Genomic DNA, 71,062 nt, shown 5'->3' on the forward strand with positions numbered 1-71,062 from the left:
ACGAAAATTGAGTTAGAAATGACTGTATTCTTAATCAAATTTTAAAACTATGTTTAAAAAACACCGGAAAGGCGTTGACGTGTCAACCGACGCTTTACAAGAGAAGTAGCAAAACGTCGGCTGTCCCTCTGAGGCTTCGGGGAAGTCCCTCGTCGAGTTCATTGTGCGAAAACTAGTTAGGCGTCAGGTGTCCAGACATTGTGGGTTTAGTCGGTCATAGTATTTCCGCTCGCGCAGCGGGCCAAGCAAGCAGCCCGCGCGTGGCCTAACAGATATCGCGCTTGCCTCCCACGCGAAAAGCCAGGGTTGCGACGCATCTTTTGTTATTCCTGCAATTTAGTTTTCTGGTAAATTCGAGAACCTTGTTGGGGGGGCTTGTTCGAGGTCCGAATGTTCTACGCCTGGAATATTCTACGCCGACTATTCCAGAAGCTCACTCGTGTACATAACGGGCTTCGCGCAGCGAGGCCGGTGTCAGTTTCGCCCCAGCGTTCGACTATGCTCTTTCGCCGACCTCGACGCCCGCGACGCTCTGTCGCTATCTTTTGTTTCCTTTTTATTTTTGGGCACAAGTTCGCCCCCATTAAACGTTTCACTTTTCCCATTTATTTTTTTTCCCCGCCTGTTTATTCGTGACCTTTTGGTGGAGGTGCTGGGTAATCGCATGCCCCTGCAGCCTACCCCTCCGAGGACCCGCATTACAAGTCTGACAGCAAGCCCCCGACGACCCGATGAAGGCACTACCAAGACCCGATTAAGTCGCCGCATTCAAGGCCTACACCCGGAATTTGGACTTTTGCCTCCCAGGACCGAGCAGTCGAACAGGACGACGATGAACAACCAGTCTCCGCAGACATCGACCGCTCTATCCGTCGTCTTCATGCCTGTCGCCCCACGCAATCCGACGCCGTTCCATGGTGAGGCCCATGAGAATGTGGAGGATTGGCTACAGCATTACGAACGAGTGGCCCGCCATAACCAATGGACACCAGAGCAGTGGCTTCAGAATGTCTACTTCGCTCTGGAAGGCACGGCGCGCACCTGGTTTGAGAACCACGAAGCGTCGATTTTGTCGTGGGAAGAGTTCCAGGCCGAGCTGCGACGCACCTTGGCCAACCAGCAGCGACGACAGCATGCCGAGGAACTTCTCCAAGCAAGACACCAAGGGCCAAACGAGAGCGTCCCAAGCTTCGTCGAAAACGTTCTCCGCTTCATGAACCGCGCCCACCCAAACGCTCCCGAAGAGAAAAAGGTGCGGGTCTTGCTGCGAGGCGTGAAAGAAAACATCTTCGGGGCCTCGTGCGGAGCCCGCCTACCACAGTCCAAGGTTTCATCACCCTAGGCCACCAACATCGAACATGCCCTTCACACACGGGCATCACACTACCAGAGACTTCCCGGCTTCGCTGCCCTCTCACCGCCCAGCTGCAGCATCCCGGACATCCGCGAAATCATCCGGGACGTCGTCCGGGAGGAAATCAAGAAGTTCCTGCCTGCTGCCCATTAGCCTGCTTCGCTATCAATAGCCGAAGTTGTCTGCGAGGAAGTTCAGCGGGCATTCCAACCTGAGGCTCCTGCCAGCGCAGCAGTACCCGAGGAGCCTTCTCTGACCTACGCCGCGGTAGCTCGGAGACCGGCTCCAGCTGCCCGGGAGTATTCGACGCCATCTCGACGTGACCTACCAGAGCCGCAGACTTTCCGACGTCGGGAAGGGCAACCCCAGCTCGTCCGCACTAACAACCGGCGCCTAGAAAGACAGATGTCTGGCGCACGGCCGATCGACGACCGCTGTGTTATCACTGCGGCGAGGCCCATCACGTCTACCGGAGGTGCCCGTACCGACAAATGGGCCTGCGAGGCTTCGCGCCGAGCGACCCGCGACCTCGTCTTGGGCAGCGACCAAGAGACATCGAGGAGTACCTCCGACGACCCCTGTCCCCGGTGCCGACTCCACCCCTAGGTTCCCGTTCGCCTTCGCCTCGACGTGCGCTTTCACCCTTCCGACGCTCTCGTCGGGACAGCCTGTTCTCACTATCTCGTCGGGAAGACTAAGTGCGGCAACGCCTGGAGGTGGCGTTGCAGAAGACGACCAAAGTAAAGAGCCTCCAAGAACGCCGGAGCGCTCCCACTCTCCCGACGCCACGCATCGCAGCGAAGCCCCTGCAACAGTGTCCAACAACCTAAATGTTGTTATCGACGGCTACGACGCATCGGCACTCGTGGACACCGGAGCAGACTACTCAGTCTTGAGTGGGAGGCTCTCTCGCCACCTGCGAAAAGTTACGACGCCCAGGGGAGGACTACAAATTCGAACCGCCGGAGGACACCTTATCACGCCTGTCGGAAGTTGCACTGCTCGCGTCGAAATTCACGGCGAAACGTGCCCTGTGAAATTCGTCGTTCTACAAGACTGAGATGTCATTCTCGGCATGGACGTTCTGTGCGAATACGACGCAGTCATCCACCTGGGTGAGAACAGATTGACGCTGCGGAAGCCTGTTCCGCCTTCAGAAAATCCCCAAACAGCGTCACCCGCCGTCCGAGTCGCCGCCGACCACGTGAACCTGCCTCCACGATCAAGTATTGTCGTACCCGTAGTGGCCGATACAGGTTAATGGTTTTGTAATTAATAGCTGCATACTGCTGCCGCAAAGGTGAACGCAGGCGGGGTGGTAAGTTAACGCTCTTCGAGTGTACATGCGCCGTGCAAATCCGAAATTTAAGTTCCCGCGCGTTGTCGAGCAGCCAATCCGGCGTGAGCGTCGTTGCTAGGGGGTCAATCGTCTGCGCCATAGAAATTAGAGATGAGCCGAATCTGCCGAACTTCAGATTCCGCAAAGTCCGGCACATGTCAAAATTTTGAAGGAAAGTTTGGCAAAGATTCAGCAAAAATTCGGCAAATGTCTGAGCACGCGCGCGAACGCGACGGGGCCATGGATTGCAAATGGATGCCGAGCAGTCGTGCTGTTACCATCGTACAGTTTAGCACAAACAGCGGTTACGGCGAGGTGCGGAGTAGGCAACACAGTAACTGTGCGTTTGTGAGCCTTTGCGAGTGCGGTTCTCTTCAGTATTCTCTACCTGAAGAACAGAAAATCGACCAGTAATTTACGCAGTCCACTGCGCAAGTGACAAATGACGCGGTACATTCTGGATAACGTGATTTAATTTGACCTTTCCATTGGTGCAACAAGGTAATTGAAACATTGACTGACAACTGAAAATTACGCTCAGTGTGCCCAGCCCACTGCTGTCAAACGGGCAGAGTCACGAGAGCTGGTCAGGATGTATAGGAAAGATATCTTCTTTCCTTTTTGTGCCCTTTCTGTTGTGTGTATATTATGTACATAGAAATGTCTGTTTTCCTTGTTCACATGTGGTGGCGGGCTGGCAGGCACTCTGCGGAAGGTAGCAGTTTGGACGAGTTGGTTGCTCATATTAATATACACACTACAGCGCACTACTGCAAAAGTACACTCACTCCTTACACACGAAAAAGAAAGGAAAAATTCAAACGAACCGCGCTGACTGATAACTCGTTTATATATAATTTGTCTTCTTCTACGTCTGGAACTACCGAATTTCCCGAATCACACGCACCAATCTCCTATAGGTTATGTTCCAAATCTTACCCGAGTAACCTGTCTCCTATGTCAGCGGGTAATACCACGTGACATCGCGAGTAAACGATCCGCGACTCGATTTTGAAACGGCCGGGATAATCACCTGGATACTACGCGGATTGGCTTCGTCTCGGGCTACGGCAAAAAGAAAACATAGCAGCGATGGCAGAAAATAGCAGACGATCTCTTTTAATCATGGAGAAGCCACACAGAGACGATAATGTTAACCGCGTCGAAGTTTTTCTTTGACAGTGACGAGGCGGTTCGTTCTGAGATGGCTCAACCAGCTTCTTTTTGCTCACCTTCCTTTTGGGCTGTATATTGAGATAAAAATTGCTAATTCCTTTCAGTTAGACATCAACATTTTTGTTTTGATTAATCTGGGCGATCGCTGTAAGTCTAGTCCTGGTGCCATAAACAGCCTCAACTCATCGTAATTAGCACCGATTACGTTTTGCGGATATTGCTTCCACAAGGTAGAGCGGTAGAACGCATAGGGCTTTCTCAACAGTGATATGTAAGTTGCGTTCGCTTTGACGCGAATATGATTATCAAATCACAGAGAGCAGTTCGAAACCGCTATAGACAATTTATTAGGGAGGGAAATGTGAGGGGGGGGGGGGGGGTTGTTGACTGATCGTATACATAAAATCTTCGTGCCTTCACTGCTTTACATGCGTTATCCTCTCATTACACACATCTCTGGGGAGAGAAAAAAAAAACAAAAACTTCACATTATCTACTGCGTTCGAACATTTTTATCTTTTAACGTAAGAATACAGAGTTCCCACCGAGGGCGAGGCTGCGGAGAAGCTCCTGTTAACGGTCGCACTCTGATAATAACAAGTATACCTTCCTGAGGGGAGGTTCACAATCCGGATGTAATGCAGTCAATTCCTGCGTTGAAAACAGCACATAAATGGCTGCACCTCATTCTGTGTTATTTCGAACGTTTGCCGCCAAAGCCAACAAAGCAAACGAGCTTTGACGGCTGTCAGCGCAGAAAGCAGACGACGAACAGATTACGTGACGTATTTACTCGATTTGGTCCGGCTTTGCCCCCCGATCGAGGAAGGTAGCGTGAGTAATTATTCCGGAGTAAACAACCCTCTTCTGGAACGAGAGTTCTGACGTCATCGAGCTAATGCGAGTAAGTTTTGGAACGCCGAGGTACGAAACCTTTACTCCGGAGTCGGATCGAGGAAATTTCGGAACACAGCCCGAGACGCCTAAAAATGTTTCTTCTTTTTCTGTCAGGATGAAAGATGCTGTATTGATACAGTTTTCATAACTCCTGACGATGTGTCCAGCGTCAATAATTTCTTTCAGTAATTGATTACTGTGCCTACCTAAAATTGCACTAGATGGCTGGCGAACCTCGCATTCACAATCACGGCAGTGTATGCCCAGGGCACAGAGTTAGCTGTGATACTGTTGTTTTTGTGTTCATGGGGCCTATCATTAAAGAATCGTCCAGTCTGCCCTATGTACGTTTTAACGCACGAAGGGGGATATGAATACACCACTTCCTCTGCGCACTCGACGAACCTTTTCTGATATTTCTTGGTACAGCTTACTGTTCGCTGGGAATATGGTGATATAGAGTAATATAAGGTGAGTTTACTTGTTTGCACAGGTCGGCAAGCGTATTAGGAGCAGAAAAGACGACGTCGATGTTGAACTTATTAGCGATTTTTTTTATGCCATGAGAGAACCTGTGTATCTAGGGAAGAATGACCGGTCTCGTGGTTCTATCTCTGGCTCTTGGTGTGACAGATGTTCCTTTATTTTTGGTTTTCAGGATGCTCTCTGCAATCGATGTCAATAAAGAGATGGGGTATCCGGCAGATGTTAATCTTGAAATTTGCGTATCAAAACTTACTGGAATGGAGTTCTTGCAAGATTTTTGGAGAGAATTGTTTAGACATATTTTTACGATTCCTCTTTTTACGAGTTTAGAATGCGCAGAATTGAAAAGAAGAATCGGTTTTTTACCCCTTGGCTCTTATGTCACTGAAATGGAGTGCTCGCAATAGCACTCCATTTCAGTAAATTATGTCTAAACAACTCTCTTCAAAAATCTTGCGAGCACTCTATTTCAGTGACATATGAGCCAAGGGGTAGAAAACCGATTCTTCCTTTCAATTTAGCACATTCTGAGCTGGTAAAAAGAGGAATCGTAAAAATATGTTTAAACAACTCTCTTCAAAACTCTTGCGAGCACTCCATTTCAGTGACATATGAGCCAAGGGGTAAAAAAACCGATTCTTCCTTTCAATTCTGCGCATTCTAAACTCGTAAAAAGAGGAATCGTATTATTATGTCTAAACAACTCTCTTCAAAAATCTTGCGAGCACTCCATTTCAGTAAGCTTTGATGCGCAAATTTCAAGATTAAAATCTGCCGGATTTCCCATCTCTTTATTAACATCGATTGCAGAGAGCATCCTGAAAACCAAAAATAAAAGAACATCTGTCACACCAAGAACCAGAGATAGAACCACGAGACAAGTCGTTCTTCCCTACATACACAGGTTTTTTCATGCAGCAAAAAAAAAACAAATCGCTAATACATTACACATCAACGGCGTCTTCTCTGCTCCTAACCAGCTTGCAAACCTGTGCAAACAAGTTAACTCATTATATTCCCAGCGAACAGTAACTTGTACCAAGAAACATCAGCTTCGTCGAGTGCGCGGAGGAAGTGGTGTATTCATTTCCTTTTTCGTGTGGGAAAATGTACATAGGGCAGACTGGACAATGCCTTCCATGATAGGCTCCGCAAACGCAAAAACAATAGCACCAGAGCTAACTCTGGCCACCTGGGCATACACTGCCGCAATTGTGGGTGCGAGGTTCACCTGCCATCTTGCACAATTTTAGGTAGGCACAGTAATCAATTAACGAGAGAAATTATAGAAGCCGAACACATCGTCAGGAATTATGAAAACTGTATCAATATACCATCTTTGAACCTGACAGAAAAAGAGAAATATTTTCTAGGAGTCTAGGAAATTGATGCGCGTGATTCGGGAAATTCGGTAGTTCCAGACATAGCAGACAAATATAGGGTGACTGAAGTCACCAGGCTCGATCTAAAATGGACCGTAAAAATCGACGCCTGCACGTAGCAATCTAAACTTTTCGTCAAAGGTGTATTTCACAGGTCGGTTTTTTCTTGTAAAATTACAAAGCGTAGTTCTCTTTCTGTAAAAAATAAGGCCAAGAAACTTGTCAGGGTCTACGGCGGGCGGCGACGCAGACGACCAAGTTGAGGTGCGGGGTGTGTTTGACGCTCTTATTGATAGATGGCGCTACCTCCATGTTTCAGTCAGAGCTCTGGTTTCGGTTTGCTTTCAAAGAAATATCGAAAGTGCCCGCGTCGACAGTGGTTTATTGACACGAACATAATCTTTTTTTGTAATCTACCTTTGGCTTGAAAATAAATACAGACAGAGATAGCAAACCTTCAAGTAACAAAAATAAAAGAAAACGCGGTTGCAAAACGACAACGCTGACGGCGCTCTTGCTGCCGGCGGATTTCGTCTGCGTGTCGTCTGCTTTCTTTCGCTGGTCGGTTGCATCCTCGGACGCTGCTTCCGAGACCGTTTCTGTCGTGGTTGGTGAGAAAACAGCCACAATGCGTCACCTGACCGTCCAAGGGAGGGCACAGGTAGTCCTTTGGTTTACAGAGACCAGGAGTATGAGGCAAGTGAGACCGAAGTTTCGAGCCACTTTTCGTAGGCGTGCACCCACCCGTTGGACTGTCATGCGCTGGGTACACCGATTCAACACGGAGAACACTGTGCAGACCAGGCTGCGAGTACTCGAAGAGAGGTAGCCACAGCAGAACAAACGTCACGCCATGCTTGTGGCATTTGCATTAAACCCACGCCATTCCGTGCGGTAAGTCGCCAGACAACTTGGTGTCAGTAAAAATTTTGTCTGGAGGGTGATCCGCCAACAAATGTATCCGTTCAAGCCACAGGTCTTGTTCGAGCTGCAGCCAGATGACTATGATCGGCGAAAGCAGTTCTGCGTGGAGGAACTTGGGCGCATCTCCACAAACAGGAATCACCTTCCGTTTCTGCTTTTCACGGACGAAGCTATTTTTCATCTGGATGGGCCCGTGAACAAGCAGAGCACCCCTGCTGGTCCGAGACAAACCCCCACTGGATCATTGAAGAGGCTGTCCAGTCACCAAAGGTCGTAGTATGGCGTGGAATTTGGAGGGAAGGCGTTGTCGGTCCATTCTTTCTTGAGGCCACGGTCACCGGCGCGCCTACCTTCGCATGCTCGAACGGGACGTGCCGGAGCTGGAAGCTTCGCACATGCAAAGGCAGGTGTGCATCTTCCAGCAAGACGGAGCACCCCCGCATTATGCCACCACAGTGAGAGACTGGCTTGACAGAACCTTTCCCGGCAACTGGATGGGTCAAGGATCACCGACAATGCCCTGGCCCCCACGGTCCCCTGACCTGACAATTTGTGACTTTTTTGTTTTTGGGTTTCGTGAAAGCCCACGTCTACGTAGTTCGCGTGCGCACGATGACGGAACTAAAAGAGCGCATTCTATCCGCCTTCGAGGCGATCACGGACAACATGCGGGAGGCAGCCTTCAGGGATTATGAGCGAAGACTGCATAAGTGCCTCCAAGTTCGAGGTGGACATGTGGACTGAAGACGACGAGAACTGAAGAGCACATATCTATCCATTTTGCACATATGACCAGCGGCTTTGACAACCGCGAAAACCGCGGGCTTCTGCTAACAGGCTCTTTTCAGAGCCATTAGTTGCTGTTTATCTGGAGTTTGCTTTGGAAGCCTCCCGTGTCTCAAAAGTGCGGTCTAAATATCGTCCAAAGTGACGCATTGTGGCTGTTTTCCAACCAAACGCGACAAAAAAAGGTCTCGGAAGCGGCGTCCGAGGATGCAACCGACCAGCGAAAGAAAGCAGACGACACGCAGACGAAATCCGCCGGCAGCAAGATTGACGTCAGCGTTGTCGTTAGGCAACCGCGTTTTCTTTTATTTTTGCTACTTGAAGGTTCGCTATCTCTGTCTGTATTTAATTTCAAGCCAAAGGTAGATTACAAAAAAACTTATGTTCGTGTGAATAAACCACGGTCGACGCGGGCACTTTCGATATTTCTTTAAAAGCAAACTGAAACCAGAGCTCTGACTGAAACTAGAGTGCCTTCATACACACGCGCGCTTTATCTCCCCCATGGCCTTCCAAATTCTCACCAACAACCCTCTATCCGACATTGTGACCCTGCTGTGGACACCAGCCCACACAGGCGTAGGCGCTAATGAGATGGTGCACGATCGTGCTCGCGAACTTATCGACCGAGCCGCCATTTCAACTGCGCCTACACGCGATGCCCCTGCAGGCAAGCCTACCTCCCTCCTGCAATACAGGGATATTACCCTACACTACCGCCTCTTCCGCCGCCAATACCCACCTCCGCACCCCCACCTCTCACAAGAGGCAGCACACATGCTGCGCCTCTTACAAACACACACTTTCCCCCACCGAACACAACTAATACACACTCACACACACCTCTTTACCACCCCCGCCTGTCCTGCCTGCGGGGCACTCGACACTCATTACCATTCCCTTTGCGAATGCCCCGCAGACCCATACCCCCCTCTTCCCTCCCCTCACCTCTGGGAGCAGATGTTGCGCGACCCGGAGGAGTCAGCCCAAGTCCTGCCAAACATCCCCGGCCCTGGCGATCGCGGCGGCCCTCTGGGCCGCCACGACCCCCAATACGTGATCCCGGAAGAATAATAAAGTTTCCTCCTCCTCCTTGCTTGAGTGGTGACATCTCAGTCATTTTCACGCCCAATCGTTTTTTTATGCATTTTGAAGTGCGCCCAATACGGTGTTACTCAGCTCGAGCGTGCAGCTTTGGCTAATGCATAGACGCCATTTTATCGCCCAAGTCACGCACCGAGTGCGCGAGAGTGTCACTCGCTGGCACATTCAGTGCAACAATGGATGTCTTCACCCTGAGACAGACAGACATGTAGGCACCCTAACTGAAACAAGGAGGTAGCGCCATCTATCAATAAGAGCGTCAAACACACCCCGCACTTCGACTTGGTCGTCTGCGTCGCCGCCCGCCGTTGACCCAGGCAAGTTTCTTGGCCTCATTTTTTACAGAAAGAGAACTGCGCTTTATAATTTTACAAGAAAAAACCGACCTGTAAAATACACCTTTGACGAAAAGTTTAGATTGCTACGTGCAAGCGTCGATTTTTACGGTCCATTTTAGATCGAGCCTGGTGGCTTGAGCCACCCTATATATAAAAACGAGTTGTTAGCGCGGTTCGTTTGAATTTTTCCTTTCTTTTTCGTGTGTGAGGAACGAGTGTACTTTTGCAGTAGTGCGGTGTAGGGTGTGTTAATCTGAGTAAGGGTTTTCACCTACCTGGCCTAGCCCCGCACACCACCACATGGGCCCCTTTCAGTACGTGCAAATAAAATTATTGTTATTATTACTAATATTATTATTATTATAACAATCCTGTTTACGGTTCACATGTAGTTTGTGTCAAAACAAAATAATATAGCTTTTTAGTTCGCGTTATTTCGCGATTTTTATGTATCTGCATAAAACCAAACACAGAATTATACACGCTCGACGTTGCACATTCGACATTCCTAACTGTTCCCATCTTTCTAAACGTCCGTGTGTGTCCTAACATCCGAAACCGGCATTTTGAAGGTTACAAACTGCACGTTGCGAATATGGGACGCACACTTTCATGCAAAGCTGACGTCAAGTGAATCAAATCGAAAAACATGCATATTTACAATATTGTTACGCCCTTTCTTTGTCGTCATTCCAAGCGCTTGCGTGCCTAGTTTCCTTTCCTTCCGCTCTCTCGGGGTGGCGGTCTCGTCGTGCGTGTCTAGTTTCCTCCGCCTCCTCGGGGCGGCGATAGTCGTCCGCGCGTATGTATATATAAAACCAGAAAGACAAGTTGCCGTTCTTCATTTTCAATTTCACTTCCCTTGTCGTAATGAGGAGGTCGCTTAATAGTCCGGACTCCCGAAGAGCAACGCGCAAACGAAGAGCAACGGCGAGTGCAGCAACGAGATTGGTGGTGGCGGCGGCGGGAGGCATGTCTGTGTGCGTACCTTTCGTCCCAATGACCACCGATGAAGAGAAGAAATGTATTCGTACCTTTGTTCAACTTTTTGTGCCACATCTGTGTCGTGTGTTTAACAGTTTCGCTGGTCATCCACCTTCATGGAGTAGAACGGCTCCCAATTTGTTCGATTAGCTTTCTTATGGAATTCGAGCTCACTTGTCTTCGATAGTAACTGAAGTTTCTGAAAAATGTTGGGATAAAAGGTCTCCGCTTATAAAACTTCAAGATATTTTCGGAATGGGTTTCAGCTTTCATGGGTGTTTCTGAGGCTGGCGGAGAAGTATTCCTACGCCTGCATAAAGTATATGTTATTGCTTGTGTGACTGCGACTTTGTTTAACGAAAGTATACATTACGCTTGCTGGCTTGCATGGTCAAAGTGGTCGTGCAGTGAAACTCCTCCAAAGGCGCGCATACAGGCTTTTGTGTGCTCTGCCGCTTTAGAGCCAAACAGGTGAGGGCACAGCAGTTCACTCTTGCGATTCCAACTGCATATTGCGTTGCCTACCGAATGTTGTATTTGTTGTCTGTGTAACTTAGCTAGGTGAAAAACAATATCTCAGATATAAACCTAAGACGCACCTCAAAAAAATCAAAAATGCGTGCAAAGAATTTGGGACAAGTTGCTGTAAGGGAACTAACGCCTACGAAACATGAAGTAGAAATGCAACTGCACCTAAAAAAAAGCCTTTGAAATGAAGTTTTTTGCATGTTACTAAAGAACAAAAAAATATATGAAGCAGAATTTGTACATAGGGAGTGTACACGAGTGAGTCAGACTGCATCAAATATAAGATTGCCAAACGGCGGGTCGAGGAATAAGATTATTTTTCTACTTGTTGGTTCATTTGGAGATTTAAAGTGTATTAGCTTAAATACCCTGCTATACTTAGGATATCAGGCATTTCGAGTTTAATTTATCACATAGAAATATATGTTTTTTTTTTCAAAGAACCATGTAGATTCTCTGCGCGTCTCATGAAAGGTGCCGGGTATCTTAAAATCGTGTCCATTCAAATCTAAAACATAGAGCAGATAAGTGTCATTTACGGCAAAGCGCCGTAATCTTCAGCCAAGAGCATCAGATATCCTAGTTTCGAGAAAAGCTGATTCGCAATGGGTCCATGTCAAATCGAAAACTTATGCCCCAAATAACAACCGCAACAGCTCAAGATTTTGCCTACTGAGATAGTAGTCCGAATGGTTCTACGCGTCGAACATTCTACGCCGACTATTCCAGAAGCTCACTCGGGTACATAAGGCGCTTCGCGTAGCGAGCCAGAGTCAGTTTCGCCCCAGCGTTCGACTCTTTTCTTTCGCCGACCTCGACGCCCGCGACACTCTGCTGTTATATTTTGTTTCCTTTTTATCTTTGGGCACAAGTTCGCCCCCATTGAACGTTTCAGTTTCCCCAGTTACTCTTTGTTTCCTCGCCTGTTTATTCGTGGCAGTATGACGAAACTGTTACACGTTGTGGATGACAGATTCAGCTAGTGTGATACGACTGCTACAATGGGGTACTGAAAGGACCACTGAAAAGGGAAAAAAACGTTTTTTTTTTTTAACTGTGGGGTTGGGACATGCGTGTCGAAAAATGAATTTTACTTCAAAACAAAGTTATTTGAGAGCAATATTGACGGCGCGACATTTATTTTAGTTGCGTCTGAATTATGCGCGAAGTCCACGACGTCACGGAATGGTCATACACTATTTCCACCTCAATGAGATGGCCACACGCTCTCTCTATCTCAACGTGATGGCCACAGCTTCTCACTGACACAACTTCTCTTCTTCACCACCCGAAATAGAGAGAAATAAAACAAGTGGAAAGAAGGTGACTACCGACAAAATTGCGTCTCGAGCTGTCAATATTGTTCTAAACATTTTTTTTTTTTTTTGCGCGTAAAATTTAGTTGTTGATACGTCTGTCTCAACCAGGCTGCTTCAAAAAAACTTTTTTTTTCCTGTTTCAGTGGCCCTTTAAAGGGATACTACAACGAAATTTTGGCGCCTATTTTATGGTCTATATGTGTTCAAAGGAGCAGTATCACATCGAACACACCAATATCTTGTTAAAAAAGTCACGAAAACGAATTTTAGAACGAATTAAACGATTCCCAAACAGCACCTGGTGTTTGTCGCGAACGCCTCGTTTGGAATGTCCGTCTAGGTACATTGCCGGGAAGTGACCTAGGTCGTCTCACGGGTTGTCTCCTGGAAGAACGGAGCAGCGCCGCTCTGCGGAAGTACCGCTCACTACGCCTCTTCTCTAGTTCTGAACGCAATTATCAAGCCTTCGCTGCCTGCTCTGCCTTCACCCCTTCGCCATTTTCCCGACGATGGCGACGGTGGACTCGTTGCATTGAGTTGTGGTGGCCCGATCGCTTGCGTACCTCGGTCTCTAGAACGCTTAGATCATCCTGTCGCGTTCTAATGCCGAGATGGTGCGGCACTGTGCGGTAGAGGACTGCGGCAACCTCCTGATTCGGTGCGGAAAACCTATTCACCAGTTCCCAAAGGACGAACAACTTCGTGCGCTTTGGATCCGGCTCGCACGACCGTCCTCCCCGGCGTGGCTTCCAACTACGAGTGATCGCTTGTGTTCCTATCACTTTCGTGATGAGGACTACGTGCGAAGCCCCAGGGTGATGGAGTCCTTGGGCTTCCCGGTGAGGAACGTACAACTCAAACCAGGAGTTTTGCCCCGTTTATTTTCAAAGAAGCGGAGATCTGGCGAGCGCAGCGAACCCCTTGACAAGCGACGCAGAGTGGTAAGGGAGCATGTTGTCTGTCGAGTATTTCCGAGTTCTGCAATGAAAGCCGAACCGCATGTAAGCGATTTAGCGAGTGACGAGACGAGCGACGGCGTCGAGAGTCTGCGACGAGCGACGGAGTCGAGAGTCTGCGACGAGCGACGGAGATTTCTCACTGTCGCCAGTCGCATCGCTCGGTTCTTAGATTACTGGAAAGAGTAAAGCTATACGCACTACGTCGTGCACCTTGACTGGAAATGGCCCTACGCACTACGCGAAGCTCGTATCAGCGGCGAGTTTCCAAAGAGGTGGCGTAGCATGATAGTAAGGTGTCTGCTTTATACGCAGCGGTCCGCGGTTCGATCCCCAATGAGGGCGACGTTTCCTCAGTTTTTTTTTTTTTTTTTATCACTATTTTTTTTTGTAGGGCATTTACGATGTTTAAGACATTTCTTTACTACAAATAACACTGAAAAAAAAAAAAAAAAAGATAAGGATTGATATTTACGAAATTTTGCAGAACTGAATGGTATGGGACTCGCTTTCCGGAGGTGCAGGAGGGGACAGCGGGGCTTGGGTTGCCGGCTGGACGCCGCGAAGCGGCGTGTACAGGTTAAGTTTTGCAATTAGCAGCCGCACAGTGTCGCCGCGAAGCGGCTTGAACGCAGGCAAGGGGGGTAAGGTTCGGTTAAACACACGCCGTCCGAAAAGGGTGACCCAAATGACATGATGGCATCAGCTCTCTGCGTAGTGTTTATAGCCATTTCCGATCGAGGTGCACGACATAGTGCGTATAGCTTTACTCTTCTAGAAAACGTCGCTCACCGTCCTGGCCACTTGCCCCCGTCGCTTTCATGCGGTTTGCCTCCTCGCGCGACCGACCGAGCAACAGCGAAGCGGGTCGCCGTTGCTTGTCTCGTCACTTGCCAAGTCGCTTTCATGCGGTTTATGCTTGTCTGTTTCATCCAGCATGTGAGCGATTTTCCAGGAGACCTGTTGCTCAGTTTGTCACTCGCCGAGGCAAATCGCACGCAGCGACCTCCAGGCGATGACCAAAGTGTTCAGGGAATTTAGAACCGAACACTGCGACAGGCGACAGCGACCAGCGATAGCCTAGCTCATCGCTCGCCAAATCGCTTTCATGCGGTTCAGCCGTGGCCGATCGTGCTTTCTTTTTCAAGCCGTTTTGCTCATCATCGAAGAGCTTTGGCAAGGTGGGTTAGAGCGCCGGATCGAACGCACGCACTGCAGCAATTCAAGGATCTAGGGTTCGACCCCTACCTTACCAGTCTTAACTTGGATAAACATTGTGCTGGCATGCGGTAGTATATCAGTAGTATGTGACGTCCCTTCAAAACCCCGGGGTAGCGGTAGTACTGCACTGGCTGGATTTCCTACCTACAGTGTAGAGCGTATCTGCAACGACAACCATCCACCTCTCTAAATTTCCATGCACTTTATTTTTCTTAATGGCCAGTAAATCATATGCTATTTTCCCCTGAGCATCAGGCACCTCTGCGTGATTCCACCAACTTCCTGGTCGGAGGTGCAGACACATGTTGGGAGCCTACAAACGAGCTAGAAGAAACAGCCGTTAGAACAGGTAAGGTTATTGACGTAACTTGAATGTCTTTTAACGTAACAATGTGTGGGCTGTGAGTGCTGCACCAGTGGGCCCATACTCCTGGGCCAAAAGCAATAACACCCCCTTAACATTCTTCCGTCTTCTCTCTTGCATCTCTCCAGTGACTCCAAGTGTGTTGGCATGTCGGCTGGTTGCACCTGCGGCCTCCCCCACTGCAATAACGCGGACAGACAGTGCCAGCACCTTTACAGGTATGCAGGCACTCCAATGGGACCTATACTGCGTGGTGTCACCTGCTTCAAGCGGAACTGCCAGACGCATCCACACAGTGCTAATGTTGCTCTAAGGCTTTTTGTGTCTCGATCATGCACTTCTATGCTGATTCATGTCTGTTCATAGGCGCCCCTGGAGCGTTGGGTTGCCCACCTGCGGCCTCGCCGACCGCTCCGACACGAACAGATGGAGCCCGCACCCCGACAGGTATGAAGGCACTCCGATGGGACCTATACTGCGTGGTGTCACCTGCTTCAAGCGGAACTGCCAGACGCATCCACAGAGTGCTAATGTTGCTCTAAGGTTTTTTGTGTCTCGATCATGCACTTCTATGCTGATTCATGTCTGTTCATAGGCACCCCTGGAGCGTTGGGTTGCCCACCTGCGGCCTCGCCGACCGCTCCGACACGAACAGATGGAGCCCGCACCCCAACAGGTATGAAGGCACTCCGATGGGACCTATACTGCGTGGTGTCACCTGCTTCAAGCGGAACTGCCAGACGCATCCACACAGTGCTAATGTTGCTCTAAGGTTTTTTGTGTCTCGATCATGCACTTCTATGCTGATTCATGTCTGTTCATAGGCGCCCCTGGAGCGTTGGGTTGCCCACCTGCGGCCTCGCCGACCGCTCCGACACGAACAGATGGAGCCCGCACCCCAACAGGTATGAAGGCACTCCGATGGGACCTATACTGCGTGGTGTCACCTGCTTCAAGCGGAACTGCCAGACGCATCCACACAGTGCTAATGTTGCTCTAAGGTTTTTTGTGTCTCGATCATGCACTTCTATGCTGATTCATGTCTGTTCATAGGCGCCCCTGGAGCGTTGGGTTGCCCACCTGCGGCCTCGCCGACCGCTCCGACACGAACAGATGGAGCCCGCACCCCAACAGGTATGAAGGCACTCCGATGGGACCTATACTGCGTGGTGTCACCTGCTTCAAGCGGAACTGCCAGACGCATCCACACAGTGCTAATGTTGCTCTAAGGTTTTTTGTGTCTCGATCATGCACTTCTATGCTGATTCATGTCTGTTCATAGGCGCCCCTGGAGCGTTGGGTTGCCCACCTGCGGCCTCGCCGACCGCTCCGACACGAACAGATGGAGCCCGCACCCCAACAGGTATGAAGGCACTCCGATGGGACCTATACTGCGTGGTGTCACCTGCTTCAAGCGGAACTGCCAGACGCATCCACACAGTGCTAATGTTGCTCTAAGGTTTTTTGTGTCTCGATCATGCACTTCTATGCTGATTCATGTCTGTTCATAGGCGCCCCTGGAGCGTTGGGTTGCCCACCTGCGGCCTCGCCGACCGCTCCGACACGAACAGATGGAGCCCGCACCCCGACAGGTATGAAGGTACTCCGATGGGACCTATACTGCGTGGTGTCACCTGCTTCAAGCGGAACTGCCAGACGCATCCACACAGTGCTAATGTTGCTCTAAGGTTTTTTGTGTCTCGATCATGCACTTCTATGCTGATTCATGTCTGTTCATAGGCACCCCTGGAGCGTTGGGTTGCCCACCTGCGGCCTCGCCGACCGCTCCGACACGAACAGATGGAGCCCGCACCCCGACAGGTATGAAGGTACTCCGATGGGACCTATACTGCGTGGTGTCACCTGCTTCAAGCGGAACTGCCAGACGCATCCACACAGTGCTAATGTTGCTCTAAGGTTTTTTGTGTCTCGATCATGCACTTCTATGCTGATTCATGTCTGTTCATAGGCACCCCTGGAGCGTTGGGTTGCCCACCTGCGGCCTCGCCGACCGCTCCGACACGAACAGATGGAGCCCGCACCCCGACAGGTATGAAGGTACTCCGATGGGACCTATACTGCGTGGTGTCACCTGCTTCAAGCGGAACTGCCAGACGCATCCACACAGTGCTAATGTTGCTCTAAGGCTTTTTGTGTCTCGATCATGCACTTCTATGCTGATTCATGTCTGTTCATAGGCGCCCCTGGAGCGTTGGGTTGCCCACCTGCGGCCTCGCCGACCGCTCCGACACGAACAGATGGAGCCCGCACCCCGACAGGTATGAAGGCACTCCGATGGGACCTATACTGCGTGGTGTCACCTGCTTCAAGCGGAACTGCCAGACGCATCCACAGAGTGCTAATGTTGCTCTAAGGTTTTTTGTGTCTCGATCATGCACTTCTATGCTGATTCATGTCTGTTCATAGGCACCCCTGGAGCGTTGGGTTGCCCACCTGCGGCCTCGCCGACCGCTCCGACACGAACAGATGGAGCCCGCACCCCAACAGGTATGAAGGCACTCCGATGGGACCTATACTGCGTGGTGTCACCTGCTTCAAGCGGAACTGCCAGACGCATCCACACAGTGCTAATGTTGCTCTAAGGTTTTTTGTGTCTCGATCATGCACTTCTATGCTGATTCATGTCTGTTCATAGGCGCCCCTGGAGCGTTGGGTTGCCCACCTGCGGCCTCGCCGACCGCTCCGACACGAACAGATGGAGCCCGCACCCCGACAGGTATGAAGGCACTCCGATGGGACCTATACTGCGTGGTGTCACCTGCTTCAAGCGGAACTGCCAGACGCATCCACAGAGTGCTAATGTTGCTCTAAGGTTTTTTGTGTCTCGATCATGCACTTCTATGCTGATTCATGTCTGTTCATAGGCACCCCTGGAGCGTTGGGTTGCCCACCTGCGGCCTCGCCGACCGCTCCGACACGAACAGATGGAGCCCGCACCCCAACAGGTATGAAGGCACTCCGATGGGACCTATACTGCGTGGTGTCACCTGCTTCAAGCGGAACTGCCAGACGCATCCACACAGTGCTAATGTTGCTCTAAGGTTTTTTGTGTCTCGATCATGCACTTCTATGCTGATTCATGTCTGTTCATAGGCGCCCCTGGAGCGTTGGGTTGCCCACCTGCGGCCTCGCCGACCGCTCCGACACGAACAGATGGAGCCCGCACCCCAACAGGTATGAAGGCACTCCGATGGGACCTATACTGCGTGGTGTCACCTGCTTCAAGCGGAACTGCCAGACGCATCCACACAGTGCTAATGTTGCTCTAAGGTTTTTTGTGTCTCGATCATGCACTTCTATGCTGATTCATGTCTGTTCATAGGCGCCCCTGGAGCGTTGGGTTGCCCACCTGCGGCCTCGCCGACCGCTCCGACACGAACAGATGGAGCCCGCACCCCGACAGGTATGAAGGTACTCCGATGGGACCTATACTGCGTGGTGTCACCTGCTTCAAGCGGAACTGCCAGACGCATCCACACAGTGCTAATGTTGCTCTAAGGTTTTTTGTGTCTCGATCATGCACTTCTATGCTGATTCATGTCTGTTCATAGGCACCCCTGGAGCGTTGGGTTGCCCACCTGCGGCCTCGCCGACCGCTCCGACACGAACAGATGGAGCCCGCACCCCGACAGGTATGAAGGTACTCCGATGGGACCTATACTGCGTGGTGTCACCTGCTTCAAGCGGAACTGCCAGACGCATCCACACAGTGCTAATGTTGCTCTAAGGCTTTTTGTGTCTCGATCATGCACTTCTATGCTGATTCATGTCTGTTCATAGGCGCCCCTGGAGCGTTGGGTTGCCCACCTGCGGCCTCGCCGACCGCTCCGACACGAACAGATGGAGCCCGCACCCCGACAGGTATGAAGGCACTCCGATGGGACCTATACTGCGTGGTGTCACCTGCTTCAAGCGGAACTGCCAGACGCATCCACAGAGTGCTAATGTTGCTCTAAGGTTTTTTGTGTCTCGATCATGCACTTCTATGCTGATTCATGTCTGTTCATAGGCACCCCTGGAGCGTTGGGTTGCCCACCTGCGGCCTCGCCGACCGCTCCGACACGAACAGATGGAGCCCGCACCCCAACAGGTATGAAGGCACTCCGATGGGACCTATACTGCGTGGTGTCACCTGCTTCAAGCGGAACTGCCAGACGCATCCACACAGTGCTAATGTTGCTCTAAGGTTTTTTGTGTCTCGATCATGCACTTCTATGCTGATTCATGTCTGTTCATAGGCGCCCCTGGAGCGTTGGGTTGCCCACCTGCGGCCTCGCCGACCGCTCCGACACGAACAGATGGAGCCCGCACCCCGACAGGTATGAAGGTACTCCGATGGGACCTATACTGCGTGGTGTCACCTGCTTCAAGCGGAACTGCCAGACGCATCCACACAGTGCTAATGTTGCTCTAAGGTTTTTTGTGTCTCGATCATGCACTTCTATGCTGATTCATGTCTGTTCATAGGCACCCCTGGAGCGTTGGGTTGCCCACCTGCGGCCTCGCCGACCGCTCCGACACGAACAGATGGAGCCCGCACCCCAACAGGTATGAAGGCACTCCGATGGGACCTATACTGCGTGGTGTCACCTGCTTCAAGCGGAACTGCCAGACGCATCCACACAGTGCTAATGTTGCTCTAAGGTTTTTTGTGTCTCGATCATGCACTTCTATGCTGATTCATGTCTGTTCATAGGCGCCCCTGGAGCGTTGGGTTGCCCACCTGCGGCCTCGCCGACTGCTCCGACACGAACAGATGGAGCCCGCACCCCGACAGGTATGAAGGCACTCCGATGGGACCTATACTGCGTGGTGTCACCTGCTTCAAGCGGAACTGCCAGACGCATCCACACAGTGCTAATGTTGCTCTAAGGTTTTTTGTGTCTCGATCATGCACTTCTATGCTGATTCATGTCTGTTCATAGGCGCCCCTCGAGCGTTGGGTTCCAGGCTGCCTCTACCAGCGGCCTCACCCACTGCTTTGACGCGGACGAATGGAGCCTGCACCCCGACAGGTATGCAGGCACTCCGATAGGACCTATACTGCGTGGTGTCACCTGCTTCAAGCGGAACTGCCAGACGCATCTACACAGTGCTAATGTTGCTCTAAGGTTTTTTGTGTCTCGATCATGCACTTCTATGCTGATTCATGTCTGTTCATAGGCGCCCCTGGAGCGTTGGGTTCCAGGCTGCCTCTACCAGCGGCCTCACCCACTGCTTTGACGCGGACGAATGGAGCCTGCACCCCGACAGGTATGAAGGCACTCCGATGGGACCTATACTGCGTGGTGTCACCTGCTTCAAGCGGAACTGCCAGACGCATCCACACAGTGCTAATGTTGCTCTAAGGTTTTTTGTGTCTCGATCATGCACTTCTATGCTGATTCATGTCTGTTCATAGGCGCCCCTCGAGCGTTGGGTTCCAGGCTGCCTCTACCAGCGGCCTCACCCACTGCTTTGACGCGGACGAATGGAGCCTGCACCCCGACAGGTATGCAGGCACTCCGATGGGACCTATACTGCGTGGTGTCACCTGCTTCAAGCGGAACTGCCAGACGCATCCACACAGTGCTAATGTTGCTCTAAGGTTTTTTGTGTCTCGATCATGCACTTCTATGCTGATTCATGTCTGTTCATAGGCACCCCTGGAGCGTTGGGTTGCCCACCTGCGGCCTCGCCGACCGCTCTGACACGAACAGATGGAGCCCGCACCCCAACAGGTATGAAGGCACTCCGATGGGACCTATACTGCGTGGTGTCACCTGCTTCAAGCGGAACTGCCAGACGCATCCACACAGTGCTAATGTTGCTCTAAGGTTTTTTGTGTCTCGATCAAGCACTTCTATGCTGATTCATGTCTGTTCATAGGCGCCCCTGGAGCGTTGGGTTGCCCACCTGCGGCCTCGCCGACTGCTCCGACACGAACAGATGGAGCCCGCACCCCGACAGGTATGAAGGCACTCCGATGGGACCTATACTGCGTGGTGTCACCTGCTTCAAGCGGAACTGCCAGACGCATCCACACAGTGCTAATGTTGCTCTAAGGTTTTTTGTGTCTCGATCATGCACTTCTATGCTGATTCATGTCTGTTCATAGGCGCCCCTCGAGCGTTGGGTTCCAGGCTGCCTCTACCAGCGGCCTCACCCACTGCTTTGACGCGGACGAATGGAGCCTGCACCCCGACAGGTATGCAGGCACTCCGATGGGACCTATACTGCGTGGTGTCACCTGCTTCAAGCGGAACTGCCAGACGCATCTACACAGTGCTAATGTTGCTCTAAGGTTTTTTGTGTCTCGATCATGCACTTCTATGCTGATTCATGTCTGTTCATAGGCGCCCCTGGAGCGTTGGGTTCCAGGCTGCCTCTACCAGCGGCCTCACCCACTGCTTTGACGCGGACGAATGGAGCCTGCACCCCGACAGGTATGAAGGCACTCCGATGGGACCTATACTGCGTGGTGTCACCTGCTTCAAGCGGAACTGCCAGACGCATCCACACAGTGCTAATGTTGCTCTAAGGTTTTTTGTGTCTCGATCAGGCACTTCTATGCTGATTCATGTCTGTTCATAGGCGCTTCTGGAGCGTTGGGTTCCAGGCTGCCTCTACCAGCGGCCTCACCCACTGCTTTGACGCGGACGAATGGAGCCTGCACCCCGACAGGTATGAAGGCACTCCGATGGGACCTATACTGCGTGGTGTCATCTGCTTCAAGCGGAACTGCCAGACGCATCCACACAGTGCTAATGTTGCTCTAAGGTTTTTTGTGTCTCGATCATGCACTTCTATGCTGATTCATGTCTGTTCATAGGCGCTTCTGGAGCGTTGGGTTCCAGGCTGCCTCTACCAGCGGCCTCACCCACTGCTTTGACGCGGACGAATGGAGCCTGCACCCCGACAGGTATGCAGGCACTCCGATGGGACCTATACTGCGTGGTGTCACCTGCTTCAAGCGGAACTGCCAGATGCATCCACACAGTGCTAATGTTGCTCTAAGGTTTTTTGTGTCTCGATCATGCACTTCTATGCTGATTCATGTTTGTTCATAGGCGCCCCTCGAGCGTTGGGTTCCAGGCTGCCTCTACCAGCGGCCTCACCCACTGCTTTGACGCGGACGAATGGAGCCTGCACCCCGACAGGTATGCAGGCACTCCGATGGGACCTATACTGCGTGGTGTCACCTGCTTCAAGCGGAACTGCCAGATGCATCTACACAGTGCTAATGTTGCTCTAAGGTTTTTTGTGTCTCGATCATGCACTTCTATGCTGATTCATGTCTGTTCATAGGCGCTTCTGGAGCGTTGGGTTCCAGGCTGCCTCTACCAGCGGCCTCACCCACTGCTTTGACGCGGACGAATGGAGCCTGCACCCCGACAGGTATGAAGGCACTCCGATGGGACCTATACTGCGTGGTGTCACCTGCTTCAAGCGGAACTGCCAGACGCATCCACACAGTGCTAATGTTGCTCTAAGGTTTTTTGTGTCTCGATCATGCACTTCTATGCTGATTCATGTCTGTTCATAGGCGCCCCTCGAGCGTTGGGTTCCAGGCTGCCTCTACCAGCGGCCTCACCCACTGCTTTGACGCGGACGAATGGAGCCTGCACCCCGACAGGTATGCAGGCACTCCGATGGGACCTATACTGCGTGGTGTCACCTGCTTCAAGCGGAACTGCCAGACGCATCTACACAGTGCTAATGTTGCTCTAAGGTTTTTTGTGTCTCGATCATGCACTTCTATGCTGATTCATGTCTGTTCATAGGCGCTTCTGGAGCGTTGGGTTCCAGGCTGCCTCTACCAGCGGCCTCACCCACTGCTTTGACGCTGACGAATGGAGCCTGCACCCCGACAGGTATGCAGGTGCTTCAAGAAAAAAAAAAAAATTGGGTTGTGTGTATGTTTATAAAGTCTAGAACTTGGTCTACCTCAACGGGCGACTTGTCTCCCAGCTGTAGATGAGAAATTTACCCAGTGCAGTACAGCCACTAGCCTGGGGTCCTTAACGAACATCACGCACTAGTGATGCACGACCGCACGCTGGTACGATGCTCATTCAGATCAAAACAGGCAGGGGTGGGGATAAAACCTAGCATCTTGGGTTCTGCAGCGCGAGCTTTCGCTCCACGTGCTCTGAGCTGGTGTGCGCTAGCCCACTCGGCCACCGATCCCCCCTCAGGTGCTCCAAGCGGGACCTATACTTCGTAGTGTCACCTGCTTCAAGCAGAACCACCAGACGCATGTACACAGTGCTTGTGTTGCTTCTAAAGTTTTCTTGTCGCTCAATCATGCACCTTTACGCTGATTGATATATGTCCATAGGTACGTTTGGTGCGTTGGTTTCCATTCTGCGTCCACCTGTGGCCTCCCCCACCTCTCTGATATGGACTGACGACGCCCGCACCCAGACAGGTATGCAAGCACACCGAAGGGGGACTATACTCTTTTGCGTCACCTGTATCGAGCAAAACCGTCAAAGGCCTCTTCATATTGGCAAAGTGATTGTCACGTTTGACATCTACACAGCGCTTTTGTTGCTACAAAGGTTCCTTTGTTTCTCAATCATTGACTATTTCTGCTTTTCGTTTACTTTACAGCAGCCTTGAGAGCAATGACTGCTGCTAGACATCCTGTGTTTTCAGCATCGTCACGTTACGAGACACGGTCCGTGATGACGCAGACAACAGGCTTCGGCAGAAACGCAGGTACGGTCATTCATGTAAACTAAATATACTGACACGAGAATCATTTTAATTCTGTTCGAATTCTACTTGAGCGAGTTAAACTGAGAAGGAGGCGGTGTCAGATATATCTCGATGTTTGAGCTGTGCAGATGTTTGGTATTTGTTAAAGAGAGCTTGGTGTAGTTAGCACACAGAGTTTAAGTCAAAAACCCATTCATTATATTTAAATGGAGCACATTTCTAATGCCTTAGATTTTTTGCTAGGTACACAAGCATGTATACCATCGAGGAACAAGAAAGTGCAGACGGAGCTTTCTGGAATTATGCCGCAGACCTCTTCCTCGTCAAACTGTGGTGATCCAGAACAGAGGTATGCAAAGGTCTTGGGCCTACAATGCCTAGAGCATCTGAACGCCATCTGGCAACAACCTCTCCACCTATTTCTGTGTTAGTTTTAGGAGTTCCCTGAGGCCCTGCAACTCCCAGACATCACTTTGTGACCCCCCTTTTGTGCAGTTCTGATTCAGAAGACCTGGGTGTATCAGGGAAGCAGCCACTGGAAAGAGATGACCCTACGTATTGTCCACCAGAGGACAGCTCTGTTAGGTCCGTATGCAGTCGTGTAAGAATTTATGAGATCATCTATCATGCCTAGACAGTTTGTTGAGATGATGTTGGTTTTTGTGTCGCAGGCTTGAGAGGGAAACACCATCTTTGGTAAAGGAGAGGAAATTCATTGTATTCGAGTCTTGCCTTGACCTTCTCCTGGGGAAGTGCCAAGTATGTGCTGCTCCCCTGATCCACGTGGACAAGAGTGTCGTTGGCTGCAGCCTGCAAGTCTACTCAATTTGTCGGAGTGGACACGTGAATGACTGGTGCAGCCAGCCCATCATCAAGCGGAAGCCGGTGGGGAGTATCCTAATGGCTGCGGCAATCCTGTTCAGTGGCAGCTGCGTAAAGAAGACACTCAGAACACTCACCAGCATGGGGATTGTCTGTTTCTCCTATGGCACCTTCTTCAACATCCAGAAGGCCTTTCTCCTGCCCTCAATCGAAAAGGTACTCTGAAGTTAAAAACTGACAGAAACACCCCCCCCCCCCCCCCCATGTTTTCCCTGTGCTCTTTGCTCCTCGTGACCACAATAAAGTGGGCCTAGAAACTGTTTACTACAGAAACGAGTGGTTTCGTTCCTGGTTTGGAAAGGAGTAACCCATGGCTGAAATTCCTTCTTTCTGCTCGTGTGTTGGTCTTGTAGGCCAAATTTGGTCCTCGAACCATTAAAACACATTCATTAAGACATAATAGTAGATTCTGTAAAGAAAATGTGACCTAATTTAAACTCGGTCTCTGTTTCAAGCCCAGTTGCCTATCCTGTATTTTTCGTAACCAGGTCTGGAACAAGCATCAGAACGAGTTGTTCGCAGCTGCTGCAGGCAGGCACCTCACCATCGCCGCTGACGGGAGAGCAGACTCACCTGGCCACTCGGCCAAGTATGGCTCCTACACGATGCTTGATGCCGATGACAACAAGGTCATTCACGTTGAAACCGTCCAGGTATGTACACAAATTCTATAGGTGCTCCAGATTCTATGCTGCCATAAGCATATAATGTTATACTTGCAACTAGGTAAATATCTGCTGAGCATTTTTTCGGCCATGTAGCTTGTAATTTTTTTAATAATTTGTTATCATCATTACAAAGTGTGGAAATGTGAATTACAAAATCGAGAGATGTGAGTTACACTCATTTCCCTTTACTGTGACTTGGACACAGCAATGGAAAGACACGCACCTCAATGTTCAGACATTGAGGTGTACAAACTGGCATATTTTGTTTCGTTTGTGCTGCTTCATGTTGTCCTCGTTTGTTTCTTTTAGTCCAATGAAACTGGGGGCAGCTATCATATGGAGCTGGAAGGCCTCAAGAGGTCCCTCAGCATTTTTGAGGCCCACTCGTTGATTGTGGCCATCCTGGTAACCGACCGGCATCCCCAGCTCAATGCTTGGCTGGGACGAGAACACCCAGATATCTGCCACCTTTTTGATTGCTGGCATGTGGGGAAGGGTAAGATTTAAAAAGGTTCCATCTATCCCAATGAGACTGTCACCAGCTTGGGCAGTGGTCCTGAAGGCAGCCTTTGGGAAAATGTAAACTTCCCCAGCCGTGGGAAGTGTTAAGAGTTGCAAAAGATATAAAATTGAGCTATCTAACTAACTAAAATGGGCTATTTAAATTTCTAATTAGCAATTTTTAGGGCCATGTTGCAATTAGGGTTTTGAAGGCTGCCACCATGGTCATCTAAAGCAATTTACAAAAAGTAAAAAGAAGCAACTGGCTTAGAGATATTCACCGACAGACTTTGCGCTGTAATGGGTATGATTTTCGAAATTTGATATCACTATACGCACCTGTCCTACCATACCCATTACGGCGCAAAGTTTGTTGGTGACTATCTTGAAGCTGGTTGCTTCTTTTTACTTTTTACTTTACTTACTACCATGGTGGTAGCCTTCAAAATTCTTTGTTTTTGTTTTGCCTCTTTGCTTTTCAGATAACCTATTTTCAGTAATTTTTAAAAGCTTTCACTGAAAGACCTGGTATATCTAGACATAAAAATATGAACGGCGTTGTGGCAGCTTCCAGAAAAAGAAGGTCTGCCAGCTTCGGCCACGCTTTGTTGTTGCTGCTGCTAGTAAAAAAGAGATTGAAGTATGCGTGACAGGTTCCAGCTGGCACTGGAGTTTCAAAAGAGCCTGTTGGCTTTCCAAAGGTGCCCTGCATGCATCATGTTTACCTTGTTTACAACATTTCACTTCAGGCATCAAGAAAAAGCTGGCTGCAGCTGCCAAGTCACGGCATTTAGAGGAGCTCGGGTCTTGGACAAGGGCAGTGGTGAACCATCTGTACTGGTGTGCTGGGTCAAGTGTCGACAACCAGGACCTCATCCTGCCAAAATGGAAGTCTCTGGTGGCACACGTAGTGGGTGTGCATACCCACGCTGACCCTCTCTTCCCAGAGTGTGAGCATGAGGAGCTAGAGAAAAAGTGGCTAGCAGAAGGTAAGGACAGATTTTTATTTTTGTGAGGCTTGAAATACGCTTTCTGCATTGCACTATGTCCCACGTTCTTGTTGTAGGGTCCCCTGCGCACCAGAAGCTGGTGGAGATCGTGCTCTCCACTCACCTGCTTCGCGACATTCCTCGACTGTCCACATCGGCGCAGACATTTGCAACAGAGTGCTTTCATAGTACTCTGTTGCAGTTTGCGCCGAAGCAGGTCCACTTCAGCTTCCGAAGCATGAAGGCCAGGTGTGTAAGAAATTTGGTTATTTCCTGTTTAGGTGTTTTTTTGTCATGCATATCTTGTACAGGACCTACCTCGCTGCCCTCCATTACAACGAAAATGCGGGAAGGCCCCAAGCGGTGACCAAGAAAGGAGAGAAGATGTGGGTCATCAAGTATCCAAAAGCAAAGAAAGGACCCACTGTTGCTAAGCGCAAGACTGACTGCACCTATGGTATATGCCCGTGCTCATATTTGTACGTGGCTGGTGCAGATTTTTTAATTGCTTTGAATGTCTCATTACAGAGTATGTGGGGGAGCTCATGGCAGTTGTGCTGCACCTCTGCTCAACGCTGCCATCCTACAAGGCTGCAGCTGCCCTCTGCAACCAGGATGCACCTCCATTTCTTTCTAGTGCGTATCAGCATGGAGATAAACAGGCATTGGTGCAACAGCACTGCTCTAGGTTTACTCGGTAGTCTGATGTAGGCCAAGGTTCCACTTGCTTGATGCAGCTTCTTGCGCTACGCTCCAGCTTTTTCACTTCACCGTGTTTGACCGTTCGGAAAACCTCAGCAAGAATGGGATCCACTGCTGTGTTGTCGGCCAGTTCCTTTTCAGTCATGGGAGGTTTCGTCGGGGCTTCTAACATCAGTACGTTGCCTGAAGGATGTTGCTCATTGTCAGTCTCGGGCAATGGTAGTCTGCCTAAAGCATCAGCGTTTTAATTTCGCTTTCCTGGTCTAGAGATTAGGTTATAATCATAGGCTCCCAGCTTAACACACCAGCATGTCCTACTTGGTGAAAGCACAGTCGGTACTGGGGACTCCTGTCCTATGATGCCCAACAGTGGTTGGTGGTCAGTCGTTATGGTCACGTGATGCGCCGCAACGTAGCGATGAAAACGGTCCATGGCGAATATAATAGCCAGCCTTTTACGATCCAATTGGGAGTAATTCTTTTCACGTGACGCCTTGCGACGTAGTGATGAAAACGGTGTATGGCAAAGATAGTAGCCAGCCCCTCACAATCCAGTTAGAAGAAATCCTTTTCGACCTTAATGAGCATTCTTGATGTAAAGACGATCGGTGTTTTGTTTCTATCTGAATCTAGCTGAGCTAATACTGCCTCGATGCCGTAGAGGGTTGCGTCACATGACACGCTCAAGCTTTTGTTTTTATCGTAGTGTGCGAGAACTGCACGCTGTGCAATAACATACTTTAACTGTCTAAAGGCTCGCCAATTTGTTTCCTGCCATTCACCGGGGACGTCTTTCTCTAGAAATATGTAGAGGTCTTTCGTGATTGTTGCCCTGTTTGCCAAAAACCGATCGAAAAACGCTAGAAGACGAAGAAACGACTGCAGCATTGTTTGGCATGTTGGTTCGGGCATCTCTTTGGTCGCTTTCAGTTTCTCCTCTGTCGGGTGTATCCCGGCAGTATCGATGATGTATCCGAGGTATACAACTTGTTCCACTGCAAAACGTAACTTGCACCTCTTGAGTTGAAGTCCAGCCTGAGCAAGTCGCATCAAAACTGTATCCAGTTGAGTCATGTTCTGCTGCGGTCGTACCGCTGATAGCGTCATCGAGGTATACCCCGATCCGCGGGATTTTAGGTAGTACTGCTTTCATGAATCGATAGAAAATCGCTGGTGTTGGCGGCGATCCCAAATGGCATTCTTTTTACCCTGTAGAGGCCTTTTGCAGTGTTAATGGTTAACACGTCGGCTGTTTCTGTTGTTAACTGTAGTTGTTGATACGCTTGAGCAAGGTCCAGTGTAGAAAATACCAACCTGTTTTGCAGATTGGTTAGGATTTCTGGAATCGTCAGCATAGGGTGCACTGCGGCTTTCGCCTCCTTGTTTACCGTACTTCGGTAGTCTCCACATAGCCAAATGGTCCCGCCTTTCTTTCGGACAACTACCACCGGTATAGCCCACTCTAAGTGCTTTGTCGGTTCGAAAATACCTTGGTTCTCGAGAGTTTTCAATTCAACCTCTACTGCGGTACGCAGTGCGAACGGCACGGGCTGTGATTGGAGGGAATTGGCAGTAGCGTCCCCTTTTAAATCAAAGTTTACAGGCGGACCCTTGTGCCCCGTGATCTTTGCATCAGAAACATCCTCATGTACCTTCAAAATGTTCACAATGTTGTTTCTGGTGCCGAGGAGGTGAATTCCACAGACCCTAATCTTCAGCTCTTTGAACCAGTCTCTTCCTGAAGACTGGAACTGGTTCCACGTGTCACTACCAACGACAAGATGTATTGTTTCAATCAATGCCTGACGCAAACATTCGCCTTTCCAAGTACTTGTAAAATTTCTCCTGACCAGGTATGAAGGATTATTCCCTCCTGGTTCAGTGATTGGGGCTTCGTGGGCTACAGAGGACAATACGTGGCTTCATTGATGATTGAGCAAGCATCTGTCGAATTGATCTCAAATTCCAGCTCTCGGTTTTCAATCTCCAGGATGACCTTAGGCAGCATTCAGCTCATGCAGGCTCCATGACTTGTCCGAAAGATCATCATCAGAATCAAGGGTCTCATTGTCCTGTTCCACGTTGTGTGTCATCCACGCTTGGTGCTGCGCCCTTAACTTCTTGAAACAAGCCTTTTTGACATGCCCCTTCTTGGGGCAGAGGTTACATCGTGTATTTTGGAACTTGCACGAGAACGCCGAATGCTGTTCTTGGCATCGGTAGCACGTCTGGGATTCTGACAGTTTGTTTTGTCTTTCCGTTTCCACAATTTCAGCAGTAATATTGCTTTTTTGACAGCTTAAACCTAAGATTTTTGGGTTTTCAAATCTCGTTGATGTTGTGCAGCACTTTCTGTCCGCACGGCCATGTCGTATGCTTTATGAAACGTTAAGTTGGTCCCTGCAAACAGACTCTGTTGTAGATGCTCGTCTCTTATGCCACGAACAAAACAATCTCAGCCTGACGTCGAGAGGTAGCATGGTTGGGTTGAAAACTGGTTGACTCACCGGAACTGAAGTTCCAGTTGCTCCCAAGTTGACGGAACCAGCTGTCGTTCCAGTTGTAGCCAAACCCATGCCTGCGGTACTGGAAGTTGTTGCAGCCGCCTGTGTCACTAGAATCCCAAAGTTACAATCAGCAGCTAGCTTCTTTAGGGCTGTCGTGTAGCTGGAAATTGACTCCCAGGCTGCTGGTCTCTTCGCTGGAACTTCGTTGTGCCGAAGAGCTCCGACGGCTGCGGGTCAAAGCAGCATCACCATGAGTTCACCGAAATTGACACTTCTGGGTGTTCTCGGTGCAGCCAGTGCTCGCACGACTTTGTACGTCTGTGCTCCACAACGTGTAAGCAGTAGGGCCCTTTTCTTTTAAGGATCTGTTATTCTGTTCGCCTTGCAGTAGAAGCTGTCTGGTCGAATTCTTCCAGCTTGCCTTGGGTGGTCATCCCGCTGTAGTTCTTGGACGTTGACCGACCTCGTCGCTAAAATGTAATGTATCCTGGGTAAAGCCCAAGCACAACACCAAGGAGCGTCCAAACGTTGCTTTTTAATGGTGCCTCGAATCCCAATGCCCGTGCACACGTACCGTGCCCCAGGCCCGTGCTTTTGAAGAGCGCTGGTAAGTGCATTTGCCTGGCAACGCTATCTCTTGGCCACCAGCCGATACATGACAGAAGCCAGTTCTTGGCCGACTTGCATCCGAAGATTTTGTTTAAAGGCTCAAAGTTTCAATCTTTGCATGAGGAAAAAGTTGATCGCCACATGCAGTAGTAGAGTAAAAATGTTTCAGGAGCCAAAAGACAAGAAAGGGGGTTATCGGAGGCTGCTGATATTAGCGAGGACAGGGCAGATGGTATAGGAAGGAGGTTGGGTTAAAAAAAAAATCCCAACTTGCCTCATGAATATGATCAAGAATGGAACGCAGGAAGTGTTGTTGCTTGTAAGGAGGCCCTCTAGAGGTGGCTCTTTACAGTGCTTGGCTGGTAGTTTGAAGACCATGGCATTCTCAAAGGAGGCATCCGAGACCAATTGGACTACTGGAATTTTTACGGAATTTGCAGACTGGTAGTTGTCCTTCTCAGCTCTACTTTGCTCTTCTCTCGGGTGTGCACGCCATATCCTCTGCGATTCTTCTCAGTAGTACCCTTGCTTGTCTCCCAAGCCACCTGGGAACGAGCCCATTCATTGGGAATGAGACCATTGGAGACGGAGTTTGCTCTCCGCTTGGTCATTACGATTTTCATCCTCATCTGCTGCTTGGTCATCTGGTGGTGAGCAGTCATAATCCTGCAGATGGTGAAAGCCGTGGTGTATCCTATGACGATGATACAAAAACTAACTAATTTGCAAAGTGGGTTGGTATTTTTTACACTGGACCTTACTCAAGCATATGAACTACAGTTGCCAGCTGCATTTTTGTGCCTTGCTTGAAGACTTGATCACCACAAGTGTTACAAATCTGGTTTAGACAGTGATTTCCAAGGTGACTACGTATCAGCTGTTTAATAACAAATGTAAATTTTCTTACATTCATTGGCAAAGAACCACCGCCTTTTCCCACCTCTTTGTTTTGTCCTTCCAGCGAGCAACACTTGCAACTTCATTTTGGTCAATCAACCGTTTGAACCCAATGACTGCCTCGGAATTCTCGAGTTTCAGGTGCTACTGTGACACTTTGTTTTATGTTAGTCTGCCTTTTCTGTGGACAAATGCAGCTTTGCTTTGAATGGAAGCTCATATGCAGGATATATGCGCCAATTTTGCTGGAGGCTCAAGTTCTTGCTACAAAGATATACGAGAATTTGGAATTACCATACATGTATTTGTCTACACCTTCGACTTGGTTGCCGGTGTTGCACCATGCACACGGTGCAGTGCGGTTAATGCGAATAAGCTATCGCTAGTTTTTAACTTCTACTTTTGCAAATCAAATGTTTATCACTAAAACCACTTATGCAGTAAATAGGAGCGACTTACCATAATATACCAAGAGACAGCCCACGTAAAACTGAGAGCATATTAGGCGAAAATACAGGGTGGACTAACTTTCAGCGTGCAAAATTGAGTTCAACTAAAGCCATTAGGATAATAAGAAGTTATGCTGAAAATCAGGGTGGGCTATCTTTTGGGGATGGGTCTTCTCTTGAGATATTATGGTAGATGATAAAACTTAGCTTCTCCCTCTTCACTGCCTGAACAGTCTGAAAAAGCACAGGTGAAGTTCCGCTCTGTTGAATGAAAAATGCATTATAATCAGGAAAACTTAACTGTTCACGTTGTCGTACCTACTAGTCATTAACGACCTCGCAAGCCATTCTTAGGTTCATAGGTTGCAACCTATTGCTAAACTTACGAGCCTAGAGCTTGGTGACATTTGCTGTCTTTTATTGATGAAGGTGTCTTTGAAGGGCTGGACAAAACATGCCGTAAACGAGTCCTTCAGGTGGCCAATACTTTTTTTATTTTTTGAACCCCCTGTATGTCCCATCTGTGGACGGGAATTCTTGCCGAATCTGACAGACGACGCAGCTGGGCAGCACCACTCGGTTTCCCCGCCCCAGCCTCTTGTGCACCCACCAGGTGAACTGGTGGTATGCCGTGTAGCGGTACTTCCTGTAATGAGATGAGGTGGCAGAAACCAGCGTTGAACTCTGAGCAAAGAGGGAAAAGCTAATCACTATTTGCTTCTGACCTTTTCTACTATGCGTTTGTATAGTGTCAACAATCTCCAATGACATCTCGCAGTTTACATCATTACTGTCCTGTAGCATGGGGAACTTCTAACAACATTTTGTATGCAGAAGGATTTTAATTATATTTAATACTGCTTGAACAAGTGTATCTTCACTGTTTGTTGGCATTTAGTTTTTCGGGCTTTTCATTGCAGTATCGATATTTATGTTGTGGTCTATAGACAATTGTGCGGTTTCACGGTAACGAGATTGTCATTGTAGGAAAGAGCAATAAACTTTTTTTGGTGGAATTCTGAAAGCATGGGTACTCTCTCTAATTATTCTGAAATGATGTCTGACCCTGTTTATTTACATGCACAGTGTGGCAGTTAACAGATAAATGATGTCTGACCCTGTTTATGTACATGCACAGTGTGGTAGTTAACAGATAAATGATGTCTGATTCTGTTTATTTACATGCACAGTGTTGCAGTTACCAGATAAGCACACTGCTGTTATTCTTTTTTTTTTCTTGAAAGGTGTGCGAGTACCTAATCGTAGTAGCTAAATCGAATTAAGAACCGATCATCGAATAGAAGACCATGTGTATGTAACAAGCTCAAATACAAGTTCCTGTGCAGTACCAGCTGCTGAACATTATTGGTGGTCAGTCATGCTAATTGGGCCATAACAATGTGGCCACTGAAATAAAATTGCCTATCACATTTTTTTTCTTGTAACACATTGTGCTTTCCAACTATGTTTTCATTTTAAACGCTCCAGTGCCCCCTAAAATTGGTATCCGTTAGTGGCACAAAAGCTTGCTTTTAATTTATCTTTACCCTGTCGCACTACACCAGGGTGGACCGGTAAAATTAAAATGTATTTTGCATATTTGGAAGTTCAATACAACAGCCTGCTAGAATGGAGGGAAGGAAAAAGTATTTCGCTTGTGCTGCACCAACCACATCTTTCGCAATACCTAATATGAGAAATCAGATTTGCAAATAGAATTATTTGAGAGCTTCATGTTCGATTCATATTCAAATATTTGCACACCGTATAAATTTCTTGTTCTTAGGAGAATAATGACATTTATCAATATTACTAGTGTGGTGAAATGACCACATATCAAGATTTTGATTTTAGAGACAGGATTTTTCATAATGCCTGAAAAAAGCATGACACCAACGCTGTGTTTGTAGCTGTAAACACGAATATTTGGAGTGGAAGCCAGCGGTAACAACTAGAATGACTGCAATAAGCTGCAGGGGTGTAATCAACAAGGGGGGGGGGGGGTCTACAGCCCCCCCCCCCCCAAATATTTAGCTGACACTATAATATACACATGCATTTTGAACCCCCTCCCCCTCTCCGCACCCCAAGTCGTGGACATCCCGGCCACCTTGGCCCCGACCCCGAAAAAAAATTCCTGGCTACACCACTGATCAGTTGAATATACATACTCCTCTTGGGTCCGGTTCCCCGCATCCAAAGGGCAGAAGTATTGCATTGTGACATACGCCAGGTCCAGCACTGGCCTGTTCAGGCAGTAGAGCTCGAACCAGGGGTGCTTGGTGATACAGGACACCCCCTGGTCCTGGCAGAGCTCTCTTGCACGGTCAACCTCTCGGCAGCACAGGGACTCGTAGTCCGTCAGCATCGCTCTGCAGCCGTTGCAAGAGCACCTGTTGGGACAAATTTTGCTCAACGAATGAATGCCGGAAATACAAGGGCACTACGAAACTTTACTCGATGTTTTCTAAGGTGTTTGCAACATCTACCTCATCCATAAAACTTTGATAATGGCAGTTTTCGGTGCCGAAAACTGCCATTATTATCGCTCGCGCGTTGGAGCCTGTCGGGCTGAGGCGACCGCACGCCGGCAATCGCCACAGCGTATCTATGTTTTGCAACTGCTAATTCGTAAAGGTAGAGTGCGCATGCAAAGCCTTGATCGGCACCAAGAAGATGGAGGCATATCCTGATATCATAGCAACATCCCGCCGTTTCAATACATGCCGCGCCTGCCAATCGCGAAAATATGTACGAAATAAAAATGAAATATTTCTTGATCGCGAATGAAATAGAAAACTTACCAATTCGCGGAGCCCACACGACGGGCTGGTGGTGGCGTGTCCGGCCCGTCCCCGTCGCCTTCAGATGAAGACGACGCAGATGGGTCGTAAATGTACGGCTGTAAGCCGAATCGGCGATCTTTCACCATCGCAGAAGCGATGTCTTCGTCCTCGCTGGTGTCGCTAAGTTTTCTGTTTCCGCGACACGCCATCGCGACACAAAGCACGAACCGACTACCGTGTTTGGCACGGGATTAGTGGGTTCACGGACACTGGGATCACAGGGTGGCCGTGTTTGCCGGGTTGTGACTTGTGAGGCCGTTCAGACCGCAGGCAGGTCAAACGTATAGGTTGTAACATAACTTTACTCGTGAACGCCACCAAGTGACGAAATTCATAATCACGTCAGCCTCGCCGCAGCTTTCCTCCAATCGTTGATTGAGACGTCCTACGTCATGACTGCGCCGGATGTGACGTGGCCTCCGCTGGCTGTTCTCCGACTGCTTGCCAGAGTGGGCCGTTTAGAACGAAAAATACAGCCATCTGCTCAAAATACGGACGTGCGGTTGTCATTTTCGAGTATTGTGGATCATAGTCGACCTATTTCTGTACACGGCGGGTAAAATTCAAATTTCGTTGAAGTATCCCTTTAAAGGACACATGCAAAGGAAAAAAGCCACTTATAAAAAAAAAAATTCAGCCTTTCCGCTTTGGTGAAGAAGGAAGACCAGTGAAGCTGTACTATGGTGGGAATGAAGTAATGGCCGTCCGCAAGCCGGTAAGCCAGAGTGGAAAGGCTGGAAAGGTTGCCGCCATCTATGAGCGACGGCGGCAAGCAGACAACCGGCAAACACAACACTCTGGACAGCCACCGCCATCTATGAGTGACGGCGGCAACCAAAGTGTTGTGTCGATATTTGTTTGCTACCGGACACGATCCTGGGCAACCTAGCCCTTAACAGCTCTGCTGAAAAAAGCCTGGACGGCGAAAGGGTGCCATAAAATGAATTTATAACGAAAAAAATTTAGAGCTAAATTTACGGCGCGAAACGAATTTACAGTTGGCACCCGCGGGAGCCGCCGCCGGTCACGTGGTAGACCTGTGCGCCATCGCGCTGCGCCGCCGACGCCGACGCCAGAGCCGTTCAGCGCAGCCGCTGAAGTCTCCAGAACCCAACCTCCTTGCCAGAACCCCACGCCGCCGCCGCCACACGCTGAGCGTGAGCTGGGTCACGCGCCGCCCGTTGAACGCGTTTCGCCGCGCCGCCGCCTCCGCCGCCGTTGGGGAACACTCCGGTGCACCGCCGCCGTAAATTTCTGACCAGCGCCCACGTCTATCATGTTGTGCTTGCGCTCTCCCCGGAGCTTCCTTTGGGCTCCTAAAAGTTACTTATTATTCTTTGCTCTTTTGTCGCACATTGAACGAAGATTAATAAGTAAATTTTAGAGGCAATAGGAAGTCCCGAAAGAGCGCAAGCACCACGTGACCATAGAGGCCACTTTTCCGCAGGCTTCCGCGAGTGCAACTACAAGTTCGCTTCGCGCCGTAAATATAGCTCTATGAATTCCTTTTTTCTTGTAAATTCGTTTTATTGTATCCTTCACACGTGCAGGCTGCTTAAAAAATGATTTTTTCTTTGCATGTGTTTTTTAACGTGCACAGCGCACTAGTAGTGTGGTAGGCGTTACCGAAACAAAAAAAATGACAAAATACCTTACTCGTTACTTCCAAATAAAAGTAACGCGTTACCGTCCTACGTTAATTCAAAATAAGAGGAGCACGTTACCGATACCGTTACCGATAAAAGAGTGTTTTAGTAATACGTATAGGGGCAAACGCAAACCCCCAACGTTAGCGTTAACGTAGCGTCGACGGAACGTTACGGAGCGCGTCGAATACGCACTTTCAGTAGAGCGGAAGAAGAACGCATACGTAAAGACTTGTAGCGCCTTCTAGATGTGCTCATGTAAACTGCTTCAAACAATCCAAGGCGGGTATTCGGTCAAGCCAATCCAAAGCCCCGATTCTCCTCGCTTTGTTACGGAAGTGCGTGTTTCCGTGTGCCTATTGTGTACGTGTTTTGTCTTTTTTTTTTTTGTACCGACCGCACGGTAAACACCTTTTTGGGTTTGACGGCGTCGCCAACGTTCTTGGCTATTGATACCCATCTTTGTGGGTGCTCGAAAGGGGTCGTCGCGTTGACTTCTTTAAGGAGGTTGATGTCATCTTCAATGGTAAAGCGAACCCGTACAATGCGCTTAGCACTTCCGCTGGTTTGCCTCACCGCCGCCATTTTTCAAACTGGACTAGTCTCGCGCTCTCCCGTGCGTGACGAGAGCAACGAGATGGCACGCAGGGGATCGCTACGTACGTTCGCAAAAATCGATAGCGAGCGTACGTACGCAAGGCTCGCCGCAGTACGTACGTATGGCGAATGCGCAGTGTGGAGGACGCAACGTTAACGTTAACGTATGGGGTCTGCGTTTACTCCTATACGTATTACTAAAACTGTCTAATAAGTAAGGCACGTTACTTTTGCGGAACCTTTTTAATTATGAAGGAACACAATTTTTTTGTTGTTGTGACGTTACAGCAGTGGCTTAGGCGAGTGGGAGTTTGGAGTTCGAACCCCCCCCCCCCCCCCCCCCCCCCCGCTGTTGGGCCCGCTCGCTACCCCGCTCACGATAGTCGGTCTTGCACGAGGCACGGAGCAAAGGGGGAGTGCGGACTATCCCCAACTTCTATGCTTTCGGGAGGAATGTTTGTGGGATCGAAAATGCCCAAATAAATAACATATTCAATATTTCTTCATTCATGCTTATTTGATGGGATGCGGAACTTGATCTCAGGTATATAGAGAACGGATATTTCTAAACATTTGTGGGGTGAAAGGTGGCAATTTCAAGGCAAAATATAACAAACTACCCTCACTGAAATAGATAGTTGAATCAAACTAAGGTGGACATAATAAAATACACATATGGTGATAATATAAAACAATGTCGGTGATGTAAGAAATATTAAATGAATTGTAAAATAAATTGCACCGTAAGCAATGGGTGCGCTGCGCTCACGCACACCTTGTGTACTGATCAGAATAACGTGCTTTCGACTAGAAATTACCGCGAATAAAAAAGTAACTGACTATAGTCAGTTACAGGTTAAGAAGGTAGCGGCAAATGCCCCTCAAAGGGAGTCAGATATCCCTCCGCCACCTTTGCATCCAATAGCGTCCCACCGTTTCCGTGACGTCGCGGACAACGCGCGAGGAGGGTCTTGCCTTTCTGTACATATTTGCTTTATCTTTCGACCTTGACTTAGCATTGTGGAAGCCACGAGAGGGAGACTAGAGTTCTCCCCCACCGACGGAAACAAATACGACTTTCGGGGATTAGCTTCCCCCCCGATGGATACAAAGGCTGCTTTCAGGGGCTCGGTTCCCTCTCCGATGAATACAAAGGTCGCTTTCTTAAAAAGTGGGATCGGAGACAAGTGGGAATCCATTGAAGCGGAACAAGGAGCGTTTCCAGTGAACTCTTCTTTCGACTGCGGAGAGATTTGAAACGGGCGCATCACACTTGTGGGAGGAGCTTCTCCTAGCTTCTTGACTTGTAACCGACTATAGTTATTTCAGAAAGCAATTTACAGGCTCTCTTGATCATTGCATTTATGCGAAGCGCCTACATATTAAGATGGAGCCGCCTGCGTTCATGGCAAAGAATATTCAGAATGTCCACCGCTCGAACTTCAATGTCAAATGGTGAACATTAAAAAGCACTAGACCGAGCAGTCTCTCTTTTGAAGTGGAGGCTCTCACGTACGTTTTCAACCGTCCTAGTGAAGAGAACGGGCGCTCAGCTCCCGCCGTTGTTACGCGCAGAGTCGCTAGGACCCTGAGAAAACGATACCGTTTGGGAATAGGGTCTCCGGTCAGAGGGCGACCGCCTGTAGCACAGATGTGACGGGCGTTTCATGGGTCTCCCTCTTTCAATGGACGCCTAAAATTTCCCTATATTTGGCGAAGTTTTCCTTACTTCGTGAAATTTCCTTCCACCGAGACGCCCGTCTCGATGGTCACTCACTAATGCGATAAAGTCCGTCTTTTTTTTTTTTTTTTTTGCTTCGCATGTTGAGGTGGCATCCGAGGCAATTCGTTATTAGATTAATCTTTTCCTTGCACGGATCATCAAAAACTCTAAAGAACCTTCATATTCTCACTACGCTTAGGCGCAATCGCATTCAAGTTCGTTTCCATGTTCGGTGTGTGGTTTGCGTGTTTGTATGTGGTGTGATGTCATTTCTCCGAGTGACGGAACGATGACTTCGAACTGACGACTTCTCATTGCCCCGAGGATATGCCGCCTGCTGTCTTCGGACCGCACTGCAAAATAAATCGGCCTAGCAAAAATAAGACTCTCTTCCCTTCGGCATCTTGCTCAGTAGCACAATTTCGTTAAACCTTTCATAGATGATAGATTTTGGTTTTGTGATTGTTCAGAATTACCCTCATTCTATATATGGGCCCCTCGTGTTTGTGCGAGGACGGTTACCCTGATTTTTCAGCGTCGAGATTTTTTTTTCTGCTTCATTTTTGTGACAGTATAGCCTGCCGGTAACGGCCAGGCAGTGCTGGTAGAGTGAGAGCCCAAGGTCATAACCCTGCCTCGGTGTAAATTGGCAAAGGGTGAAGGATAAGCTTTTCATTGCGTGCTGACGACTTCGATATCCGCTACGTATACGAGCGCAGCGCACACAATTTGCAGCATGACGCGGCGAAAAGCCTGATCCTTCTTCGCAGTAAAAGCGCACACCCGTGATACGTAGTCACGTTCTGATTGGACCGCCAGACCGCAGCCTCCACCGTACTTGAATGTTATGCGATCACGACTACCTGGCCTACCCAGTATTTCTTGCTTCAGATACTAGGCTATAGCGGCGCCACCAGAATAATAGCTCACGCCTGAACAATGCAGCTCCCACTCCCAGGCATACCCAATGTTTCTTGCTTCAGTCACTAGATAGCCCCAAACTAAACTACATTGCAGGTTGCCTATAGACCGCGGTCCGAAATCCTTGCCCCCAGCGATAAAATTGTGAAGTAGTAATCTCCAGCGCAGGCTCTTGTGAAGTGAGGGGCTGCGCATAAAACAAGAGTTTTGCTCTTCACAGCACTCTTGGCATTGCTATTGTTTTTGGCGATCCGTGATTATGCCTTTCCGACGTCCTTGCACTACGATATGTACGAAGGTTTCTTAAAAAAAAACGGAGTCCCGGAAAAAGCGCAGACGCCTCCCCCCCCCCCCCCCTTTTTTTAACGTGTCATTGCGTCAGCATAAAAAAAACCTGCCGGCGCCCATGGAACAGAGCAGACACTGGTCTATAGCTATCCGCTGTTCTTGTGTTTTGTCTGGCCTTCACGCGTTGGTAATGCAGTGCTATTTCAAAAAGCGAGGGGAGTTGTGTGCTGTGAGGAAGCTTTTAAAGTCGGTGGCCCAGAACAACGACGACAGTAGAACAGTGAGCCAGTGCGCCAGTATTCCTGTAAATGAAGCCTGCTTCGTTTTCAAAAATGACATTGCAGCTTTATCCGTTTTTATCTTAACAGCGCCTCGCTAATCTTTGCGTGAGCGCCCGTTCCGCCGAGCTCACCCTGCTTCGTAATCGGGAAGGGGGGATCATGCCATTGCTCCCCCCCCCCCTCCCCCGAAATAAAATCCTTGCTACGCCACTGCGTTTCAGGAATGCATAAGCGCCATATTGTGAGAAACATTGTTTCCATGCGGAAACTGAAAATAACTGCTTTATCTTTTTTTACGGTTTCGCCTAAATACCCAAAAGAAAAACGCAAAGAAAAGGTGAAAAAATAAAGCACTCAGAATTTCGCTTGGCTTGGCGCCTAGAAACACAAAAAAAATTAAGATTAACGTTTTTAAGTCTTGAGAAGAAAAAGTAACCCGTAACGTAAATTCGTTGCCCGTTACTCGAAATAAGCAACATAAGTACGTTACGCGTTACTGTTCTGAAAAAGTAACGGGTACGTTACATGTTATTAAGGAAAAGTAACGCTTTACCGGTAACGCCGTTACTTCTAACGCGTTACCGGTAACGCCGTCACTTTTAACGCGTTAGTGACAACACTGGCAGTAGTGTTGCACGACCACACGCCGGAAACGAACTCATCGAACTCGAAGCGGGCAGGGCTGGGGATATCGACAGAGATCTTGGGCTCTTCCTCGCGGCCATTCGGCCGACGTGCATCGAGATCTGCAGTGCTCTAACACACTCGGCCATTTATCTTTTACAGCAAGGATCTCGTAAATCTATCTCAGCAGTAAAGAGCAAAAGTTAGCCGGGGCATGTTCATGTTAGAAAACGCCCGGCTACCTGATTTATTTGTGAAGCCCTTCTAAGATATTGTCATGTTGTTTTCTAATTTTGTCCGACGATTGGAGAGGTACTCCACTAACAAGTCATATAAAAAGTGAAAGCCGCTTACAACTCCCTGTAACGCCGAATTAGAACGCAGCTCTTGAGGAGGAGGAAGGAAGGGCACTGGGGGGGGGGGGGGGGGAGGGGGGTTAAACTAACCAGGGGGGTCACGTGACCTTGGGGGGTCACGCGACCGCCAATGCCGATGATGTCATCACTGACGTCACTGATGACGTCATCAGTGACGATGACGATGCGGGTACCGATGACGTCATTAGTGACGTCACTGATGACTTCACCAGTGATGATGACGATGACGATGCGAATGTCGGTGACGTCATCAGTGACGTCGCTGATGACGTCATCAGTGATGATGACGATGACGATACGGATCCCGGTGACGACATCAGTGACGTCACTGATGACGTCATCACTGATGACGTCATCAGTGATGATGACGATGACGATGCGGATGTCGGTAACGTCATCAGTGATGATGACGATGACGATGCGGATGCCGGTGACGTCATCAGTGATGATGACGATGACGATGTGGATGCCGGTGACGTCATCAGTGATGATGACGATGACGATGTGGATGCCGGTGACGTCATCAGTGATGATGACGATGACGATGTGGATGCCGGTGACGTCATCAGTGATGATGACGATGACGATGTGGATGCCGGTGACGACATCAGTGACGTCACTGATGACGTCATCAGTGATGATGACGATGCGGATGCCGGTGACGTCATCAGTGATGATGACGATGACGATGTGGATGCCGGTGACGTCATCAGTGATGACGATGACGATGTGGATGCCGGTGACGTCATCAGTGATGATGACGTCATCAGTGATGATGACGATGACGATGTGGATGCCGGTGACGTCATCAGTGACGATGACGTCATCGGGAGGTCACGCGACATCGGCGGGGGTCACGTGACCTCGAGGAGGGGGTCACGTGACCTCAGGGGAGTCACGTGACTTCGGGGGTCACGTGACCTCGGGAAGGTCACGTGCCCCCCCCCACGAGGTCACGTGACCCCGGTGGGGCGCTCGCGCGGTGCATTAAGGGACATTTCCCATGATGCACCGCGCGGTTACGCCGACGGCGACGGCGACGGCGACGGCGACGGCGACGAAGCTCAAGCCGGAAACGGGCCCCTGAGAGCTGCGCTCTAAAAAGTGAAATCCGTTTACAACTCCCTGTAATGCCGAATTTGAGCGCAGCTCTTGAGGAGGAGAAGGGAAGGGTACGGGGGGGTGGGTGGGTCACGTGACCTTGGGGGGTCACGTGACGATGCCTATGACGTCATTAGTGACGTCACTCATCAGTGACGATGACGATGCGGATACCGATGACGTCATCAGTGATGATGATGATGACGATGCGATGCCGGTGACGTCATAAGTGACGTCACCGAGGACGTCATAAGTGACGTCACCGATGACGTCATCAGTGACGATGACGTCATCGGGGGGTTACGTGACCTCGGGGGAGAAGCTCACGTGATCTGGGGGAGTCACGTGACCGGGGGGTCACGTGACCTGGGGAGTCACGTCACGCACGCAACAGGTTGCATGCAACGTGTTGCATCTTTTCTGAGTTGCTGCATCTCAGGTTGCATGCATCCTGTCGCATCTCCTCTGAGTTGCTGCATCTCAGGTTGCATGCAACCTGTTGCATCTCTTCTGAGTTGCATGCAACGCGCGGTTACGCCGACACCGACGGCGACGCCGACGGCGACGGCGACGGCGACGGCGACGCCGCTCAGGCTGGAAACGGGCCCCTAAGAGCTGCGCTCTAAAAAAAACACAAAGAACGACGTTTTCCTTACAGGTAAAGGCCATCTGTTCATTGGTTTAAAAATCCGCATATACTTTTACGGCGCGGGTTGAATAGAATTTGTGAAGAAACAACAGAGCCACGAGTACATGACAATATATTTCACAAACGAATTACAAGCGCCTACTAGTAGACTTTCATTCTTGGGCAAGCACTTTTTCAATCAATGTAAGTATAATAATTTTACGATGCGTTCGGCAGCAGAGAGAACCGAATACGATGATGACAAAACACAGATTTTTTAGTGGAGACTAAACCAGCACTGGTAATATAAGTTTTATATGCAAAAAGACGATTTCTTTTTTTCAAAATTACTGTGGAAAGTTAAGACAATGTTTCAAACGGAGGCAGCTTTTTGTCAAGGTTATTACATAGACCTCTTCACTCAAATGGATCGTTAGCATTTTCAAGGGGTCACGTACATTAGTCTTTTTACACATTGCGATGGGGTTTTGCACACGCGTAGCAGATAATGGTGCATTACACTCAATAAACGTCCAAGAAATAAACTTACTGAGCGAAGAGTAAAAAATTAAGAACCCGATTTCGCTAGCTAAGGCGCCCGCCCGCTAGCAAAAAGCGTGTGAGTGGTGCTACGAACGACGGATGGGGGCTCGTACATCCGAAGGTGCAAAGGATGATCTCCGATCGCTGAGGATGTTTTTGAATCAAATGCGACGCTGCTATCTTCGATGTAGGGCGTGATTTTGTTATGTTCACTGATAAAACAGACTGAATGGATACAAAAAACTGAGATCAAATATCCTTTGTCTATTTGTCGCCGTCTCTCTGCTGTGTTGTCAGCCAGCCGTCTTTTATTTCCAGAAGGCCGCCGTAGTCCGCAAATTCAAGCTCTTTATTTTATACTCATTCTTTTAAGTTTTGAGGCACAAGACGCTACATTTTCGGTCACCAATGTTCAAAATATTAGGTGGATACATTAAGAGACCGATTTAAGCTGGTCTTTTAAGTCACCAACAATCCACTTTACATGCCACAGTCGGTGGCATGTAAAGGTTGAAGTGGAAACAGATACCTCCTATTTCCACTTTTGCAAAACGAACACTGAAAAGAAGGTCACATCCTCTCCTCTCTTAAAAATTCTTTCGCGTCTACTTACCCGCAAAACACTAAAAGAGCCAATCTCTGCGATCTACGAAATCAGCTGCGCGAATGATGAGGTGGCAAATCTGTTCAGATTTCAAAATTTAATATGGGCTGCAGTATTACGCAATGCAAGCATGACGCTTTGCATTGCGTAACGCCACAGCGCGTACTTCCTTTTTAGTTCTATACGGATGTTCCGCCTCATCATTTACTGAGCTGATTTCGTAGATCGCAGATATTGGCTCTTTTAGTGTTTTGCAAATAAGTAGAGGTACAGGAATTTTTTTCGAGAGCAGCGTTCACTCCGCTAAAGGGGAAGAGAGGGGGGGAACTTCCACTTTACTTTTAACCTGTCGCCGATAAATAGGCTTTTCGACGAGAGGACAAAGGCACAACCAGATAGGACGCTTTCTACGCGCTTCGCACGCGTCAGCGTCACCTAGCGTCGCTACACGTCTCCACGTGCCGATATCTGTCCCGGGGCTCTAATCTAAACACTTGGCAAAAAATGTCGGCAAGGAATTCGGCCGCCGTGATTGGCCGGTACCAAGGTCACGTGACATGTGCGGCACCGGCCAATCACGGCCACCGGATTCCTCGACGCTGACGCGGGCGAACAGCGTGAAAAGACGCGACATGTGGTTGGGTCTTTAGCGATGCGGATATTATGAAGGGGATTAAATCAAGGCGGAGGAATAGGGAATATACACCGACAAAATGGGCATCATTCAATATCTTTAATTTTTCTGCGCTCTTTTCATGTTTTTATAATATGCGAATATGCCATAATTAATATGAAATGCGACATGCAAATTCCAAACTTTCGGCGGAGAACAGTTACACGGCGGGCAAACGTTCCAAAATACTTCTAAGGTTCATCCCTGTGCAAAATAGAAGCACACCAATAAAAGGAAAGCAAAGTGAACGTGCAGATATCGCGCGGTGACGACGCAGCCAAGCCCGCGTACTCGAAGCCACCACTGGTAGATGTCGGGGGGGGGGGGGGGGGGGGGGGGGGGGGGGAACAAACACCACACTGGTGCATATAGAGGGTAAACAAACGCACCAGGAGCGCAAAGAGCAGACGAACTTGTATGCCGCACTACAGGGTGATACAAGGGGACGCCAGGCTCTTTAAATCGACCGGAAAATTCGGTTTCTTAACCTATCGCGCTACCACTTTGTGCAGCGTTGCCCACAGATGGTATATATATATATATATATATTTTTTTTTTGTAATATTTGCAAAGAGCAAACTTACCTGAGGGAAAAGTAAAGAAAGAAAAAGGCTTAGCTCCTTTGGAAACGCAGCGACGCCCACGGTCTTCAAACAACACGGCGCCGTTTCGCACGGGAGACAAGAGATGGCGCAAACGGTCGCGACGCCAACTGCCGCCAACGAACGAGCAGACGACGCCGAGAGCCGGCCTTTTAGCAGACAAGGAACTGCAGTTCCTTGTTGTTACCGCGCCTGTCTTTTCTGCTTCTGCGACTGTCGCCGCCTGCGGAACGCGCGCCGCTTCTTAGTTGAAAAGATCGTCTGCTAAAAGGCCTGCTCTCGGTGCCGTATGCTCGTTCGTTGGCAGCGTTTGTTGCGCCATCTCTCGTCTCCCGTGCGAAACGGCGCCTTGTTGTTTGCAGACCAGTGGCGTCGCTTGATTCCTTGATTTCTTTTTTTAAATGTTGTTTATCTTTTTATTACATTATTTTTTTTCCAGGTTTTTTGTTATAGTTATTGACAGAAGAAAAACGGCAGGTCGTGTCTTTCGATCGCCCGGCCTCCAGCACGCGCTCCATGCCTCCCGTCGAACTTTGGTTGCGCTCTCGCATTCGAGGGGCACCAGACGGCGAAGCGTCGTTGAAGGTAACAAGCTAGCGCTGGAGACGGAACAACTGGAGCTCCTCCCCGCCGTCCTCACTTTGTCAGAGACTCTAGTTGCTTAAATTGTTCTGGAAGAATTTTTGAACCTCGCGGCAGCATTATGTCTCCAGAAATAAAAAACGGTATTGATATTTTTACTTTTGTCTTGTATAGTATCACGCATCAAGAGACGAGCAATGTAATGCAGTTCAGTGATTTTGTTGTATTTGTTCAAGGCGACAGAAGTTTGCCTCAATATGGTAATAAAACAAACCCCTTTTTATTGCGTCCAACATGATGCATCCTTCCAATTGGGTTTTTAAACATACCGACTTAATAAAATATCGACTAAAGTTGAATATTGAGCTTTTTAACTATTAGCAACCTAACTTATCATCGGCAAACGAAGGAACAATATCATCAGCATTATTTATTATCGCTATAGTTTTCACAGCGAACGCGGTGTAGAGTTATATAGGGAAGTCAGGAAGTTCTCAGTACTCCCTTAGTGCATATTGCGCAACACTGTTAGCGCGAACACGACTCCGGCGCTTTTTTGCGCGTTACTTCGAAAAGGTTCTGGCCCACGTCAAGATCTACCTCTTAAGTTGTTACCTCAACTGAGCACTTTTCTCCACTAAAGTAGTTTTAATAAAAATTCCTCAATGCTAAGTGAGAAAAGGTCCGGTGATAGCTTGTTTGCGCTAACATTGTCGCGGATTGTACATATATTTTAGCCAATGGAATATTTTAGCCAACAGATATTTTAGCCAATATATTTACTACATGGTTTAAGGTGTTTCTACGCGTGTGTTTACAATCTAATTGTGTGTTTTTTTTCGCGAAGGTAGGAAATATTTTTTTTTTGTTTCAAGGACAACTTCACACGTCAAGAAACAAAAAAAGTTTTGATTGATTAAAGTTTTTTTGCCAGGTTCAAAATATTTCTGCTCATCTTCAAGACAGGCTCAAGACGAAACCTAGGGGAAACTTTATTTATTTGAATAATACACTAAATCCAAGGCACATATATTCTCTAGAAATAACGTAATTATAACAAAGCCGACAAAGATTTCTTCCGAAGAACCACTGACGCCAAAATTACCACGTCACTCACAAAAAAAAAAAGAAGAAAAAGAAGAAACGAATTTATCTTTTTTTTTTTTTTTAATAGACGCCTCTAGTCCTCAATGGTACCATTTGTTATGGCTATTTTGACCAAGCAATAAACAACGGACGCAAACCTTAACGGCGGCGATAGTCGCGTTTGTGTTTTCGGGGATGACAGCTCTACGGATTTATCTTCTGGCCACACGCGGAGACACGCCCTTAAAGCGCCGGATCATAATGCGCATGCCTATACAATTCATGGCATGCGAATTGAACATTATTTATTAAAAAGTTGGCTCGGGCTCAAAGACGTCAGAGTATTCAGAAAAAAATATAAAAAAAACGTACTATGTAAAATACAATTCGGAAATAAACTACCGAATGTCATTGATCTCATTGTATCCGATCAATTTGTTATAGTTAACCTTCTTTAACTTAAAGGTCGCTATTTAGGTAAGAAAAAACATATCCGAAACTTCAGTCTTGATGTCTAAGAGCACCTTGAGAGTTCGCCACTATTGGAAAGACGTCAGGCCAGTTCATAAATTATTCATACTTTGACTGAAACGGCGCACCCCCCTAGGCGAGATCCTGTCGACCGCCAAAATTGCAATGCCGAAACACACAAAAAAAAAAAAAAAATTGGAAGGGGAACGAAAAGGTTTAACCTTTTGCCCTCGAAGTGGGATGAACCTTTTTAGAATTGATATGAAAAGTCCATAACAAAAACACCGACACTCAAATAAAATGTATAAACTTCGTCAATTTGCGCCTGTTAATATGTTGTAAATTTTAAATTTTTCACGTCTAGGTATATGAACGGTAGATTTACTTAAAATTCATGTGTGTGTATAAATATCGAATTTCTTAAGCTTGTCGGTTTGCAGTACTACCATATCTGCGAATTTAACATTGGAATGAAGCACATTCCAGAAAACACAGAAGGAGAAAGTGCACTGGGCTCGGTAACCAAATTTGCCATTCTAGAGATTTCTTTTTTTTTTTATTTTAAGGTCATTATCCGTCATCCGTTATAAACACTTCAAAAACTATTTTTGATTCACCTGTAGAATAGTCGACGGTCCCAACTTTCTGCTGCATTTTGATGGTTTTATTTAATTGTACACTAGTTTACAATTGTACTATCGCATGTCGTCTACGAACGCTATTAAAGCCCGACTTACAAAAATATTTTTTGCAAGGTAGTAAAGTCATTCTCACCACCCCGCCAATTTATCCCTTTCCCTTGCTATCGTGACCGAGGGGGACACCTTTTGTTGGGGCTAGGTCAGCCGGGATAAGCTCCCGGCACATCTGCCGGGTGCTTATCCCGGCTCAACAGCTACAAAAGAGTCCCCCTCAAGTCAAGGTAAGAGGGAAAATGTGAAGGGTGGAGAGAAGGATTTTTCTATCTTGCGGGAAATGATTTTGTAGGTCGGCCTTCAAGTACTACTACACTCAACAATTAGCTCGTTCGATCTAGAATTTATTAAATTAAATGTTTAACCATTAATAATGCTGGTCGAGCTTTTACTGATTGGCAAAATATAATAAAATTATACGGCATCTACATATAATCGATATTATTATTAATTGTTTTTGAAAACGTCGCCGTAATTAGCAATAGTTTATCTCGAGAGAAAATAACTTAAATACATTTAATTTTATTTTAAAATGCATATAAACAGGATTCGTACTTTTTTTATTGCAGCAGAGAAATCTAACTCCAACGGTAAAATACAAAAAAAGGGAAATAGTTGAGAGGGAACTAATACAGCCTTCGCCCAGAAAAGTCCCTCAAAGGTTTGTAAATTAAGTTTGCCATTACTATTTTTTCACGTATAGTATAAAATTCAGGCACTTGACAAAGTAGCACCTGTCAGACGTGCCTCCTTGTTCTTCGTATTTTTTTTAAATTTATTTATATAATGTCTGGCGATGATGAAATTAACATGTCTGACTTGTCTGTTTATATTCTGTTCGCTGTCTTATAAACGACGAGGACAGCCAATGGTGCGGATGAAAACTACCAAATCAGAAGGCGGTACCGATTTTCTTAGTTCGATTTTCTCATCAACATTTTCTGTTTCATTTTTATTCGCGTGCAGTGAATATATCAAACAAGATTTATTTTTGTTTTTTATTTACGAGGACAAAGTGCATTTTGGAGAAACTAGGTAGGTAAGCACATCCACCAACTTCGCATCGCCGTCATTACTCACGTCTGACAAAGAAGACTAAAACTACTGTAAACTTCAAGAGCTTTGCTTAGTATGCATATAGTTTGTACGAATACTTTTGTGATGCATTTATCATTAGAAAAAAATTCTGGATTCAAATTATTTTCTTTTCATAACACAGGAAGGGTGCAATATCTGAACTCTTTAAAGTTTGTTATTTACATATTTGCTTTAGTTTTGAGACATTCGTTTTTTGAGTGACACTGAAAGTCACGGGAACGACTGTATCTTGTATTTTGTTTTAAGGAATGTTGCTGGTGCATGGTAAAAACTCCTTGGTTGAACGGCTGAAAGTTTTCACAGCATTTTCTTTCAACAAAAAAAAATGTATGGAAAATTGGAAAATATAATACCTTCTGAAAATAAAATATTATCGCAAGAATCCTACCGCGTTTAACGCCGCTATTCATCTCAGGTTAGTGTAAAGTTTCCGCCCTACGTGCTACTGTAGTCTTATTAATAATAGGAACATCAAAAGAAAGGCCCGTAAATCAATGTTTCTGTCTTTAATTTTAAATTACAATTTACGCTTTTTTAAACTTTATTTTAAACTGCGTATGGCGAGTGCGAAAGTGCATTCTAAAAAAAAAAAGAAAAAAAAAAGAAACAACAGAACATACGATCACTCACCAGGACAAAGTTTGAGAATCCGATAACCGCTCGGAACATTAAAGTTTGACGCCACATCTTTTCGGTTTTCAGCAATGGAAACGCTCAACTTTATATTAACTTATTGGATACTTTTAGCGGGACACTCACGATAATAACTAACCCTGAAAGGTTACTCGGCATCATAACATGGTACAACTTACCATAGCAGGAAATTAAGTTCTACCATGTTTTCTGAAGGAAAGACAGCATGGACCCTCAACACAACTTGCGTTGCGTTCGAAGCGTTTCAATTTCTGCTTGAGGATTTGTTCGATAAGGTTACTTATGAACGTCATCATCTGCTGCGGCTATTTTGGACAAGTACCAAACAACATACGTGAGCCCGACATAGTCGTGTTGGTGTTTTCGGGAGAAGAGCTCTACGGGTGTTTGTGCTAGTCCCACACCCATACACGCTGCTAGAGCGTCAGAGAGTTCATAGTGTGCACTCATGAGCCCTACAGTTTATAGCAGGGGTCTCAAAAACGTGGCCCACGCACATTTGTTTTATATGTGACTATTGCTCCGTCTTAATCATAGAGTTATTATAATGTACGCTAGAGGTTCAACTGGCGCTTGTGTCTATGCGACTTCCGGGAGGCAAATTGAAGCAGACAGCAACCAGTCTACTTTTCCGGTGTTCCTGTGTATTCCTATGGAAAAACGATGACGATGACGATGACGATGCGGGTGCCGATGACGTCATCAGTGACGTCACTGATGACTTCGTCAGTGACGATGACGATGCCGATGACGTCAACAATGACGTCACTGAATACGTCATCAGGGACGATGCTGATGCCTATGACGTCATCAGTGACGTCACTGATGACGTTATCAGTGACGATGCGGATGCCGATGGCGTCATCAGTGACGCCACTAATGGCGTCATCAAGAACGATGACGATGACGATGCAGATGCCGATGACGTCATCAGTGACGATGCGGATGCCGTTGACGTCATGATATTTATATATATATTTAAATAAGCGAGGTTACAAAAAGCAGAAACCACGAGGTTTTTCTAGAAATTCTCGGTGGTGTTGTTGCTGGGATAATTGGCGGCTTACCAGCAACAATATAAAAAGTCTAGTTGTTTATAAATAAAGTCTCATGTGTTAAACAGCATGATTAGCTACCACCTGCTCGCCTGCGCACTGACAGTCTTTCAACTAACTGTCTATTAACCTTCTTCGTCCGACTTTCCCGTGTACGGGGTATTTGAATTTCGTCAGATTTTGGTTTCACTATTGCTATGAACCTCCCTTTTAGAGCGCAGCTCTTAGGCGCCTGTACATTTAAAACATTATGGGATTATTGTTTGATGCCTATGGAAAGGCATCAAACATCAATGTTTGATTCCTCTCCAACAATGACCACCTCTTAAACTGCACCTAGACATCTAAATTGTAGGTTCTGAAATGTGTTTTCATTATTTAAATAGCGACCTCGAAGTTTATGTAGTTTAAACAATATATGTAGTCGGATACTTTGAGATAATTTCAATTTGGTAGCATCTCGCTTGCAAAGAGCAATTGACGTTAAGCGTGATTTAACTTTTTACTGAGCACACGACTACATCTTTAAGCCTGAATTAAATTTTAGGTTTTTCAATAAAATTTTCGGCGGTCTTGTTGCTGGGATGATTGGCGGCTTACCAGCATGGAACACCATTGCCATATTTTTCCTAAAATGCAAAGATCAATATATAGACTCATCCCCCCCCTCCCGAGGCCAACATCGGCCCTCGACTTTGTTCTCGAAATGGGGCATCTAAATTTAACATTCGAATTATTTTAAGACCTTGGTCTATGTCATGCGCATTAAATAATATTCAATCACATCACTTAAACTGATTCCACACTCCACTATTTCTTTTTCTCCACACTATACACCAACTCATGTTCACAAACAACCCGGCGCGCCCTCTCCCTCTTTTTTTCCCTTTCTCTCTTTCTCTGGCGCATGCGCGGTGGCCGGTGGGCAAAAAGCTCGGCGTCCCTGTGTAAACAAGCCCTTGGTATACGCTGTTGTTTTTCACATTGTGCCGTGTATTTCGCTTGGTATTGCTTTTCCTACGTGCCGATTGCAATGTCGGACTACTACAGCGGCCTCAGCGAAGCGGACAGAGCCCGTTATGACGCGAAGCTGCGTGTAAACGGTGTGGACTACGGCGATCCGTACCGCGTGGACGCCTCGGAATGGACGTTGACGGGTCGGCGGTGGCCCCCCGTTACTATGATAAACATAACAGTGTATCTGCTTTTCACGCCCAGCCGATTTACGCCGGACACATTGCTGGCGTACAAGTCCCTGGAGGCGTACAACTACTTCGAGTCAGGTAAGCAGGGCTGCATTCCATCGCCTACCGAAGCCAGCTGTTTTAGGCCTGAGTTGAGACGATGTTTCAAGCGTAGTACGGACTGAATTTGAATGATTTGCGCCACAGAGCAAAAAATGCAAGGTGTTGAGGATTCATGTAGGTCATTCCGAGATCCGTAACGCCGCAACCACGTTTCGTTGGTGCTGTACATACTCACTCTAAGATAGCTAGCTTTTTCCCGTGTCGGTCGTTGATTTCGTCGTTCTTATGTCTGTGGTTAAAAACCGCCTTTGTAACACAGCTTCGAGTTTTACGTGCTAATGCTTACCCTGCGTTCCTGTTCATTCCATGTGCGTGTATCACGCCCACGCGTACCTGGAACAATCGTCATTCAGAAGTGGCGTACAGTAAAAAATCCAGTCGGCAAAGACGCCTAGTCGTTACAAAACACGTCTAACTGCTCGTGCAGAATGTCTCGTTCTCAGCAATATAGCCTTGACTGCGTATTGCAGAGCTGTGCTGTGTACTGTCCAGTGACTAACACAACATGCGATCGCCGGTGTCTCCCGTTTTCTGCCAACAACTGATAGGCTGTCATAGAAGCCACTAGTGGCCGCGGTGTGCTCGTGTGAGGCATCTACCATATTAGAAATTGTTGTTGAACACCAACATGAACAAGTTGTAAACAACATTATTTTCATGTCACATATTTCTTGTTTTGTGCCACATGCATGCACATCTAAATTCAGATGTCACATTCCTTCCACCCACTTGCAATTCTGAGGCTGCTGTTTTGATATTCTTCTCAAACATAGGATGTCGTGGACAAGATGGTCATTGTAAAACCACCGCCATGGTGTCAAAATTAAGAGGGTATTTGGTTGAGAGTGGTCACCGTTGACTGGTGTATTGGTTTTGTATTCTTGCCCAGGCCATGTACGTGACGTCCGGCTGTGGCAGCCTGACAGGCACGAGTTGTGTTTTGTGCGGGCGAATGTCAAGCCATCGCAGAGGGCAACTGGCCCACCCCATGACGCATGGGTATGCCTGGACCATAAGACAGGTCAAGTTTACTGTGGTCACTGCACATGTAAAGCGGGGTAAGTTCGTTCATAGCTGCACCGGCAACACAGCATTTTCCAGAAGCATTATTTGCTCGTTTAGATGAAAGCTGATTAACTATTTACCTCTTTCCTTGCAGTCTGGGTGAGGTCTGCCGTCATGTAGCTGCACTTTTGTTCTGTGTGGAATACACGGCCAGAGTGTCCCAGGAAGACTCGTGTACCTCTCAGCCGTGTGCATGGACCAGGACGGTCGCAAGAAAGGTCTGTTACAGTACTCATGCATATTGTAGATATGAGCTCTTGTCAAATATTTTTAACTATTCTAGATCCTGGTGTCTGGAACCCTATGTGACAGATTGTGTAACTAAATTACAGCTGTCTTTCGTTTCTTTTGGCTACCTGCATAAGTAAAGCCGTGCACGAAAAGGGACTTTCGTATCCGCATTCAACCTGCATTCATGAATCCTGCATTCGCAAGCTCTTAAAATGTGTGCTCAGTGACGCTAAAGTTAAAGGCATTTTGCTATGAGAATTATCATGTAGGCCAACCCAACAAAATGTCAGGATTGTAATTATTGTCCTTGGATAACAATCCCAATGCCTAATCCTTTGCCCAGAACAAGCAGTCTTCAGTGTCCGAGGGCATAATTCGGGGAGCTTTTCAGGATTGTGACAAAAATTATGCTTGTGCTTTTTGGTGACGGCACTGGCTGTCTCGCAGTCAAAGGTATCAGTGCAGCGAACAAGCTGTGGAGATCACATTATAGCATGTCCATGTTCAATCTGTTAGCTACATATTGCAATGAATCTTTAACTCCATTGCTCAGCTTCATTGTACCTACCGTAGTTGCAGGTTTAGATGGCCACTGTAGTTTTCTCTGCTGTTGTAGTGCCATTGAACCCTTGATCATCAGTGCATATCTATGCATAAATGGTAAATATGAAGGGCTATATTTAATAATTATGACACTAGTTTATTCCTTTTGATCCATGTGCTACGATCAAAAGTTTCTAGATGGAACATAAGTTCAGTAGCAGCGAGGTGTGTAAAATCAATATGCATTCATACAATTTTTTGCCACGCTTTGACAACTTGAGATGCAGGCCTTTAAAAAAAAAAAGGCGATGTAAATGTGGATGTCTACACCACAGGAGGACATGGTCCCTGTCCACCAGCTGGACCTCAGCAAGCCTGGAATGCCGAGCCGAACCCTTCCCGAAGAACCAAACCATGTGTCCGGGGATTTCCAGCTCGCCGACAAAGCCCTCTTCCAAGAGATTCACCGACTAAACCCTCAAGCAGTCGTCCTGAGGTCCATCCCAAAGATGGACGACGAGGACACCGACTCCGCCTCAGAGGACGAACAGTCCTACACATTTTTGAGGCAAGCTAATGCTCATTCCTGTTACTAAATTTGGCACATTGATACTTTAACCTGTGGGTTTCTACTTTACCTGCTGGACACTGCTAGGTAAATCGCACTCCGTAGCTCGCTATTTAAAACTGCTACGGTCCAGTTCATCCGAAGACTGCTGTAAGGCTCCAATGGAGAGGAGACAGCAGCAACACACTGAATTCGTAAACGATGTGTTTATTGGCACTCGAAAACGACAACACGCTTTGCCCTGTCAGCCAAAAAAATAAAGGGTTGGTATTGCCTTATTTGACGGAACTGCCTGTGGGGCCCATGCTGCCGTATGAGGCAGATTCGTGGCAGGCGAGATGCTGCAAAAAGAAAGTAAAGTCCCTGCTTAGCCAGAGCCTCCCCCTATGGGAGCTCCCATTCATTGGTCTGAACCGGCCTAAGTAGCCTGCGGGAAATGGATGTGCTTGGGGCGTCTGGTTGTAGGTTAGCCTGGACCTGGGCAGCTCCATAATCATTCCGAAGGGCGCACTGGCGGCATGGTCATCGAGTGGGCGAGACCACCCACTTGTTGTTGGCGGAACATGATCAAAAGAGGTCAAAATAAGGACTTAAAGACGAGGGCTGGTTTTCTTCAGCACCTAATAGTGTGACGTGCCTTACACAAAAAGCAGGTTTTTTTGGTGCTTTGGCAGCAAGTTTCTTTAATTCATAACATGGGGTTAAGCTATCAATCAGCCCCGAATTTTTAAAACAAATCAAGTTATAGCAATGTGTTGTGGGGCAAGAGACTACCAGATTACCAGTGAAGTGCAGTTGTGCTTTCACCAGAAATCTCTTGTCGGAAGGGGGCACATATGACTGCGGGTGCTGTACACCTCGTTACTTCGATGGGCTTCTCTTCAATCTTTCTACGAGTAGTAAAAGTCAGTGCACCATCTCCTTTACTGTCGTGCATCCCCTGGGAAGAACATGTCCAGAACATTTAAGTTGCACGAGCCTTGTTCATTGACACAGGAATGCTCATTGCTTCTGCAGAAATGCTAGGGGTAGAAACAAAATTATGAATGTATCGTCTCAAGAATGTGACAAACGTCGCCCAGAGCCGTGTATGGGGAGATTTTGGCCAGTCTATGATATTGCTGCTGGACGCCCCCCTTCCGAGTGAGCCAATCAGCTCGCGGCGCTGAGCGAGAGGCGTGAGCACATGTGCGTGAACTCTCAGCTGCTCCCAGCTGAGCGGGGAGGGCTGCCATTTTCACTCATTCGTCCGGCAAAATGCATGGGATCGACATCTAAATTTCGCTTCTTTCCTTTTATTTGGCAGGCTATGGCAAAAAAATATTGTTATTCCTCGGTGGCTTAAGAAGCTAACGAATTAAGTTTCTTTGCATTTGAACGGAAACTTTGCTTCCGGCGAAAAAGAAATAAGCCCGTAGCAGACAACGCGTAACCTCAACAGGGCTCGGCGCCGACTGCATTGCGTCAAAATGGCGGTCGTCTCCTCTTTGCTCCCTTCTTTCTCTCTCGTCTTTAGGCGCCCTCCTCCCTTTCCTTCACTTTTCTCCTCTCCGGCGCCTTCGTTGCCACACCCACTGGCCTAACTCTCCCAATATACGGCTCTGACGTCGCCTATCTTCATAGTGTTCTAATTTTTGTAAATATTTCATTTTTAAGGAAAGTCAGGAGGACAAGATCAACGAGGATGTCGCTCCCGCAAGACATGTTTGTTCCCATGAGAGAAATTGAGAGGATAGAAAAGAGCACGAGACGGCAGGCGACAACACTTATGTGGCGGGAGGTTCGCTACGGCAGAATAACTGCTTCCATCATCAACAAGGTTTGTGAACTAATGACATTCGCTCAATTTTCGTAAGTGCCAGCATGCCAAGCATGTGCCCTTTACAGGTTCGCACAATGCGAGACACTACATCCCCAAAGGCCATCCTCGACCTCGTTCTACTAAGAACCCCGCCACTGACCACCGAGGCCATCCGCTGGGGTGTCGAGAAGGAGCCCGAAGCCAAGGAGGCATATCAGAAGTTCATGGAGACTTGCCACAGCAACTTCAGGCTTTGCAGTGTTGGGTTCGTGATCGATAAGAAGGTTGTACCCGCTGCCATTATTCTTCTCTTCGTGTTTGAATGTGCAAGGACAGACAAAGCTTGCACAACTTTCTTAATTTATATCTTAATCAGCTGGTGCCAACAACTGAAGCACTCTTCCCTTGTTCCATTTCACAGCCTCACAAGGAGTTGTAACTGTTGTATGTTAAGGCTCGTTCACACACTTGTAACCGAGGACGACCGAGAGACACAGCCGGTTTTTAAGCCTCTTGCGACGTCTTAGGACCAGCTCTGCAGCAGCACATGCGGTCCCAAGACGTCGCAAGAGGCTTAAAAACCGGTCTTGTCTCTCTTCGTCCTACACGGTTACAAGTGCATGAATGAGCCTTGAGGGGCGTCCACACCGGAATTGAAAAACATGCACGACTCCCGACTTTTGTTGTGACAAAAAACCGCGTCGCAGGAAAGAGAGACAAAAGCCTGGGCTCACCCTCTTTCAATTGGTTTGGGAGAGGGTTCTCTCAAACCGGTCCGTTGCTTATTGCAATTGCTTAGAACCAAACTGATTAAATGCAAAACTTTCCATGTTTTGGTCTTCTGAAAGGAATAATGTGCTTAGATGGGCCAGTTAATACATTGCAAAAGGTATAAAGCGCCGTAGAAACATGGACCAAGACGCGAAGAAAACGGCATGGGGCGCACTCTCAACTGAAGTTTATTCGAAAAAGTACACGCTATTACTCCCAACAGGAATGCACAGTCATCAATCAATCCCTGCGCAGCTCACGTTAATCTCAAAAGCCTCGTGTAGTTTGTGTGACACCTTGTTTTTGTATTTTGCCAAAATCTTTCTGCTGTTGAATGACGGGGCGCAAGGGCATCTGCTGCAATGAACAGCGGGATGCCGTGATGGTGTCGTCCTCGTGGAAGCTGCGTGTTCGCGAGCTTGATCATTAACACACATATTTGCACTACATAGCTTAACCCACACGTCATCGGGATCTTATGCACGCTGCCAGTCGTGCACTCTGTGTACTTGTCCCTATATCTAGTGTTGCACGGGTCTATGAACGGCTGGGGATTATTGATTCTTTGGCATAATCGCGACATCTTGTTAGGCGCTGAAAACACAGCCGAGACATTGTAACGCTGAGCCTCCTCCTTAAAATTACGTGTGACGCCGTGCATATATGGAATAACCACCATTTGATGGGGGAATTTATGTGCAGAAGAAGGGAATTAGCATCGGTGCCAGTGTTGCTCCTGTTTTGTGCAATATTTTTTTAGGTGTGCGCAGAAAGGCTATCTCGGAGAAATTGATGAAGAGTGATGGCAGATACAAGGTATCTAACTACGTTGATGATTTCCTCATCCTCGCACCCACAATCGGTCCCTCTAGTTGTGAGGAGGTGCTAAAGGTGATTAAATCATGTTGCCACGGATTGTCTTTCACTCATGAAATACCTAAAGATGGAATAATGCAATTCCTCGACCTCAAGCTGTTTTTTAGGGGAGCACATTTGCTGGACGTATGCACATAGGTCAAAGAAGGGGATTCTTCCTTACGACTCCTGTCATTCAAAGCTCGTGAAGAGAGATATTGCCAGCTCGTGTTTAGAAGCGTCGCTTAAGAGGTCCTGTCTACGCAGCGCACAATATAGCTTTGTGAGACGGGTAGGCCGATTGCGGAGGGGGGATTCCCAATGAGCTCATTGGTCGAGGTAGCCAGGAGCCTGATAAGGAAATTTAAGACATCACAGAAACCATCCTGCGACATAACACTTCAACGGCCGGTGGTTATTCTATATATGCACGGCGTCGCACACATTCTTAAGAAGGTGGCTCAGCGTTACAATGTCCTGGTTGTGTTTTCAGCGCGTAACAAGATGTCGTGATTATGCCGAAGGATCAATAATCCCCAGCCGATCATAGACCCGTGCAGCACAAGGCATAGGAATAAGCACACAGATTGCACGACTGGCGTCGTGCATGAGATTCAGATGACGTGTGGGTTAAGTTATGTAGGGCAAACAGGCCGCTATGTTAATGGCGAACACGCAGCTTCCACGAGGACGACACCGTCAGGGCATCCCGCCGTTCATTGCAGCAGATGCCCTTGCGCCCCATCATTCAACAGCACAAAAAGTTTGGCAAAATACAAGAACAAGGTGTCACGCGAGCTACACAAGGCTTTTGAGATTAGGGCTAGAGGAAACAAGTGCGTCAGCGAAACGTCTTTGGCCCCATCGACGGATGAGTAGGAGTACTTAAAACGCGAGGTGGGCAGAGAATGATTGATGAATGTGCATTTTCCTAGGGAATAATAGCGTGTACATTTTCCAACGTACTTCAGTTGAGAGTGCGCCCTGTGTCATTGCTTTCTTTGTCTCGGTCCAAGTTTCTTCAGCACTTTATACCCTTTTATGAAAGGAGATTGAAAAAAAAAATTACTGTAAAATCCCTTTTGTGGACTGGGGGCCCAAATAAAGTGCTTGCGCAGTGTTCAAGCCGATCACAATGCTGTACCATCATGCTTGAAAAAATCACATCGGAGAAAAGAACCTCCTGGCTCAGCAGCATTGCATGCGAGCAGGCTCGTGTTACAATTGTGTCAGTATGCCTGCATAAAGGGCATAACATTCAACCCTTATATCGTTTCGTGGCCCCTTTAAGCTTTCAGTTCGTGCCTCTGTGTGAAATTTGAGGGGTTCCGTATATATCATACTAGGGCTGTTATTATCACCATGCTTTTTTTTTCTATTTGGCGGTTTTACTAGGATAACTTCCTTGGCGCGTCCCCCGACGGGATCTGGACGTGCAGCTGCCATGGGGTAGGGACATTGGAAGTCAAGTGCCCGTGGACACTGCGCCATGATGACTCTCAAGCCAAGGACTATGAGTGCCTCACCGCTGACTTGCAACTGAAAGAGTCGCATCAGCATTTCATGCAGGTGCAGACGCAACTGCATGTTTGCCGAAAAGAATCTGCACACTTCTTTGTGTGGACTCCAAATGACTACGAGCTAATAGTCGTACCCATTAACAGGGGACTTTATGCTCCTGTTCTGGAGAAGGCACGATCATTCTGGGTCGATCATGTCGTACCGGAGCTAATGTAATAGGTTGAATAATCTGGTGCTGAAGGGGCACTGAAGTGGTTTTTATAAAAGATTGTTTTTGATATATTGTTGAAAAGGTGTTAGTTATACATACATAAAATTATAGATTACAAAACAAGATATCCACCTCGGGGCAACAGAAAAACTGCGGACTATTTTTTTCAATTTCTAGACCAATGAAAGTCCTACGATACGTGCAGATTCCGAACGATTTTATTATAACTCGTTTTGAAAAGAGTCAGATAGGTACACATTCAGATAAGACTCCACTTTTTCACCGCGGGCGCAGCCATAGCTTATGTTTTTAATAAGTTAATTGGCTATGCACAATGGTAATTTAGGGCTTATTGGGACGCTTAAGAGCATCTAGGTTGAGTTGTCACCACAAAAGGACGATCTCAGAATCGACTTCAGTGCACCGTTAACAACTTCCCGCAATTTCAGAAACGGATGGCTAAGGAACATTGTAATTTTATTTTTGTTCATCTTCGTTCTATTTCGTGTACATAAATGTTTCAATGTCTGTTACTCTGCTAAGTTCCGTGCTTGTTTTGTATGGTTCCTGAAAATGTGACGTTGTGTATCGCTTGTAATTTGCAGATCTGGAGTTCCTTTTTTATGCTGTGTACATGCATATGATGAGTTTCTTTTCTAAAATCGACTTCAGTGCCCCTTTAACAACTTCCGCAGTTTCAGAAATGGATGGCTAAGGAACATTGTAATTTTATTTTTGTTCATCTTTGTCCTATTTCGTGTACATAAATGTTTCAATGTCTGTTACTCTGCTAAGTTCCGTGCTTGTATATCGTGTATCGCTTGTAATTTGCAGATCTGGAGTTCCTTTTTTTATGCTGTGTACATGCATATGATGAGTTTCTTTTCTAAAAGAGCCAGATCCATACAATGTGAAAGTGAAATAAACGAGGATGTTTGCATATCAGATAAACTTCAAGCCCTGTAGTGTGGACAGAATGATAGGCCGAGTGGAATTAAGCAACAGAACCTTTATTTGTGATTACATGACAAGAAATAAAAAGTTCTGTCAGGAAGTACACAGGTGCAACTGCCTTCCCCAAAGAAATACACACAAATTAAACCTGGAACAATTGATAAGCTTGCAGTAATGTAATAACAAATACAGAAAATTGTCAAAATAAACGGACATGCCAACTACTGGTGCAAAAGCTGATGTGTCCCAAGCGATTTCCTGCGGACAGCACCGTGGGATGGTACAACCTCATTCAAGAGAGCCTTGATCTTACTTCTTAGTTCAATGTGTCGGAGGAAACAGGAATTTAAACTGGGGTTCTCAATAAAATTAAATTTATATTAATGCAAAACCACTAACTGTCCCATGGAGCAAACCGACGTCATCAGCTTTGAAGCCGTGCCAACAGCACCTAAATTCCCCTGTCCCAATGGAACAAAGTGAAGTCGCAATCTGATGGATTGCGAGTTCAGTTTGAAACTAACGTGCGCCAGCCCATTGGCTGGCGCACGTTAGTTTCAAGGAATGAGGCTCCCATTGGCTCTCACGCGGCATAGTTCCAAACTATGCCACCAGAGAAGCCCTCTCCATAGCGGCGCAGCGAACGCAGCGGCCTAGCCGCCGGTAACAGGTGCGGGCCTGGCCGCACAGCCTGCTCGGGCAAACTTCAAATGGGCTGCACGGCCGAGCTCAGCGTGGCCCAACCACCGCACGAAGCGCGCGTTTGGCCGTCGGCCGCCCCTCGGCAGTAGCCAAATGTGGCCGTCCACGCCACTACACCGGAGACGAACGAACTAAGGGAGCGGAAGAATGACATTCACGCTTTCGCATTCACAACTCGTAAAAAGTGCTTAGGTGTCCTGACTTTTTAAGGCCTACTTAAGTTTTTATGAATTGCCCAAATTCCATTACTGCAAAGAGAGTGATTGAAGCATTTTTTTAAATTTTGTCCTACACTAATAGTCCACACAAACATTCATAAACGCATAGGAAAAGACTCATTCGTCTAGAAAAGCATAATTAAATAACTGAAGTAATATGTACTAGGTAGCTGATCTAATTCATCAACTGCATGTAGAAAAAAAAAATAAATACAGTGGCCAACCGATTTTTTTTTACTCTGCCGGGAGTCAGAATAATTGAGCAGTCCGAAAATGTGGGTCTGAAGAGCAGCCCTGGGTTACTGGTGTTGCCACGCCGAAGTCCGAATATTCAGGAATTGTACCGGCATGCATTCGTGTGATCACTACTGCTTCACGCCCCAAGAAAAGATAAGTTGGCACATTTTGACAGCTGATTAACTTTACGCTGCCTAGTAACTCACACAATTTAATATTTTAAAAAGAAGATGCTACTAATTTGGTATTTAAAGTGTAGGACAGCCACCGTGTGTGCCTGTTTACAATGCAAGTAACTTGCTAGTCATTAAAAGAGTAAAAGGCAAAAGGTTAGCTACCAATTTGAGTAAAAAATGTAATTGTTGCTGGCTAAAAGGTTCGTACTGCATGTACCCCAAAACAACACAAATGTGGTTGAATCTTGTAGAAAGGACTTGAAAAGAGATCTGGTAGTTTCAACAATTGCAGCTGACATATCGCTAAGAGACCTAGCTTCCTTGGAGAACCTAGATCTCTAGTGAAATGTTGGCTGCCACATTGAAACTAGCAGGAGGCTCCTTTTCAAGAACCATGCATGTAGCAGGTTTTTCAAGTTCCCTGCCTTGACCAGCAGAGTTCACACATCATGAACAGCGCCTACAACAATTTGCGCTTCAAGTTCGTAATGCCAGAACATATGAGCAGGATGTTGGTGGCATGTCGCAGCAGCGTTATTGGCAGTCTGTCTTGCAAGATCCTAAAAACCTTAATACGACCGATGGCTCGCTCTACGTGGATCCTAATCTTTGACATTTGCCGCGCAGTCTCTACTTCCTGTGCGGGAAGCTGCCGCTTGCCCCTGGTGAATGCGGGCACAACAAGTGTAGCTCCCACTCTACCTATGTCCTCACGAATGAGGAATCCACGGTCGGCTAAAACAGTGTCTCCACTCTCAAGCTTATCAAGCAGGCCACTTTTCTGAGTGAGCTTTTTGTCCGATACCCTGCCTGCCCACGCCTTAGAGATAAAACTCACTGCACCACACGGCGTCACTCCTATTAGGAATTTGATAGTGTTAGTACCCTTGTAGTGTGAATATGTTTGTGAGCGGGCAGTGAATGAGAGCGGTCTTTGAATTCGGCATTCAGAGCAATCTACAATGACGCGACATCGTGGATAGTGCCGGTGGACAAGGGTTGGCATCGTTCGAGCAATGTCTGGTCGTGTGGGCCATATGATGAACTTCGAAAAAATTGTTGCGAGCAAGGGAATGAGGTTAACCATTATGTGTGCGACCGTCCCCTCCGACACATTGAAACGAAAAGCTAGATCTCGGTTCAGCAGTGCTAGACGGAATTTGGCCAACACCATGAGCACGGCATCTCCCAGGGACACAGTGCTTGGCAGGTATTTTGTGCCCTCTTGCATCAACTGTACAATAAGAGCGAAGAGGGCAAGGCTCGGCAGGCCAGTGTAGAATTGCACTGACGATTCGGTCAGCTGGTCGGAAGAGCAGGTGGTTACAGGTCTGACCTCCATGCTTCGGAGGAGGACTGCATTATCGGACAGCAGCTTTGCTTCTTTGTGTTTTAGATGAAGTACCTCTTTCTGCAGTGCTTCAAACTTGGAAGCTGGAAAGCATGCCATGTGATGCATAAATGCTTGAACAGACAGTTTTTAAAGAATCTCCCCCATACTTACAGCAGATAAAGCAAGGCACAGTCACCACCACATCTGTTTGGGCCGAGTTCTCCGCCGTGTGTTTGCTGGAGGCTGGAAAAACAATAATATTAAGGGCAAGAAATCAGAAATAAGCATGTATGAAAGGGAAGATGCATCTTGCATTAGTAATCTAGTAATGTCCGAATGGTTTGTAGATGAAATGCTGAGCTGCACCACAAAAGTAAAAAAGAAACCCGTACCACTAGAACCATCAGATGTTCCCAAAGTATGGCATCCGACATCTTTTTAACAGAAAATGGGAGCAGATGACTGGAAGTTGTGATTCGTGCAGTGCTTGGGGGAACAGGTACCCTTGCGAGTTATTTACCACACTTTAGAAAGAAATTACGTCTGGATTAGAAACAAATTACCTGAACTGTTAACTCTGGTGACTTCATTCTTTTTTTTATGTTCGTAATAAATGCTCGAAATCATAAGAAAAAGTGTAGTTGTGATTTTTTGAAGCCAACTCGATGGTTATGCCATGAGAGGTTAAAGAGTAGAAGCTTGATGATTACTTACGAATGAAAGAATAAGATGCAAAGGGCATACAGGGACAAACATTCATTTTTAGCAACAATGTTTAATTTTGAACACAAAAAATTTTGCAGTACTCTAGATTAACACTCAGATATGGAAAGGGTAAATTAAAGGAGAGAATGAAAATGAGGGTTCAGTTGTAGTGGCTATCCAGTTTCAGGAATTTTCCAGTTAGGGCTTAAAAGATTATATTTCACGTTGTAGTAAAATTTACGATGTAGGTGAGACATTCTGTTTTGTTTTTACTGCGATAGCAGTCCCGACACTCGACGAGTTCAAGTCGTCGATGTCTGCTCAAACGTTTGTTGTCGATGTTTGCTCTCAACTACAGCGCCTCGCCCGTTTCAGTGGCTGGAGAAGGGGGGCCACGTAAGCGACAGGGTACGGTGCAGCGTGGAGTGGGTGAGCGGCAGAGTATCGTCGACTACGACGTTGAATCTCCCAAACATAGGGCGGTTACACAAGATTCTGACGCCATCAAAGAGGGCGGGCCCACGGGAGGGAATAGAAGAAATGCACCCAGAACGCACACACGAGCATCGAGGCTATCTGTTCTGCCACTTCTGCTGTCGCTGTCTCTCATCTTCCATGATAGTGTAGATGTGCTGACACTTTTTTTTATTGGGAATGCTTTGACAATCTTGCATCCATAGTACTCACGGTGTCCATCGTTGAGTTTTGACCTGTTTTGATGTGTATCTAAAGCCCTTTCTTTTTTTGCATGAGCTGGAATGGGATGTGTTGGGTGCTCAGCTCCCGATGTTACCTCATTTTAGTATTCAGATAGGCGACCCTTAATGCTAAAATGCAAAAGATGCAATTTTATGGTTGCTCTTGCATGTCCTTCGTTTTTCAAATTCATTTCAAATGTGTTTCGAACTGGAAACAAATTATGGATGTTACATGCCTGGTTCATGGTGCTCCTGTGCTGTGGAGGGTTCTGGCATGATGCCTTGCTCTTTCTCAGCTCTAAAAGAATCTAAATAAGCGAAAAAAAGATTCCAAATAAAAGAAACTTTGTAAATAGGCATTCAACAATTCATATTGATCCGAGAAATGGGAACGACGATAATGTAGACTTGATATGTGACACAATAAATAATGTAGTGAATGTTACGTACCTTGTGCACTGTTCTCCGGTGCTGGAGGGGCTTCTGGCGTGAGCCCTAGCCCTATCCCGGCAGTGCTTAAAGTGTCTAAAGTAAGCAACGAAGAGAAATTTCAGATTAAAGAAAGTTTGCAGATATGACTGATTATGACAACCATGTTGAAATAATAATACTTAAAATTGAGAGGATAAAAACACGAAGGACGACGACAAAGCAACCACATTCTTTCACATCTTCGTGTTTTTTAACCTTTCAATTTTAGGTGTTGCACATATGCATTCAATAATTCCTAATACAGTACACCGTGCATTTGTGAATGAAACAGGAATATTGTCTCGCTGTCGTCCCGCAAACAGTAGTAAGTGTTACGTGCCTGGTGCTGGGTGCTCCTGGCCTGGGGAGGCCTCTGGCATGACGGCTTGTTTTGCCTCGGCAGTGCTTGGCGAGTCTAAATTAAGTTACAAAAAGAGATTTCAAACAAAAGAAAGTTTGGACATACACATTTCACAATTTTCAGTCGACTACTCTGCATTTGTCAAGAGAGAGAGAGAAATAACTTTATTGAGAGAAACTGGTGACTTCCTGTCGAGTCGAAAAGTAGTGAATCTTACATACTTGGTGCAGTGTGCTGACACCACTCTTGCAGAGCATGGAAGTGCCGTCCGACAGCACTCCACTCGTGCCTTCAAGTGCCGTCCGAAAGTCCCATACAAGGCTAATTGTCAAAGCTAGTTTTTCGAAGCTGTAACTTAGCTTAGTGGTGAGATGCCTGCCTCATACGCAGCGGACCCGGGTTCGATCCACAGTGTGGGCTTACTTTTTCTTTTTTTTCTCTCAGACATTCTTTGTTGAGGCATTTGATGATATTTAAGACATTTTTCTTCTACGATTAGCACTGACAAGGAAAAAGAAAGAATGTTGTCGACGAATCTTTGCTGAACAAAATTGTATGGGATTTGCTTAACAAAATTGTATGGTACTCCCTTTCCGGAGGTGCATGGGGGACAGCGGGGCTTGGGTTGATGGCTGGACGTACGACGGGGCCAAGAGGGTTAATAGTTTTGTAATTAGCAGCCGCATATTGTCGCCGCGAAGCGGCGTGAACACAGGCCGGGAAGGGGAGGGTTTAACGAGCTCCCCAGTGATACACGCGCCTTCCGACTTTCTTTCGGACGACACTTGTAAGCGCGAGTGGAGTGCCGTTGGGCGGCACTGTAGACACAGCAAAAAAAAGAAAAACGAACGGAGCATGATTGCCAGAATGCGTACAACAGATTATCCGACCAGCATGAACCGTTACACCACCGCCGCTCAGACAATACGGGTTCTACTTACTGCTCAGAGTCCCTGCAGGTACTCCTGGCAAGGCAGGAACCGCGGGAACACGAGCTGGGTCGTTCCGGCGCCGCTTTGCTCGCTCGTATTTCCCAACGCGGTCTACACGCACAGGCCGCTTGAACGCGAAAATGCTCGTCACGTAGTCCGGGTGGTCCGCATCGCTCGTCGGTGCTCCTGCGTTCATGAAGGAACATCAAGACAATACTCTTGCGACAGAAGTTATCCGTAAACTTTACCCGTCAGAAAGTGCTTTCCGCACAGGCGATCCTCGTCCGACGGCGTCCAGTTTTTTCTTTTCACAGCGTCGGTCCACACACTCCGACGGCTCGGGCAGGCAGGAAAACGATAAAATCCGATCGCCGAACCTTTCCGGGCTCTTTCGGTGCAGCCCCAAGCTACACAACTCTGAGGCATTGCAACAAATAGCAAGGTATTGATGTTTTCTTAACAGAACTCCATAGCCCTGCCAGCCTCGCCTGGTTTGTTTTGCCCACCAGAAAAAACCGGAAGTACCGGAAGTGCGCTCGAAGCGCCACTACCGCGCCGTGACGTAACAGAGTTGAGTTGGTGTATAGACCGTTCCATTGGGGTCATAGCAGAGAGGGTAAAAAGAGAAAAAAAATGCCCTCCCCCTCTCACCCGTATGTCGTCCGCTCCGCCGAGTGGGCTGTACCTAGCGTCCGGCTAGCGTACAAACTCTGTTTAAAATCACTTCATTTTGGAAATTTCAAGCGCAGATGCGTAGATTTTGGTATGCCAGTTATCGTGTATTACTATGCTAGATAAAAAGACTAACAGGGTCCAATTGCGCTGTTACCTGCGTGCAAATAAAACAAAATAGGGAAAACTGTGTCATATTGGTCGGTCTCTCCGGCGAAAAGTAAATCCGGTTGCTGTAATTTGTTTACTATACAAAGTTCGTACTGGTGTAGGCTTTTAGCGACCATGAGGGGAAGTCTGAAATAATAAATAAAAACTTGCTCTCCTGCCGCAATACACACAGTAGTTGAGGGTAGTACTGCCGGCTGACTAAACTGCTATTTAAGTAACGGGAAGAAGATATGCCAGTTGATCATTTACCGAAATAGAACAACAGAGAGCTCTAGGCTGATTTTGGAGTAGCCGTAACTATTTTAAGAACGCGAACCACTTCACAACGGCAGCCACGAGCGAGAGTTCGATGTTCCGTGCAGCCCGCCGGTACAGCTCACAGATAGAGAATGGCAACCTCACGGTTTGTCGTCTGCTAGCGGACTCGGGCGCGTGCCCTCTTTCTCGTTTTACCCCACCGAACCCGCTAAATTTCCCGGATGTATGAGAAGGGCGCTGCTGTCGAACAAAATGGTGCTGCCGAGAGAGCGCTAAATGGAATGGTCTCTAAATTCCACACTCCACTGATGACGTCACTGATGCCGTCATCGGCACCCGCATCGACATCGTCATCGTCACTGATGACGTCATTAGTGATGATGACGTCACTGGTGATGTCATCATTGACGTCATTGTCACGTGACCTCATAGGGGTCACGTGACCCCCGTGAGGTCACATGGCCCTCGTGAGGCGACGGCGACGCCGCTCGGAGGGAGGCGCAGCAGACAGAATGAGGAGGTGAGGAGGAGAGAGGAACGATATACCTTCCTTTCAGTACCCTTCCCCTCCTCCTCCTCAAGAGCTGCGCTCTAATTCGGCGGTACAGGAAGTTGTAAACGGCTTTCATTTTAAATAAGCGAGGTTACAAAAAGCAGAAACCACGAGGTTTTTCAATGAAATTTTCGGTGGTGTTGTTGCTGGGATAATTGGCGGCTTACCAGCGTGGAACAACATTGCCGTATTTTGATCTAAAATGCAAAGATCAAAATATAGTCTCCTCCCCCCTTCCCCCGGGCCAACATCGGCCCTCGACTTTGTTCTGGAAATGGACCATGTAAACTCAACATTCGAATTATTTAAGACCCTGGTCTGTCATGCGCATTAAATAATATTCAATCACACCACTTAAACTGATTCCACACTCCAATTTAATTCAGGCTTAAAGATGTAGTCGTGTGCTCAGTTAAATCACGCTTTACGTCAATTGCGCTTTGCAAGCGACATGCTAGCAAATTGAAATTATCTCAATGTATCCAACTACAGATATTATTTAAACTACATAAACCTCGAGGTCTCTATATAAATAATAATAAAAAACATTTCAGAACCTACAATTTAGATGTCTAGGTGCAGTATAAGAGGTGGTAATTGCTGGAAAGGCATCAAACCACATAATAAATTATTATTTTTTTCCGCTCAAACGGCGCACCCTTCCAGGCGAGATCATTTCGACAGCCGAAATTTTAATACCGACAAACGCAAAAAAAAAAAAGTTAAAACTTATGAAGGGAGACTTCAGGCTTAACACTTTGTATACGAAGTGAGGTATATCTTTCTTAAAAATATATAAGAAAAGTAAAAAAATCGTCATGTTGCTGTCCGCTTATATTTTGTTATTGAAGTTCAAGATTTAGGTACAGCCTCCTTAATTATAAAAAAAACCGCTTAAAGCACGCGGCCATAAAGGTGGATGGTTGATGGGCGGAGCGCGTTGTAAGCAGTTCCATGTCGCTCCAAGGGGTGCAAAACTCGACTACGCAGTCAAACTGAATCAGCGCGCACCGACGAAGCGCCTTCACTTCCATGGAAGCACCATGAAATTACCGAAATAAGGAGCAGCACTTCGTCCCCTCCGCAGCCTCCATCGGAGCCTCGCACTCCGAGTGGGTGCTTCATATTGGTAAAGTCTGTACGTCTACCAGGTGGACTTTGAACTCTGGTCTGTATATAAGAAAAAAAATACAATAACGCTCTACACTTTGGCAGTACTTCAATAACAACGGCTTTAGCGTTTAAAATGAAGCGCACCCCAACAATTTCGGTACGAGAAAGTACGGTGGCCACGGTGGCCAACTTCACCATTTCGACGTCTAATTTATTTTGCTATAGTGATGCTGTCAGCCGCCCATCAGGTACATCAAACTACAAAAATTATTTAAAAACAAATACGAAATGTTTATAAAAGTACTATGGCAACAAAAATAGTCAACAAGCCCAACCTCCCCCGGCGATTTTGAATGTTTTATTTTAGTGGGTTACAGTTTTCTAATATTTTAATATCCGAAAACTGCAGAACAAGCTGCGCCCAGGATGCCTTCGGGACTGGATACACCTGAGCGGCGCACCGGAGCACCGCAAAGCCATATTGGTCTTGCTGTTTGACTTTGTCGCGACAACAAACATCCGGGACTCCATCTTATTACAGACATTTCTGGTACCCCCCCCCCCCCCCCCTTTCTATGCATACCCCACTTCCCCACCCTCTTCTCTCTCCGATGGCAGTGCGCAATTGAGTAGAGAGAGTCGTACGGGCTTTACTTTTTGCTTTTTTCATAAAACATGTTCAGTCAATCAATCAATATTATAATGTAGGATAACCTTTCTGTATTTCGTTTACGACCAATATTATGAAAAACTTCTAGACAAAATATTTAGTCAATCGTATCCCAAATAAGAAAAAATCAATACGTAACAGAATATAAAATACAGGTTGAGATTTTGCTCGTCAGCAAAAATATTAAATTAATAACATTAATATGAAATTGTATTGTTCGGTATTATTTCTGGTAAACGTCACCGCAACTGCGAAAAGTTGACCGCAACCGTGTTAAGGCAGCCTAGGGAATGACCAGTCGAGTCGGGGTTCCATGTCAGAGTATTTACTCAGCTCGTGCCGTGTGTTAACGTCGTCGTTAGACTAGCTAAAAGAAGAGAACGAAAATAAAGCGAATCAGAACATAACATTTTCCCCTCCCTTGTTTTCTTTTTTTTTTTTTTTAGTTAGGGTAGTAAATTAGAGGAATAAGCACAAAGCATTTTCTCCTCCTCTATTTGTTTTGTTTTGTTCGAGGGTTAAAAAAAAAAGAACGAAAAATGCCAAGAACAAGGAAAAATAAATAAACAATAAGAAAACACACAACACAAAACACAAGTCACCGCTTTGCGCAGTGACTTCCGGTCACCGAGATCACCGAGAAAAGAAAAGCAGTTCCGTTCATCATGCGGCATAGTTCCCATAGCGCTATGGTGGCCGACGATCACGTCCGGAGCGCCTCAGAGGCATAGGCGTAGGATGAGCGGTCGAAACCCCTTGTCTTGGTGGTGAGTCTAAGGCTGGA

General features: G+C 47.3%; 3 protein-coding genes across 8 annotated transcripts; 2 read left to right on the forward strand and 1 right to left on the reverse strand.

Moving 5' to 3' along the window:
* Window positions 1–13,085: 13,085 nt before the first annotated feature.
* Window positions 13,086–33,110, forward strand: LOC115310025. 5 transcript variants are annotated; one of them, XM_040210028.3, is made up of 11 exons: window positions 13,086–13,558; window positions 23,500–23,589; window positions 23,775–23,882; window positions 24,126–24,231; window positions 24,378–24,467; window positions 24,554–24,920; window positions 25,253–25,417; window positions 25,742–25,928; window positions 26,683–26,922; window positions 27,000–27,171; window positions 27,234–33,110. In XM_040210028.3, the coding sequence occupies exons 3-11, from the start codon at window positions 23,789–23,791 to the stop codon at window positions 27,631–27,633; spliced, it is 1,821 nt and encodes a 606-aa protein (XP_040065962.1). In that variant the 5' UTR covers window positions 13,086–13,558; window positions 23,500–23,589; window positions 23,775–23,788; the 3' UTR covers window positions 27,634–33,110. The 5 variants fall into 5 exon arrangements, with proteins under 5 accessions (XP_040065962.1, XP_040065963.1, XP_040065961.1 ...); XM_040210027.3 differs by lacking the exon at window positions 13,086–13,558 and having other exon boundaries at window positions 23,308–23,589; window positions 27,234–27,379; window positions 27,451–33,110; XM_040210029.3 differs by lacking the exon at window positions 23,500–23,589.
* Window positions 32,579–35,519, reverse strand: LOC115311919 (P2X purinoceptor 7). 2 transcript variants are annotated; one of them, XM_042290015.1, is made up of 3 exons: window positions 34,891–35,519; window positions 34,315–34,479; window positions 32,579–32,732 (listed from the first exon to the last, which is right to left on the reverse strand). In XM_042290015.1, the coding sequence occupies exons 1-3, from the start codon at window positions 35,079–35,081 to the stop codon at window positions 32,579–32,581; spliced, it is 510 nt and encodes a 169-aa protein (XP_042145949.1). In that variant the 5' UTR covers window positions 35,082–35,519. The 2 variants fall into 2 exon arrangements, with proteins under 2 accessions (XP_042145949.1, XP_040065964.1); XM_040210030.3 differs by having other exon boundaries at window positions 34,258–34,479.
* Window positions 35,520–53,676: 18,157 nt separating this feature from the next.
* On the forward strand, window positions 53,677–60,165 carry LOC120839695. Its single transcript, XM_040210037.2, has 5 exons — window positions 53,677–53,771; window positions 54,663–54,895; window positions 56,552–56,714; window positions 56,783–56,980; window positions 59,718–60,165. Exons 2-5 carry the CDS (start codon window positions 54,669–54,671, stop codon window positions 60,057–60,059), a joined length of 930 nt encoding a protein of 309 aa, XP_040065971.2. The 5' UTR covers window positions 53,677–53,771; window positions 54,663–54,668; the 3' UTR covers window positions 60,060–60,165.
* The last annotated feature ends 10,897 nt before the right edge of the window (window positions 60,166–71,062 follow it).

This window comes from Ixodes scapularis, unplaced genomic scaffold (genome assembly GCF_016920785.2).
Source record: "Ixodes scapularis isolate PalLabHiFi unplaced genomic scaffold, ASM1692078v2 PGA_scaffold0__279_contigs__length_252992795, whole genome shotgun sequence".
Lineage (NCBI taxonomy): Eukaryota > Metazoa > Arthropoda > Arachnida > Ixodida > Ixodidae > Ixodes > Ixodes scapularis.

Bases quoted from the DNA above. Each gene is read 5' to 3' on its own strand.
- LOC115310025 (XM_040210025.3), top strand. From the start codon at position 23,490: ATGTCCATAGGTACGTTTGGTGCGTTGGTTTCCATTCTGCGTCCACCT. The intron at 23,883-24,125 runs GTACGGTCATTC...ATTTTTTGCTAG, and splicing joins AGGCTTCGGCAGAAACGCAG to GTACACAAGCATGTATACCA. The intron at 26,923-26,999 runs GTAAGGACAGAT...TTCTTGTTGTAG, and splicing joins GAAAAAGTGGCTAGCAGAAG to GGTCCCCTGCGCACCAGAAG.
- LOC115311919 (XM_040210030.3), bottom strand. From the start codon at position 35,081: ATGGCGTGTCGCGGAAACAGAAAACTTAGCGACACCAGCGAGGACGAA. The intron at 34,480-34,890 runs GTAAGTTTTCTA...TTGTCCCAACAG, and splicing joins CGTGTGGGCTCCGCGAATTG to GTGCTCTTGCAACGGCTGCA. The intron at 32,733-34,257 runs GTATGTATATTC...ATCTCATTACAG, and splicing joins GGGAACCGGACCCAAGAGGA to GAAGTACCGCTACACGGCAT.
- LOC120839695 (XM_040210037.2), top strand. From the start codon at position 54,669: ATGGTCCCTGTCCACCAGCTGGACCTCAGCAAGCCTGGAATGCCGAGC. The intron at 54,896-56,551 runs GCAAGCTAATGC...TTCATTTTTAAG, and splicing joins CAGTCCTACACATTTTTGAG to GAAAGTCAGGAGGACAAGAT. The intron at 56,715-56,782 runs GTTTGTGAACTA...TGCCCTTTACAG, and splicing joins CTGCTTCCATCATCAACAAG to GTTCGCACAATGCGAGACAC.